The sequence below is a fragment of the Pan troglodytes genome, chromosome 4 (assembly GCF_028858775.2).
Source record: "Pan troglodytes isolate AG18354 chromosome 4, NHGRI_mPanTro3-v2.0_pri, whole genome shotgun sequence".
Classification (NCBI taxonomy): domain Eukaryota; kingdom Metazoa; phylum Chordata; class Mammalia; order Primates; family Hominidae; genus Pan; species Pan troglodytes.
This window is the reverse complement of record NC_072402.2, coordinates 66966469-67038557: the sequence shown is the minus strand read 5'-3', so window position 1 is coordinate 67038557 and position 72089 is coordinate 66966469.

The window sequence follows — 72089 nt, the reverse complement described above, 5'->3', positions numbered from 1 at the left end:
ACTCTTTATCCAATTTGCCAGTCTGTGTCTTTTTACTGGGGCATTTAGTCCATTTACATTTAAAGTTAATATTGTTATGTGTGAATTTGATCCTGTCATTATCATGTTAGCTGGTTATTTTGCTCGTTAGTTGATGCAGTTTCTTCCTAGTCTCAATGGTTTTTACATTTTGGCATGATTTTTCAGTGGCTGGTACTGGTTGTTCCTTTCCATGTTTAGTGCTTCCTTCAGGAGCTCTTTTAGGGCAGGCCTGGTGGTGACAAAATCTCTCAGCATTTGCTTGTCTGTAAAGTATTTTATTTCTCCTTCGTTTATGAAGCTTAGTTTGGCTGGCTATGAAATTCTGGGTTGAAAATTCTTTTCTTTAAGAATGTGGAATATTGGCCCCCCCTCTCTTCTGACTTGTAGAGTTTCTGCCAAGAGATCTGCTGTTAGTTTGATGGGCTTCCCTTTGTGGGTAACCCGACCTTTCTCTCTGGCTGCCCTGAACATTTTTTCCTTCATTTCAACTTTGGTGAATCTGACAATTATGTGTCTTGGTGTTGCTATTCTCGAGGAGTATCTTTGTGGTGTTCTCTGTATTTCCTGAATCAGAATGTTGGCCTGCCTTGCTAGATTAGCGAAGTTCTCCTGGATAATATCCTGCAGAGTGTTTTCCAACTTGGTTCCATTCTCCCCATCACTTTCAGGTACACCAATCAGATGTAGATTTTGTCTTTTCACATAGTCCCATATTTCTTGGAGGCTTTGTTCATTTGTTTTTATTGTTTTTTCTCTAAACTTCCCTTCTCGCTTCATTTCATTCATTTCATCTTCCATCACTGATACCCTTTCTTCCACTTTATTGCATCTGCTCCTGAGGCTTCTGCATTCTTCAAATAGTTCTCAAGCCTTGGCTTTGAGCTCTGTCAGCTCCTTTAAGCACTTCTCTGTATTGGTTATTCTAGTTATACATTTGTCTAAATTTTTTTCAAAGTTTTTAACTTCTTTGCCTTTGGTTTGAATTTCCTCCTGTAGCTCGGAGTAGTTTGATCATCTGAAGCCTTCTTCTCTCAACTCGTCAAAGTCATTCTCCGTCCAGCTTTGTCCCATTGCTGGTGAGGAACTGCATTCCTTTGCAGGAGGAGAGGTGCTCTGTTTTTAGAGTTTCCAGTTTTTCTACTCTGTTTTTTCCCCATCTTTGTGGTTTTATCTACTTTTGGTCTTTGATGATAGTGATGTACACATGGGATTTTGGTGTGGATGTCCTTTCTGTTTGTTAGTTTTCCTTCTAACAGACATGACCCTCAGCTGCAGGTCTGTTGGAGTTTGCTAGAGGTCCACTCCAGACCCTGTTTGCCTGGGAATCAGCAGCGGTGGCTGCAGAACAGAGGATTTTCATGAACCGCGAATGCTGCTGTCTGATTGTTCCTCTGGAAGTTTTGTCTCAGAGGAGTACCCGGCCGTGTGAGGTGTCAGTCTGCCCCTACTGGGGGGTGCCTGCCAGTTAGGCTGTTCGGGGGTCAGGGGTCAGGGACCCACTTGAGGAGGCAGTCTGCTCCTTCTCAGATCTCCAGCTGCATGCTGGGAGAACCACTGCTCTCTGCAAAGCAGTCAGACAGGGACATTTCAGTCTGCAGAGGTTACTGCTGTCTTTTTGTCTGTGCCCTGCCCCCAGAGGTGGAGCCTACAAAGGCAGGCAGGCCTCCTTTTGCTGTGGTGAGCTCCACCCAGTTCGAGCTTCCTGGCTGCTTTGTTGACCTGAGCAAGCCTGGGCAATGGTGGGTGCCCCTCCCCCAGCTTCGCTGCCACCTTGCAGTTTGATATGAGACTGCTGTGCTAGCAATCAGTGAGACTCCGTGGGTGTAGGACCCTCCAAGCCATGTGCAGGCTATAATCTCCTGGTGTGTCATTTTTTAAGCCCATTGGAAAAGTGCAGTATTAGGGTGGGAGTGACCGATTTTCCAGGTGCCATCTGTCACCCCTTTCTTTGACTAGGAAATGGAACTCCCTGACCCCTTGTGCTTCCCGAGTGAGGCAATGCCTCGTCCTGCTTTGGCTCGCGCATGGTGCACTGCACCCAGTGTCCTGCGCCCACTGTCTGGCACTCCCTAGTGAGATGAACCCCGTACCTCAGATGGAAATGCAGAAATCACTCATCTTCTGTGTCACTCAGGCTGGGAGCTGTAGACTGGAGCTGTTTGTATTCAGCCATCTTGGCTGCCCTCGTCTCTCCTTATGATAAATATTCTGTGCCGTACTTAAAGGTATGTACTGTGGCTTATTTATCTTTGTATTCCCAGAACCCAAGGATCCAAATTATTTCTTCAAATTTATGATCACTCTACACAGTTTTGGAATTTCTTTACAGGTGGTATACTGAGGGGAAAACATGCTTCATGGACACAAGATTTAGAAAATATTATACTTTTTTTAACCACATAATTTTCAGTACCATTTATAAGGCAATGTGCACAGAAAAGTTTCTAGATTCTAGATTGAGATGTAAACTCATTTTACAAGTTATAACTTTTTTTGTACCTATTTATGCACCCTGAAATAGTATTCTGTAAAATACATTTAGAAACAACTAATATACAGAATAATTCTAGCTTAAAGGGCATAAATTTTCATGGGTTATTTACTAATTTTCCAAAAAATGAAATTAGAAATTATTTTATTTATGATGATTTATATAATAGAAATTCTAGATTCTATTAGAAAGTCTTTCTTTTGAACTCAACTGACTGTTAGACCTTGTATTAGTCTGTTTAGACACTGCTATAAGGAATGATCTGAGACAGGATAATTTATAAAGAAAAGAGGTTTAATTGACTCACAGTTCCTCATGGTTGGTGAGGGCTCAGGAAACATGGTGGAAGGCAAAGAAGAAGCAAGGCACATCTTACATAGAGGCAGTAGAGAGAGAGAGAGAGGAGGCAGAAACTGTCAAACACTTTTAAATCATCAGATCTCATGAGAACTCACTTGCTATCATGAGAAGAGCATGAGGGAAACTGCCCCCATGATCCAATAACCTCTCACCATGTTCCTCCCTCAATATGTGGGGATTACAATTCAAGATGACATTTATTTGGGGACACAGAGCCAAACCATATCATTCTGCCCCTGACCCCTCCCAAATCTCATGTTCTTTTCTCATTTCAAAACCAATCATGTTTTCCCAACTGTCCCCCAAAGTCCTAATGCATTCCAACATTAACTCAAAAATCCAAGTTCAAAGTCATCTGAGACAACTCAAGTCCCTTCCACCTATGAGCCTGTAAAATAAAAAACAAGCATATTTGGCTAACATGGTGAAACCCCGTCTTTACTGAAAAAATACAAAAAAATTAGCTGGGCATGGTGGCAGGTGCCTGTAGTCCCAGCTACTCGGGAGACTGTGGCAGGAGAATGGCATGAACCTGGGAGGCTGAGCTTGCAGTGAGACGAGATCGCATCACTGCATTCCAGCCTGGGAGACAGAGCGAGACTCCGTCTCAAAAAAATAAATAAAATAAAATAAAAAAACAAGCCAGTTATTTCCAAGATACAATTGGGATACAGGCATTGGGTAAATGTTCTCATTCCAAATGGGAGAAATTGGCCAAAACAAAGAGGCCACAGGTCCCATGCAAGAACAAAACCCAGCTGGCAATCTTAAAGCTCCAAAATAATCTCCTTTGACTACATGTCTAATATCCAGGGCATGCTGATGCAAGAGGTGAGTTCTCAAGGCCTTGGGCAGCTCTGCCTGTGTGGCCCTGCAGGGTAGTCCCCGCGGCTGGTTTCACAGGCTGGTGTTGAGTGCCTGCAGCTTTTCCAGGTGCACAATGCAAGTTGTCAGTGGCTCTACCATTCTGGGGTCTGGAGAACAGTGGTCCTCTTCTCACAGCTCCACCAGGCACTGCCCCAATGGGACTCTGTGTGGGATCCCCAATCCCATAATTTTCTCTGCATTTCCCTAGTAGAGGTTCTCCATGACTCCATCACTGCAGCAGACTTCTGCCTGGGCTTTCAGGAGTTTCTATACATCCTCTGAGATCTAGGTGGAGGCTCCCAAACTGAACTCTTATCTTCTGTGCACCTGCAGACCCAACACCACATGGAAGCTGCCAAGGCTTGGGGCTTGCATCCTCAGAAGCAACAGGCTGAGGGGCCTATACGTTGGCCCCTTTTAGTCATGGCTGAAGCTGGAGTGGCAGGGATGCAGCATGCCATGTCCTGAGACTGCACAGAACAGCAGGGCTCTGGGCCTGGCCCACAAAACCATTTTTCCCTCCTAGGCCTCTGAGCCTGTGATGGGAGGGGTTGCTGTGAAGATCTCTGACATGCTCTGGAGACATTTTCTACATTGTCTTGGCTATTAATGTTCTGCTCCACATTACTTATGCAAATTTCTGCAGCCAGCTTGAATTTATCCCCAGAAAATGGGTTTTTATTTTCTACCACATGGTCAGTCTGCAAATTTTCCAAATTTTACACTGTGCTTCCCTTTTAAACATAAGTTCCAATTTAATACCATCTCTTCATGAACACATAGGACTGTATGCTTCCAGAAAAGGCCAGGTCACATCTCAAAGGCTTTGCTGTTTAGAAATTTCTTCTGCTAGATACCCTAAATATTCTCTCTGAATTTAAAAGTTTCCACAGATCTCTAGGGCAGGGGCAAAATGCCACCAGTCTCTTTGCTAAAGCATAGCAAGAGTGACCTTTACTCCAGTTCCCAATAAATTCCTCCTCTCCATCTGAGACCACCTCAGCCTGGACTTCATTGTCCATTATCACTATCAGCATTTTGGTCAAAACTATTCAAAAAGTCTCTAAGAAGTTCCAAACTTTCCCACATCTTCCTGTCTTCTTCTGAGCCCTCCAACCATTCCAACTTCTGCCTGTTAGCCAGTTCCAAAGTCACTTCCACATTTTTAGGTATCATTATAGCAGTGCCCCCAAACTCCCAGTACCAATTTTCTGTTTTCATACTGCTGTCTGTTTTCATACTGCTATAAAGAGTGACCTGAGACTGGGTAATTTATAAAAGAAAGAGGTTTAATTGACTCACATTTCTTCATGGTTAGGGATGCCTCAGGAAACATCATCATGGTGGAAGGTGAAGGAGAAGCAAGGCACATCTTACATGGCACCAGCAGAGAGAGAGAGGGTGAGGCAGAAACTGTCAAATACTTTTAAACCATCAGATCTCATGAGAACTCACTTGCTATCATGAGAACAGCATGAGAGAAACTGCCCGCATGATCCAATAACCTCCTACCGGATTCCTCCCTCAACATGTGGGGATTACAATTCAAGATGACATTTAGGTGGGGACATAGAGTCAAATCATATCAGACCTTCTTCCACTCTCTTCTATTCAGCTTGCCAAAATTTGCCACGCTATTCAATTCTAACAGGGTTTGTTTTGAAAAACTGATTAAACAATTAATTTAAATACTAATTATGAACACCCATTCTATAACTTCTGAGTATTAATATAACTAGAAAAAGATTGCTTTACATTCAAGGCATACTCAAGAATGTTAGGGGATTTATTTAGTACACTGATGATTTCTGATTTTCTCACATTCAGGAAATAACTTTAAAAGATACCTGAAGATTGATGAGAGAGAGGGATAGAGAGAGAAGGAGAAAGACAGTGAGAATGAGATATATATATCATAAATATATATTTCCTCTTCCTCTTCCTTCTTCTTCTTCTTTGTTGAGAATTGACTTCCTCGGGATATTTTTGTTTCCCAAAGGTGCTATTCACTTTCAAAGTCACACCTGACTGTAGTGACAGAATGTTTATGTGATTTAATTCACAGGGCACCAGAAAGAACTTGGAGATTAGCTGCCCCAGGATGCAGGTGCCTCTCTGGAGAAATGGAAATTCTCCTTGAGTTGATGTGTTCTTAGTCTCCTCTTGGTGTCTGAGCAGTGTGGATGGTGTGAAGCATCAAGGGAGCCATGGTTTACTGCCTTGCATGACACTTTCACAAATGGTGACTATTTTCACACCCCCTCTCACCCCCACACATGCAACAACAGGACCTCATAGGCCAGCACCTCTTCATCACCTGAAGCCAAATAAATTATTCAGCACAGTTTGTACAACATGAATATTCATTGCATTTTGCACAGTCTTGTGTGGAAAATAACATAAAAATCTGTAAACCAAATAGAGTTTGGATCATGGAGTCTCCTTGAAGTGCATATTAAATGAATCGAACATAAATGTTAAAAACCATTAATGCTACCCCCTATTCAGCCAGATCTTGAAGACGAAGAAAAAATATATCTTAAAGTGGAGCCACCATATTTAGCTAGGGAGTCAAAAGAATACAATGATTATTTTGATGTAAGAGATGTATTGCATGAGAAGACGGAAAGATGTATTTATTATAGAAACAAACTTTAGAGTGTAAAAAAAAAAGGCTTTTTTCCTTTTTTTTTCCTGAAACTCCATTAAAACACAACTATTTTCCCTGTATATTACTGTGGCTCATACTACTTAACTTGAGATTAATAAATAGCTCCTCTACATTGAGCACTTGCAAATTTGCCAGGTAATAAGTTCAGCACTTTATAAATGTCATATTTCAAATCCTGGAAGTAATTTTTACTTTGAGCAGTACAAATGTAGCCTAAGTATGACTCCTCCATGGGAAGCAGTCGCTATTAATATCACTTTTCCAATCTGGAAGCAGGATTTAGTTCTTCTCTCTGTTCCCCAAAGAAAACCCATTCTATTAGAATGTTTCATGTGAGCTTAAGACGAATGTGTATTCAGATGTTGTTATAAGAAACAGTCTGTAGAAATCAATTATATCCAGTTGATTGAATAGCGCTGCTGAATTCCACTATATTTTTACTGATTTTTGCCTGCTTGATGTGTCCATTTATCATAGAAGGGTATTGAAATCTCCAACTATAATAGTGTGAATTTGTCTTTTTCTCCTTGTAGTTCTATCAGTTTTGCCTCATCTATTTTGATACTCTGTTTTTAGGTGCATGCATGTTAATAATTGTTGTGTCTTCCTAGAGATTTGATCCCTTTATCATTATGTAGTGTCTTCTCTTTTTTTTTTTTTTTTTTTTTGAGACAGAGTCTTGCTCTGTCACCCAGGCTGGAGTGCAGTGGCGCGATCTTGGCTCACTGCAAGCTCCAGCTCCTGGGTTCACGCCGTTCTCCTGCCTCAGCCTCCTGAGTAGCTGGGACTCCAGTCGCCCGCCACCACACTCAGCTAATTTTTTTGTATTTTTAGTAGAGACGGGGTTTCACCATGTTAGCTAGAATGTTCTCGATCTCCTGACCTCAGGATCTGCCCACCTCAGCCTCCCAATGTAGTGCCTTCTCTTTATCTCAAGTAACTTCCTTTGCTCTGAAGTCTGATCTGTCTGAAATTAATACTGCTACTCCTGCTTTCTTTTGATTATTTTTAGCTGGTATATCTTTCTCCAGGAATTTACTTTCAGCCTATATCTATATCTCACTACCTATCAATCTATATCTGGGTATAGATTGATAGATCTTTATATTCAAAGTGGGTTTCTTATAAACAACACATAATTGAGTCTTATTTTTTGAACCACTCTGACAATGTCTGTTTTTCAACTGGTACATTTCAATTGGTACATTTAAACTAGGGGTGTCCAATGTTTTAGCTTCCCTGGGCCACACTGGAAAAAGAAGAATTATCTAGGGCCACACATAAAATATACTAACATTAATGATAGCTGATAAGCTAAAAGAAAAAAATTCGCAAAAAAATCTCATAATGTTTTAAGAAAGTTTACGAGTTTTGTGTTAGGCTGCATTCAAAGCCATCCTGGGCCTCATGCAGCCCATGGGCCATGGGTTGGACAAGCTTGATTTAAACCATTGATATTCAAATGTTGGTATCATTGGATTAAGAAATATCATATTTGTTACTGTTTTTTATTTGTTGCTCTTGTTCCTTGTTCTTATTTTTGTCTTCCACTCTTTGTATGCCTTACACGGTTTAACTTGAGCATTTTATGTTATTTCATTTTCATTCCTATTTTAGTATTTTAGTTATAATTCTTTTAAAAATGTTTTAGTTGTTGTCCTAGCATTTGCCACATACATTTACAATTAATGCAAGTCTACTTTCAAATAACACTATACCTCTTCACAGATAGTGCAAAATAATATCATAGCAAATATTATCATAGCAAAATAATACTAATTCCAATCTATCATCCCTTGTATCACTGTTGTCACTTATTTCGTTTGCGTATCACTCATTTTCCTTCTCTCTGAGGAACTTATTTTACAATATTGCAAGGGAGGTCTACTGGTAATAAATTACCTTAGTTTTTGATTGTCTTAAGGAAGTCTGTGTTTCTTCTTTATTTTTTAGGGATAATTTCATCAGGTACAGATTTCTACATTTTTTTTTCTATCAACACTTAAATAATTCATTCCACTTTCTTCTTGCTTCCATGGTTTCTGCGAAGTCAGATATAAATCTTATCTTTGCTCTTATGTAGGCAAAGTGGCATTTCCCTCTGGCTCTTTGCAAGATTTTTTCCTTATCTTGGATTTTCTGTAGTTAGAAAATATGTGTAGGTGTAGAGTTTTGGCATTTATATTGCTTGGTGTTCTTTGAGCTTCCTGGATCTGTGACTTGGTATCTAAAGTTAATTTGGGGAAATTTTCAGTCCTCACTGTTTCATTTATTTCTTTTGTTTCTTTTCCCCTTTCTTCTGCTATTTGCATTAGACATATGTTACACCTTTTGTAGCTGTCCCCAAGTTTTGAAATATTCTGTTTTGGATTTTTTTCAGTCTTTGTTCTATTTGCTTTTCAGCTTTATAGGTTTGTATTGACATCTTTCAAGCTACAGATTTTTTCCTCAGCCATAATTAGCTGATTAATAAGACCCTTAAAATTATTCTTTATTTCTGTTACAATGCTTTTGATATCTGGCATTACTTTTTAGTTCTTCCCTAATGTTTCCATCCCTCTGCTTACATGGCCCATCTGTTCTTGCATGTTGCCTACATTATTTTAGTGTCCTTACCATATTAATCACATATGTTTTTAAATTGCTGGTCTAATCATTCCAAAATCCTTGCCATGTTCTGATGTTTGTTCTGTCTTCAAATTCTGTTTATTGCCATTTTGTATTTGTTCTGTAACATTTTCTTGATAGCCAAAAATAACGTACTAGGTACAAGAAGCTGCTATAAATAGGTCTTTAGTAATGGGGTGATAAAGAGTAAAGAGAAAGGAACCATTCTATGGTCCTGTGTTTAAGTCTCAGTCTTTTAGTGAGCTTATACCTCTGGACTGTGAATTCATAGGTGCTTTTCAGTTTTTATTTTCTCTAATAGGTGGTACAGAAAGCCAAGAAGGTCCAGGATTTGGGTATTTTCCTGCCTCCAGGTTATTTAGGCTCTGTGAATAACCTAGCAGAATAGGCTCTGGTTAACTTGTTTCTCCTGAGGACAGATGCTTTTTTAAAATTTTATTATTATTGTTATTTTGAGATGGAGTTTTGTTCTTGTTGCCCAGGCTGGAGTGTAATGGCGTGGTCTCGGCTCACTGCAACCTCTGCCTCCTGGGTTCAAGTGATTCTCCTGCCTCAGCCTCCCAAGCAGCTGGGATTACAGGCACCCACCACCACACCCAGTATTTTTAGTAAAGTGGAGGTTTCACAATGTTGGCAAGGCTGGTCTCGAACTACTGACCTCAGGTGATCCGCCTGCCTCGGCCCCCCAAAGTGCTGGGATTACAGGCACGAGCCACCGTGCCTGGCTGGTCTGGCATATTTTTAAATGGTTTCTTTTCCTCTTCCCTTGCCATAGCACAAAGGGATTTTTCTTCAGCGTTTATCATGGTAACCTTTTTGAGTTCCTGGAGGTAAATCTCAAAGTATTGTGGGGTCCCTCCCCCATGACTGGGGCACGGAAATTTCAACCCTCAAAATTGCCCACACCAAGCCTCTATTCATCAATCACACTTCATATTTTCCTACTCTGCATTGGTTCTTGCACCAATTTCTTTGCTTGTTTTCTTTTCTTTCTTTGTTTCTTTCTTTCTCTTTTTTTTTTTTTTTTTTGAGACAAATTATCACCCTGTCACCCAGGCTGAAGTGCAGTGTTGTGATCATAGCTCACTGCAGCCTTGAACTCCTGAGCTCAAGTTGGCTTCCAAAGTCTAAACTTCTAAAGGAATTCTGAAGGAATTTAGAATTTTAGAGGTGAACCACTGGACCCAGCCTTCTGCTGCGATTCCTGATCATGATTCTCCCCTCCAGTAAGCTGTGACTCTCTGTATGCGGTTGCCTCTCTCTCCAGTCTTGGGGGAGGTGATGTGCCCTGCGCTCCCCGCTCCCTTACAGATTCAAGTAGAGTTGTTGATTTTCCAGTCTGTTCAGCATTCTATTTGTTAGGATGGAGTGAAGGGCTTCTAAGCTCTTTATATGCAGAATTGGAAACTGGAAGTTCCTCTGTGTATTTTTAAAAATTATATTTGATTCTGATGCCAGGCATACACAGCAGTTATTCAATACATGCGTTTCTGTATAAATGCTAATACAAAACTCCATTGCCATGTTCAGCTTTATACATGAAAAGGGGACAAGAACTTTGCTAGGCCTTAGCAGATGTCTCAAGACAAGGCTAATGTGCCAAGTCATTCCTGGAGCTGAGATGTTAGATTTTCTGTTGAGGCTGAAATGAAGAAGACGATGATAGTCCCAGGCAGTATGCAGAATCAAACTCTTCAACCATAGAATTTTAACTCCTCTGTGACAAGCTAGAGTGATTAAACATCTTTTAAAAAGTATCCTTAGGAAGACTTTTTCCAGTAGCATATTAATTATCAAAGTAGATGATATATCCTTTTGTTGACTCAGTTTATATTCAGTGTTAGAACTTGCAGTTCAGTCATTTGAACATAAAGAGTTAACTAACATAGCAATGTAAGACCACATGACCTAGAATTGCCATGATTTTAAAAAGAGCACTTTAGCATAAATTGTTGCTTGGGATACCATATGCTCTCAGCAGCCAGCATGCACACAAAGTAAAGAGAAAATTATGAATAATGTGACAGGTTGGAGGCAAAAGATAATGATCTTCTTCCCTTAAATTCATAGTTTCAAAGTATGGCAGCATCATTTCTTTATTTGTTCTTTCAAATTCTCAAAAAAGCAAAGTAACCCATGCACAAATGTATGATTAAAAAATATATCTATGCCCAATATGGGTTGTACTCTGATTATTTTGTTGTTGTTGTTCTGTCTCTTTTCTAGTGTGGGCAAATATAAAGAAAACTCAACCAGTATTCACTGGTTTTCCAGAAAGAAATGGATATAGATAGAATAATTTCAAAGAAACTAGGCAGAAATGAACAAAGTGCTGTTTCATTTCCACATTTAAGAAGGTATATACTGTTTGCAAAATCCTAAATTCAAAGAACAAAATTGAGTTGGTTGTTGTTTACCAAAGATAACAATCGTTAGCTGTGTAATCAGGTAAAATCCACTTTGCTTTGCTAGACTTGTATCAAGTAATGATTTTAACATTGACTTATTATTTGGTGGCCTTATTACACAGCCTTATTACATGGTGATCATTTCTCCATTAAAAGCTAATAATTCCATATATAGAAATAGTATTGGCTGGGTGCAGTGGATCACGCCTATAATCCCAACACTTTGTGGGGCTGAGTTGGGGGGATGGCTTGAGGCCTGGAGTTGGAGACCAATTTGGACAACATAGAGAGACCTCATTTCTACACACACACAAAATAAGAAAATTAGCTGGACATGTTGATGTAAACCTGTTGTCCCAGCTACTTGGATGGCTGAGATGGAACATAACTTGAGCCCAGGAGTTTGAAGTTACAGTGAGCTATGATTATGCTACCACACTCTGCACTCCAAACTGGGCTAAAGGGGATTGAGTTCTTGATTTGATTCTCAGCTTGGTCACTGTTGGTGTATAGCAGTGATACTAATTTGTGAATTTGTGTTCATTGATTTTGTATCCTGAGACTTTACTGAATTCATTTATCAGGTCTAGGAGATATTTTGGATTAGTCTTTAAGGCTTTCTAGGTTCACAATCACATCCTTGATGAACAGTGACAATTAGAGTTTCTCTTTTCCAATTTGGGTGACCTTTGTTTCTTTCTCATGTCTGATTGCTCTGGCTGGAACTTCTAATACTATGCTGAGTAGAAGTAGTGAAAATGGGCATCCTTGTCTTGTTCCAGTTCTCAGGGAGAATGTTTTCAACTTTTCCCCATTCAGTATGATGTTGGCTCTGGGTTTGTCATAGATGGCTTTTATTACTTTGAGGTAAGTTCCTTCTATGCCTGTTTTGTTGAAGGTTTTAATCATAAAGGAATGCTGGATTTCTTCAAGTGCTTTTTCTGCATCTACTGAGATAATCATACAGTTTTCTTTTTTAATTCTGTTTATGTCATGTATCACATTTTTTGATCTGGGTATGTTAAATCATCTCTGCATCCCTGGTATGAAACCCATTTGAACAAGATATATTATCTCTCTGATACGCTTTTGGATCCACTTAGCTAGTATTTTGTTGAGAATTTTTATGTCTATGTTCATCAGGGATATTGGTCTGTAGTGTTCTCTTTTTTTGTCCTTTCCTGGTTTTGATATTAGGGTAATACTGACTTCATAGAATGATTTAGTAAAGATTCCCTCTTTCTCTATCTTTTGGAATAGTTTCAGTAGAATTGGTACCAATTCTTTAAAGGCGTGGTAGAATTCATCTGTGAATCTGTCTAATCCTGAATTTTTCTGTTGGTGATTTTTTTTAAATTACCAATTCAATCTCATTGCTTGTTATTGATCTGTTCAGGGTTTCTATTTCTTCCTGATTTAATCTAGGAGGGTTGCATATTTCCTGGAATTTATCCATTTCCTATAGATTTTCTAGTTTGTGCATTAAAGGTGTTCTAGTAGCCTAAATTAGGTTTGTGTTTCTGTGGTATTGTTTGTCATATTTCCGGTTTCATTTCTAATTGAGTTTATTTGGGTCTTTTCCGTTCTTTTCTTGGCTAATCCCACTAATGATTATCAATTTTGTTTCTTTTCAGAAAAACAGCTTTTTAATGTTTATCTTTTCTACTTTTTGGTTGTTGTTTATTTGTTATTTATTTTATTCTCCTGGGTTTGGGTTTAGTTTTTTCTTGTTTCTCCAGTACCATGAGGTATGAAACTAGGTTGCCTAACTAGGTTGTCAAAAAGTCCTTCAGTCTTTTTTTTTTTTTTTTTTTTTTTGAGACAGAGTCTTGCTCTGTCACCCAGGCTGGAGTGCAGTGGCACAATCTCTTGCAACCTCCACCTCCTGGGTTCAAGCAATTTCCTCCCTCAGCCTTCTGAGTAGTTAGGATTACAGGTGCCCGCAACCATGCCTGGCTAATTTTTGTATTTTTAGTAGAGATGGGGTTTCACCATCTTGGCCAGGCTGGTCTTGAACTCCTGACCTCATGATCCACCTGCCTCAGCTTCCCAAAGTGCTCAGACTTTTTGATGTAGGCATTTAATGCTATGAACTTTCCTCTTATCACCACTTTTGCTGTATCCCAGAGGTTTTGATCAGTTGTGTCACTGTTATTCATTTCAAAGAATTTTTAATTTCCATTTTCATTTTGTTGTTAACCCCAAAATCACTCAAGAGTATATCATTTAATTTCCATGTATTTGTATACTTTTGAGAGTTTCTTTTGGAGTGGATTTCTAGTTTTATTCCACTGTGGTCTGAGAAGATATTTGGTATGATTCCAATTTTCTTAAATTTATCAAGACTTGTTTGGTGGCATATCATATGGAATCTTGGAGAATTTACCATGTGTTGAAGAGAAGAATATATATTCCATCATAATGAAGCAGAATTTTCTGTAAATATCTGTTAAGTCCATTTGTTCTAGGGTATAGGTTACGTCCATTATTTCTTTGTTGACTTTCTGTCTTGATGATCTGTCTATTGCTGTCAGTGGAGTATTGAGGTTCCCCACTACTATTGGGTTGCATCTATCTAATTTCTTAGGTCTAGTTGTAATTGTTTTATAAATCTGGAGCTCCAATGTTAGGTGCATATAAATTTAGCATTGTAATATCTTCCTATTGGACTAATCTTTTATCATTATATAATATCCTTTTTTGTCTTTCTTCTTTTACAGTTGTTGCTTTAAGGTCTGTTTTGTCTGGTATAAGAATAGGTACTCTGGTCTTGTTTAGTTTCCATTTGCGTGGAATATATTTTTTCCACTCCTTTACCTTAAGTTTATGTGAGTTATTATGTGCTAGGTGAGTCTCTTGAAGACACAGGAGATACTTGGTTGGTGGCTTTTAATCCATTCTGCCACTCTACATCATTTAAGTGGAAATTTAGGCCACTAACATGCAACATTTATATTGAGATGTGAGGTACTGTTCTATTCATCGTGGTAGTGTTACCTAGATACTTTTTTACATTGTGGTATTATTTTATAGGTCCTGTGAGATTTATGCTTTGAAGAGGTTCTATTTTGGTGCATATTAAGCTCTTGTTTCCAGATAGAACTCTTTTTGGCATTTCTTTTATTTATTTATTTATTTATTTATTTATTTATTTATTATACTTTAAGTTCTGGGATACATGTGCAGAACGTGCAGGCTTGTTACATAGGTATACACGTGCCATGGTGGTTTGCTGCACCCATCAACCCATCATCTACATTAGGTATTTCTCCTAATTCTATCCCTCCCCTAGCCCCTCACCCCCCAACAGGCCCCAGTGTGTGATGTTCCCCTCCCTGTGTCTATGTGTTCTCATTGTTCAACTCCCACTTATGAATGAGAACATGTGGTGTTCGGTTTTCTGTTCCTGTGTTAGTTTGCTGAGAATGATGTTTCTAGCTTCATCCATGTCCCTGCAAAGGACATGGACTCTTCCTTTTTATGGCTGCATAGTATTCCATGGTGTATAAATGCCACATTTTCTTTATCCAGTCTATCATTGATGGGCATTTGGGTTGGTTCCAAGTCTTTGCTATTGAGAATAGTGCTGCAATAAACATAAGTGTGCATGTGTTTTATAGTAGAATGATTTATAATCCTTTGGGTATATACTTAGTAATGGGATTGCTGGGTCAAATGGTATTTCTGGTTCTAGGTCCTTGAGCAATCGCCACACTGACTTCCACAATGGTTGAACTAATTTACACTTCCACCAACAGTGTAAAAGCATTCCTATTTCTCCATATCCTCTCCAGCATCTGTTGTTTCCTGACTTTTTAATGATTGCCATTCTAACTGGTGTGAGATGGTATCTAATTGTGGTTTTGATTAGCATTTCTCTAATGACTAGTGATGATGAGCTTTTTTTCATATGTTTGTTGGCTGCATAAATGTCTTCTTTTGAGACGTGTCTGTTGATATCCTTTGCCCACTGTTTGATGAAGTTTTTTGTTTTTTTTTTCTTGTAAATTTGTTTAAGTTCTTTGTAGATTCTGGATATCAGCCCTTTGTCAGATGGATAGATTACAAAAATTTTCTCCCAATTTGTAGGTTGCCTGTTCACTCTGATGATAGTTTCTTTTGCTGTGCAGGAGCTCTTTAGTTTAATTAGATTCTATTTGTCAATTTGGGCTTCTTTGCCATTGCTTTTGGTGTTTTAGCTTTTTAGTTATGACGTCGTTGCCCATGCCATTGTCCGAGTGGTATTGCCTAGGTTTTCTTCTAGGATTGTTATTGTTTTAGGTCTTACGTTTAAGTCTTTAACCCATCTTGAGTTAATTTTTATATAAGGTGTAAGGAAGGGGTCCAGTTTCAGTTTTCTGCATATGGCTAGCCAGTTTTCCCAGCACCATTTATTAAATGGGGAATCCTTTCCCCATTGCTTCTTTTTGTCAGGTTTGTCAAAGATCAGGTGGTTGTGGATGTGTGGCATTATTTCTGAGGCCTCTGTTTTGTTCCATTCTTCTATATATCTGTTTTGGTACCAGTACCATCCTCTTAGCTTTCTTGTAGTGCTGGTTTGGTAGTGGCAAAATCCCTCAGCATTTGTTTGTCTGAAAAAGACTTTATCTCTCTCTTATTTAGGAAGCTTAGTTTTGCTGGACTTTGGCTGACAATTATTTTGTTTAAGGAGGCTAAAGACAGGACCTCAATCCCTTCTGGCTTGTATGGTACCTGCTGAGAAATCTGCTGTTAGTCTAATAGGTGTCCCTTTATAGGTTAGCTGATGCTTTTGTCTCACAGCTCTGAAAATTCTTTCCTTTGTGTTGACTTTAGGTAGCATAATGACTGTTTGCCTTAGTGATTATCTTTTGCAATTAATTTCCTAGGAGTTCTTTGAGCTTCTTGTATTTGGATATGTAGATCTCTAGAAAGGCCAGGGAAGTTTTACTCAATTTTTCCCTCAAATAACTGTTTCAAACTTTTGGACTTCTCTTCTCCCTCAAACACTAATTATTTTTAGGTTTTACTGTTTTAAATAATATTATATTTCTTGGAAACTTCTGTTGTTATATTATGGTATGTTTTTGATAGTAAACATGATGTTAGTAAATATGATGTTCATTTTTTATTGTTCTTTCTTTGTCTTTGTCTGATTGGGTTAATTCAAAAGACTTGTCTTTAAGCTCTGAAATTCTTTCTCCTACTTGTTCTAGCCTATTGTTGAAACTTTTCAATGCAATTTGTATTTACCTAAGTGTGTTTTTCATTTCCAGAAGTTCTGATTGTTTTTTTCTTTTTTTTTTTTTTTTTTTTTTTTTTTTTTTTTTTTAATTTTTTTTATTATACTTTAAGTTTTAGGGTACATGTGCACATTGTGCAGGTTAGTTACATATGTATACATGTGCCATGCTGGTGCGCTGCACCCACTAACTCGTCATCTAGCATTAGGTATATCTCCCAATGCTATCCCTCCCCCTCCCCCCTCCCCACCACAGTCCCCAGAGTATGATATTCCCCTTCCTGTGTCCATGTGATCTCATTGTTCAATTCCCACCTATGAGTGAGAATATGCGGTGTTTGGTTTTTTGTTCTTGCGATAGTTTACTGAGAATGATGGTTTCCAATTTCATCCATGTCCCTACAAAGGATATGAACTCATCATTTTTTATGGCTGCATAGTATTCCATGGTGTATATGTGCCACATTTTCTTAATCCAGTCTATCATTGTTGGACATTTGGGTTGGTTCCAAGTCTTTGCTATTGTGAATAATGCCGCAATAAACATACGTGTGCATGTGTCTTTATAGCAGCATGATTTATAATCATTTGGGTATATACCCAGTAATGGGATGGCTGGGTCAAATGGTATTTCTAGTTCTAGATCCCTGAGGAATCGCCACACTGACTTCCACAATGGTTGAACTAGTTTACAGTCCCACCAACAGTGTAAAAGTGTTCCTATTTCTCCACATCCTCTCCAGCACCTGTTGTTTCCTGACTTTTTAATGATTGCCATTCTAACTGGGGTGAGATGATATCTCATAGTGGTTTTGATTTGCATTTCTCTGATGGCCAGTGATGATGAGCATTTTTTCATGTGTTTTTTGGCTGCATAAATGTCTTCTTTTGAGAAGTGCCTGTTCATGTCCTTCGCCCACTTTTTGATGGGGTTGTTTGTTTTTTTCTTGTAAATTTGTTTGAGTTCACTGTAGATTCTGGATATTAGCCCTTTGTCAGATGAGTAGGTTGCGAAAATTTTCTCCCATGTTGTAGGTTGCCTATTCACTCTGATGGTAGTTTCTTTTGCTGTGCAGAAGCTCTTTAGTTTAATTAGATCCCATTTGTCAATTTTGTCTTTTGTTGCCATTGCTTTTGGTGTTTTGGACATGAAGTCCTTGCCCACGCCTATGTCCTGAATGGTAATGCCTAGGTTTTCTTCTAGGGTTTTTATGGTTTTAGGTCTAACGTTTAAATCTTTAATCCATCTTGAATTGATTTTTGTATAAGGTGTAAGGAAGGGATCCTTTCTAAACAATTTTTGCACTCATATCCTGGATTTGTTTTTTTTTTCAGTTGTTTTTCACCTTTCTCTGGTATCTCCTTGAGTAGATTAATAATCAACCTTCTGAATTCTTTATCTTGCATTTCAAATATTTTATCTTGTTTTGGATTCATTGCTGGAGAGCTAGTGTGATCTTTTGTGGGGATATAGAACCCTGTTTTAGTGTTATAGAATTCTGTTGTGTCATATTACCAGAATTACTTTTCTGATTCCTTCTCATTGAGTAGACTATTTCTTCAAATTTTTCTTGAATTTATTTTTGATTGGACTGTATTTTTTTTATTTTTTCCCTCTTAAGGATCTAATTATTATAGTTTATTATAGCCTAATTTGATTCTTAATGCTTTTAGGTGTGAAGAATCTGTATGAGTTTCTCTGTGTGCTGGTATCCCAGATGCTGGTTGTAGTAGTTATGTATTTGGTGTGCGGGTGAGTTCACTGTCTCCTGTGGGGTTGGAATGGCAGGGATCTCTTGAAACTTATCTCATTGTGTACACTTTATTTATTTGTTCAAATTTTCCCCAGTATTTTATTTATTGAATTGATGATTCAGGCTTTAGGCCAATAAGGGAGGTATCCCTGGGTAGGCACTCATTGTAGCTAGAGCAGGTGGTTAGATGTAATACCTAATGGCGAGCAGAGGTCCCAGCCTTGAAGAAGGTGGCTAGGGTAGCTCTCAATTTGATGTGCTGAGGTTTTATCACGATGGAGGATGGGAGCTTCCTCAGCTCCCCTCCTAGGCCAGCAGGACATCTGTCCACCTCACAGCCTCACTTCTGTCCCAATGTTCTAGCTATTCGTATTAGACAGGTACCTCTTTTCATTTGCAGGAATGTTAGCGAGGATTTGTAACTGCCTCTCATACAGGCTGAATCTGAAGAGTGCTCCTCCTGTGAGGCTGCAATGTCACTGAATTGTTCCAGGAAGACTTTCTATAGGTGCATCCATTCTGTGTTCCCATGGGAGAAGCCCCAGCTGTGTTTGCAGTTGTGTATCAGAGGGAACAAAGACTCCTTCTCCAAGACTCTTCATGATCACAAGGCGCCTGCCTATTGGGGTGGAAGTGCAAACTTTCTCTACTGCACCCAGCACTGTAATTGTGTTTCTGCTGAAAGAAACTTCCCATCACTGGAAAAATCTGAGACTTATGATTTGCCATTCAGATTCTTTTGTCCCACAGGATGTCCCTTTGATATAGTGTCCTCCTCCTTCCCTTAGGAATAGAACTTCCTGAAAGCTAGACTGCAGTGATTGTTATGGCTCTTCTGGGTCTAGCCACCCAGTAGGACTACCAGACTCAGTTCTGGTTCTGAGGAATATCTGTAAGAGATCCATTGATGTGACCTGTCTTCATGTCTCCCAACAGTGGATCCTAGCACCTGCTCTTATGGAGGTGGCAGGAGAGGGACATAGACTGAGATTCCTTGGTTGTAGGTAGGCTTACTGTGCTGGCTTATTCTAGTATTGAATCTCTCCTGTGGATGGACTCAGGACCTCTGGTTAGCCATTGTGTCATGGGCAGTGGTGATAACCGATATCACACAGCCATTTTTCTCCTTCCAGGGTACAGTGTTATTCTACCTAGAGGTGCTGTAATGGCCTATGTTGGCTGGCCTCCAGCCAGGCAGTGGTGTTTGCAGAAGAGCACCAGCAGCAGTAGTAGTAGTGGGATTTGAGCTTGGCTTAAGTTTCCCAGGAGAAGTATTCTGGTTTTTCAGAGAATAGGCAGGGTCATAAAGCTCCCAAAAGTTTATGTCCTTTGTGTTAAGCTACCAGGGTGGTGGAGAAATATTACCAGGTGGGGGCAGGTTTAAGTGGGTCTAAGCTCAGACTATCCTTGGGCGGGGCAGGCCGCAGCCCCTGTGGTAGACAGGCTGGTTCTCAGGCTGCTGGGGTAATGTTCCAGAGAGGAGTATAACTGCCACTAATGCTTAGAAGAGTTTGCAAAGGGAGTGGGGAGTAGTGGGAAGCAGCAAGCCTCACTGAGCCCCCACACAGTCGGTGAGGCCAGTCTCACTCCCACAGTGCTCTGCTAAAAGCACTAGGTTTAGATCCAGGCAGCCTGAGCACAGAACTCAGATTGCCCTGGCCATAAGCTTCCCTGCAGAGAAAGCAAGCATGACTCTCAGGCCACGTCCCTCCTTGTCTGCTGCAAGGCTGGGTGCCCAGCTCCTATGCTCCTGTCTGCAACACACTTTCCACTCTTTCCCAGGTTCTGTTCAAGGGAGTTTGTCACCACTTGAGATTATATCACAAAATCCAGTTGGGGGCATCTTTCACCCGGGGACCTCTCCTGGAGCTCATTGGCTGACTTCCCTGAGGGCCCCTGTGAAATACAGTCAGAGATGGCTTCCCTTGGTCCACTCTGGAGACTGGGAATGCCTACGAGGCACTTCCTATTGCTGCTGCTGCTTTTATATTTCATGCCACTCCCTAAATCCATTGTAGCTTTTGGTAGAATTAAGGGTTTCTTAAACCATGGCCTGGATTTTCAGATTCCCTGGTAGGGATGTGTGCTTGGAGGTAGGGATGCTTGTGTGTTTGGGATGTGTTCTTGTGTGCTTGGGATGTGTGCTTCCCTCTCACACTCTGGATACTTACGGTTTTTCACCTGTCTCACAAAGCAGGCTGCAGTCTGCCACTTCTTTCAAAGAGTCTGTGGATTCTTCTGGTTTTCCTTTTAAGCTCCTGTGGTGGTTCTTAGGGGAAGAAAAATCTCTACCCACTATTCTGTTCTTCCAAGTGTGAGAGGCACACTAACACTGCCTTCTATCTGACATCTCGGAAAAGAAAAACAATCTTTATGCATTAAGCCAAGATTTTTCCTAAGCAACATCACAAAATGTTCTTCAGCTACAGTGGCCTGAAATAATACTGTATTATGGCATTAGTCACAATTTTAAATGGATTACATTGGATAACCAGGAATAGTGGCAACAAATGCAAAAGTTGTTCAAAAAGACAGTCAAGTCTGGAACTCTCTGGCCTGTAAAACACTCTTTTGTCTAAACTCCTTCTCTGTTCATGAGGATGGAATGGGTTACCTGGTTGTCTTTGTGTTCCCCCCTTGGATACAGAAACATTGGTTATAATATTTTGTAGGTATGTAGACAAAGAAGATGGTATTTACTTTCACCTTCACCTTTATTAGGTCCTCAAAAGAGATTAAAAGAATGACACCAGTTAGTACTAACATAAATTATTTGAAACTTTCCAGTGCTTTCCATCACTGACGAAGATCTGACTTTATGGAAGAGGCCAACTTAACCTTTAAAATTGGCATTCTGAATCCTTAATCATAACTAATTCACACCACTAACATCATGTTTACTATCAAGAACATGCCACAATGTAACAACAGAAGTAAGGACTATATTTTAAAAATTAAATAGTTTAGTTTTTTCTTTTATTGATTATCCTACTTTTGACTGTTAAAAATCAGAAATGCAAAAGCAGATATAAGTTTAACTGACATAATGGTAGGATCATATCTCATATGCAACTCAGTTTTCTAAGGTTTTACTTAAGATGTTTATAACTCAAACAGTTACCAGTAAACCTGTAGGACTATTTCACTAACTTGATAAACCTATGCATAGTATTTCAAAAAAGAGCTAGAGGTTTTCTTTGTGGTTTAGTCACTTCAGAAAGAGGGAGAAGTTTGGGTTTGGGATCAGAAAGCCACCTGGTGGCATTCCTTACAATCATTGGTTCCCAAACTAAAAGGATAATAATTTCAGAACATAATATAATAAAATGGACTTCCATATATCTGAAAATGGTTTTAGTGCAGTGGACATTTCTATTGTTTGAAAATATGACTGCATTAATTCTAATGATTTCTAAAATTACATTTTCTGGCAAATATAGCATTTGAATTGCCTGGATTCAAAGGGAGAAAAAGAGTTTTCAATTTGTTCATGGCAGAAAGGCTATCAAAATATTCATGGTATGCTTATGAATATTATGGCATCAAGCTCATCTATTTTGTTCAGTTCTTAAGCTGGAATCTCAGCTAAATGTGTGAAATTATTTGACTATATCTGAGTTTCATGCACTGATGCTTACGTTCTTTTATAGTGCAAAAAGGTTTTGAGGCATGGAAAGGATTAATAAAACCAGTTATGTTTAAATTAATTATGGTTTATAGCTTGGTAATGTGTATATATCCATGCTCTTTAGAAACAAAGAGGGAGCTCAAAAAGTGCATCTTGAATCAAACGAAACAATTTTACAGCTGAAATAGCAATTTCCTACCTCTAAATGTATATAGCTATTATATCCAAGATATTTTCTTTTTAGAGTTCCAAAGTAATATTTTGCACAATCCCTGGGAGTTTCAGTCAAAATAGCACAGTGGAGTTTCATCTGGCCAGCAAATGGTCAGAGCAGTTATAATCAGAGCTAACAGCCCTCTCGAATTTGAACTGTCCCCGATATGTTTCAGTTGTTGTCATTTAAAATGTGGTGTGAATCTTTACGTTGATACTTACATATATGAGCATATTTCTTATGAACCAGGGTTTTGGCAAGATGTGAGAAAAAAAGAGACGAGAAGGGACGTGAAAAATAACTAAGGAATAGACAAAAAATAAATATATAATATCTTTATCCTTTCAAAATGCGTGAGCATACACAAATTCATGCAAATACACCTATGCACACACTCATATATACACATATATACATTGATTTTTTTGATACTTCTCTAAAGAAAAGTTTGGGGGGAAAAACAAAAACTAAAATGCATGATTTACAGCAAATACTCCTGTTTTCTCCCTGAAATTCAACTTCTTACTCGTTTGTGCTTCCTTAACCCACTCATGTTTTCCCCTCCACCATGTAAACTTCTCAATTCACTTCTCAATACAACCCTAAATTTGTTGAACATTCTCTTTATACACTAACAGTTTTGTTCCCATAATAGAAACCTGTTAAAGCATGACAGGAAAGCTCATCATATCATGCATTTGATAGTCAGCCAGATATTTAAATTGGAAGAGAAAATATGAGTTATTTCACATTATCCAAACCTACCCTTGCCAAGTGATAAGACATTATAGTACAAAATAATACCACTTTTAATAGCATCAATTTTTTGAGGATGACCTGTGTCAGGCATTACATTATTACTCACCACTACGTTATTAGAAATGTATTATTATTGACATTTTGCAGACAAGAAAACCAACACTTAGGAGGTTAATTACATGATTCTGACCCTGATCCAAACTCTAACCCTGATGCCAGGATAAAGAAGTCCATCATGGAATTGAGATTTGAATTTTATTGTATTTTACTCCAAATCCCTAACTTTCCCCACTACTGCCTGTCCTACATTTTCATGCATCAGCTACTATTTTAATTACATGGCAGGTATGCATTTATGAAGAGAAGAGCAGCAGTACATTTATGAGAGAATAACAACATTTAGGAAATAAGACACAGAAATCCAATTACAGAACATTTTACTGCGTGGAAAATATAAACAGCACATGCGTATCTAAATTTTCTGGGCTCACTGAGATGAATTCTAACAGTAACTCAAATATTTACACCAGAGGCATTTCACACTTTTTCTATCTCCCAGTTACCAGGTCATTTACACTTTCTCACAAACAAGGAATAAGAATGTTGTTAATTGGCCAGGCACTGGTGACTGATGCTAAATGCTATGAAATCTACTTTATGCCTGATCTCAATAATGTGTCAAGATACAGAAAAGCTGAAGGTTCTTTTGTGTGTGTGTGTGTGTGTGTGTGTGCGTGTGTGTGTATGTGTATGTATAGGTCCAAATTTATTAAGTTACTTTAAGTGTATACAGTTTATCGCATGTCAATTATACCCCAATAAAGCAGTTTTTTAAAAGTTTAGAAGCATAAAAGGTGTGCTTCATGGAGAAAAGAAGCAACTAAAATATTGGCAAAAACAAAATTATCCATTATACAACCAAAATGACAAAAGTAACAGGCCAACTTACTTGAGGGAGTTGAAAAAAGCAGGAATCTGGGTCCTGTGGAGAACACTGAACAGATAGACCAACTCTGGACCTATTAACTCCAGACATCTTCTAGTGGAGGAAAATACATGACTAACAACTAATTAGTTAAGAAATTTTATATTGGGTTCTCTGTTATACACAGCTGCTTGCAATACAGACTGATAAAAATGTTAAGTTATTATGGATAGAACTCAGCTGAGAAATGTCAAGACAGAATCAATTTGCTTCAGAAATATGGGCTGATAAAAACAAATTGGAAGAATTAACATAGCATAGCAGTACAAGGGAAAGACAAATGATACCAGGAACCAAGAATGATTAATAGTTATTTTAAGATAGTTGGGTCCCCTAAAAATCCTAGATATTTGGGTTCAATGGGTGATGGATGGATAGCATGGAGCTAAAACCAGAAAAGTTACAACCAGGAAGGATACAGAAGAGAAGGAGATGTCCATAAGCATGAATAATGGCACTCATGTGTTACCCATAGGTGATCTGATGATCGTGGCAAAATGCAAGGCACTTTGGTCACCAAAGCAAATATAGGAACCCAAATCTAGTCATCAAGACAAAGTTCTGCATAAGAGCTTACCTTAAAAGAATCACCAATTCTTAGCAAAGCTGGTTAAACAATATTAAGGAAATGAACAGAGTGCAAGAACTGGAAAAGGCCTAGTAAGAAACAAATACCAGAATACCAGTCCAGGTAAATGTTAGGAATTCAAAGTGACAAGACCAGAGCTAACAGTATCAAGGGAAACAACATAAGAGCTGGGCCAAGAAAGCATCATTTTCATAGCGGAATGCAGCCAAAATATTTATTAATTTTGATTAAAAGCTGAGAAAGATGATATATGCAGAAACGAAGGCAAACAAATTGCTTAACACAAAATTCTGATAATGATAATTCTGATATGATAAAAGGAAATAATTAGCTATGTAATTGTTTCAGTTGCTTTTTTATAGGAATAGTAACTTAAAACAATGCAGATATATAAAGAGCATTTTTCAAAAGTTGCTAATACCCTCATCTTTACAGCAGGATTTAATTAATTAATAATATGTATTATTATTTGTATAATATTATTATACAAATTATTATTAGCAGTATAATAGTATGAATGTATTATTTATTCCAATTTATCTGTGAAAATTTGGCAAAAATAATTTGAGACTTTTGTTTCACCCATTTTAAAAAATATGGTATAACTGAATCCATGAGAAATTACTTTATATTAAAGACCAAGTAACCTAACACAAGTATCCAAGTTACAACCATAACTTTAATTATCTGGACACACAGAATAAGCTATCCTATTCAGTGGGATCAAAATTAATATGCTGGCTATTTAAAAAAATAGTTCATGGGAGATTTCATAAAATAAAGTTTGCAATATTGTCAGGTTATTCTCAGTCAATAAATGACTTACATGCTTAATGTAAAATTTTGAATTTTAAGTTAATAAATAGACATCATTCCTCTAAGGCTCAGTTTTATGACTTTTTTCTCACAAGTTTCAAACCAACTAAGAAATGCTTTACTAATAATCTTTTGACATAGGGCCAATGTCTCTTCTTTGAACATGTGTGGGCTGACTGAAGTAACCTGTTACCTTTCCTTAATTAGCCACGCCCATGATAAGCTATCTCCAATTGATTTCAAATTTTGCTTTCTTTAAAGTGGAATAAAGACCTAACCTAAAAACCACTTGAGAAGCAATCTAACTGCAAAGTCTTTTTTTAGTTTAATGATTTTTCCATCCACACTTAATAGAATTTTAAAAAGCAACTCACCCTCATCAAGTTATTCCAAAGTATTCAGCAAAGTTTTAAGAGAAACAATTTTCTTTTTATTTATTTTGTATAGGTTTATATAAAATGTGTTTAAATTATGTAATTGCAAAACGTGTGCAACTGACCTAAATGGCTTTGGGAAAAAAACACAATTAACCCTAAGTCTAGTGTACAGAGAGTATGTCTTTGGGGCAATGCAGCAATATTCAACAATCTTCCTGGGTTTGAGGAATTTCCAACATTATGAGTTTAGTCTTCCCTGAAGTAGCAGCTAGAAATTTTCTTGGTCAACCTGCCTTGCTTATAAGATGTGGGCACATTAGGAAGGAGATAAATGACCTAGATTTGCTTTCTGTTCAGAAGTGGTAGCTACAGGAATTGATTTTTTAGTGGGAGTGGTGGTGAAGCTTTCCAGCATTTAAGCAGCAGAGACAGTGGTTCTGAAATTAGGTTGTCAGTTACTAACCTTGACTTTCAATAGCTCGAAGATGCCTGAGTGCATAAACTCGAAGCAACTGTTGAACTGTTTATGCCATATCCTTTCCCATGAAACAAGGATCCCTAGGACAAAAGGGAAGTGCCAACCTGAAGCATGTGCTTCTAAAACGTATGTGGCAACTCAAAACCCCAACATTTCTTGGCTAATGGACTTTTTTGTTGGGCCTCTTTAAGTTTCTTGTTGGGTCAGTCCTCCCAAAGGCAGACTGCACCACAGATATGTGTATCTCTAAGTCACAGAGATATAGGTGTAGATAATGTTTATGAGGCCCTACTTAGGTAAAATGGAGTCAAATGTAGGAAGAGAGTGAAGGTCATGTTCAGAATTGTGCATTTTGCTCCAGCCCCCAACAAATGTTAGGGCAATACTGCCTGAAAGCCGGCTATTCTAGCCTTCCAAGACGTGCTGTGAGCTATCTGGTATTTTGGATAAATAATTTTTCTGCTTAAACTGAGGCAGATAAGTAGTCAAGGAAGTGATCATGTCCTCAGGACGCAGCAACCATGGTGAGCATACAATCGACACAATAAGCCTTAGCATTCACATAGTTGGGCCCATTCAAGCAAAGCTATCTTCAGTAGGGAATTTCCCCTGTAGACAGCATGTGCACTTTGATTTTACCTGTCCTTAAAGTAACCTCCTAAAAAACACACCCTTAGGTGGAGATTTAAGATGCTAATGAGACCTGCGATGTATGAACAAGCATGTACAGCTACTGTGCAAGTGCACCCAAAGGAACACGCAGAACATGCTTACTAGCAACACCTCTTTTCACCTCCTTAAGAATAATCATGTAAGACTCCTAAAAAGGGAGTCTCCCTAGTGCCAGTCTTTGCTGTCTCATCCTTATGAGCAGCCGCCCTGAATTCTCTCTCAGGGCATGCTGTCTATTCTGCACTTAACTTTCAAAACATTCTTTTCTTTTTGCAATAGATTATTCTGTGTTACATCTCCTTTGCTCTCGTTTAAATTCTTTTAAACTAAGAAGACAAGAATTGAGGTCTCACATCAGCAACCAACAAAACTAGCTGCTTCAGTATAGGGAACTAACAACCCTGACTGACTGTTGTAAGCCTGTAAGCAACAAATAAGGGTGAAGCCTGCAGGTTTACTAGTGGGATAATTCTTTGTTGTGAATATTCAGTTTCTGAAACATGGTCCATTTGCTTTCAAGGTCAAAAGAGAGACAAAACAAACCAGTGGGTAAATTATGTGATGGTTGGTCAAGAGAGCTTCTACTCTATTTCTTATGACCAAATATTTGGACTTTAGTTGTAATTTATGTCCAAGGGTGACCCAGAGAGATAGATGGAGATGCTACAGTACTTTTGTAGGCAGATTTGTAGAATGAGAAGAGAAATTGTTGGACTAAAATATTAAATGATAATATTCTCTGTCATTCTGTCTAGTAGGCTCCAAAATAACTTCAAATCACGTAACAAAAACTAGCGTCCTGGAGTTTTATTCTAAAAGATTGGTTCATTATAAAAGCCAAAAAATTTACATAATTGGACAATAACAAGTGCAAGATAAATAGTAACAATACCAACATAGTAGCTATTGCATTTACTATTGTCAACATATAATAAATAAATATTATTCTAGATTTTCTAAAAGTCCAAGTCAATAGCAAGAAAAAAGAGCTTTACCATGTCATTTTAAAGCACACTAAAATTTCTTAATTAGGGCTAGTGTAAGACATTTCTTCCTTTTGCTAATCAAGCAAACACATGAATTTTTTTCTTATTTCTTTTTTTTTCTTTTTTTCTGGATATAGTATAAGAATTCTCAATAATTAAATTAATGGGAATGTATTTTTATTATAACTTTATTTCAGTTAAAGATTGCATGTGAAAAATAATGAATCACTTGTATTTAGTAAATTAAGTTTGTAATTTTTCTGTTGAAATTTATGAATTATGATTTTATAAAAAATTATCTATCATACACACTATTACTGAATTATGTCTAGGTATTGAAAAATAAGTGAATTAAAACTCTACATTAGTCAAATTTACTCTCAATCCTTTGAGCCCAAAAGTTTTTTGACATACTTAAAATTGATAACAATTAAAAATATTGGACATTTTTAAAGGCATTAGTGTCTACAGAAAAAAATGAGTTGAGGTTAATTTCCACATTAATAAAGCTGGAAATAGCATGTTATGAGCAGGAAATTTACTTACTGTGCTGCATCTTCAATAGACCTGTACTATCTAAATTTCCAGTAATGTACTTTAGTAACAATAACAATTTAATGGATATTAAATGAAAATCTATGCAGAATAGAGATCTGTTTTAACTGAGATAGGCATGCAAGCCTGTAAATGAGTTTCCTATATTGGATGCTATTTTCTAACTCAGGCATGTAAGAATAATTATTTTTATTTCTAAACAATTTTCAAATTGAACATAGGTAAGCCTAAGATTTTCTGTACTTAGTTTTTTGGAAAGTTGTAAAGATGGCAAAAGATTCAGGTATTTAACATTATATTTATTTTCTTCAGTGGAAAACAATGACCTCCAAACAAGGCATGGCTATTTACTTTCTAATATTGTTTAGCTAGCTTTTTCTGTTCACCAGTCTTACTAAAGTCATTAATTATCTATGTTAACACAGATTTAATGCAAATAATAAAAATACTATCGTTAACTTTAGGTAACATCAACTCATAGTTTATAACTTTACATTGAAAATAATGAAAACAGCATACATGTGCTACCTCCCAGTGGTTATTGATAGGAACTGCTCTATTAATTGCAAAATAGAGATTGAAGCTGGTCATTTTTATTTTGTATTCTTGAAAATAGTTATTCAAAAGTAAATGTTTAAAAAAGTCCTAAGGTGGATTGTAGTTGATATAATAAACTTTTCTGGGCAGGGGAATCGAGATAATGGGACCAGAAATAATTTTTGAAGTAAACTGATATTTATAGTCCAGATAATAATGTACTTCTCTAAATGTATTATAATGAATGTTTTATCTTTCTTTATTATAGCATTGAGGTTTTGTTAATAAATCTTTGCAATAAATCTTTGTTTCCAGTACACAAATACTTATAAAATTTTTATAGCATCCAATATTATTAAGTAGATCATGCTAGGAAAGAGAAAATGGAAAAAAAAAAAAAGACAAAAGGAAAGACTTGAAACATTTACAAGAAATAGAAGAAATAGGCCAGGTTCAGTGGCTCACGCCTGTAATCCCAGCACCTTGGGAGGCCGAGGTGGATGAATCACCTGAGGTCTGGAGTTCAAGACCAGCCTGACCAATATGGTGAAACCCCATCTCTACTAAAAATACAAAAAATTAGCCGGCTGTGGTGGCGGGCACCTGTAATCCCAGCTACTCGGGAGGCTGAGGCAGGAGAATCACTTGAACCCAGGAGGCAGAGGTTGCAGAGAGCCGAGATTGTGCCATTGCACACCAACCTGGGTGACAAGGGCAAAACTCAGTCTCAAAAAAAAGACAAAAAAAACTTCCCTGATGTTTTATTGAAAAAAAAACACAAACAATCTCTCCCTTTTTTAAGCCCTTCCTTTATCTATTTTAAAGATTATGCAATAAATTTTTGGAAAGTTGCTTTGTTTCTTATTATTATGAAAATATCAATGGCTATGAATAAACATTAAGACATAACATTGTGTTAGTAAAGACTTGAAACTCTGACAAGATCCTTATCTGTAGACAAGGAAGATGGCTAGAAATATGCATACACATATACATGTACTCACAGAGACACACAAACTCACAAATACATATGGGCAACATCACAAAACAATGAGAGTCCTTTATCAAACTGAGTTCCAACTTGAAAATATGACCAAGGTTATTGAAATAAGCCTGCATCCTAAATTCACCTATAGCTTCCAGAAAGCTATTCTACCTCTGCCCCCAATCCTCTCCATTACATTGAGCTGGATCTCTTCATGCCACCCTAATTCTATCTGACTTTGAATTTACTCTTCTGATTTGAGCTATATATGAGTCATCTGTTCTGATTCATAGGATAGTAATTTCTCAATCCCTCCTAAGAGTTTAGCTTAAATTCTTTCAGGTCTTCCCTTCACTAACACTTAAACCAGTTTCTTGCTGTAACTCATTTTTATCACATTTTGATCCTGTCTAAATTGTGTTTCTCAAATTTTTTTACGCAAAAGAATCACCTGAGCTACTTATTTTATAATGTAATTTCCTGGTTGCTACCTCTTCCCCTCCACCCTCTGGAGATTCCCAGAGGAATTAGGTCTGAGGAGGGGCCCAAAATTCTGGATTTTAATAAAACTACAACATGGCTCTTGCAAGTTTGATAAATATTTGCCTATCAATGACATATCTAGAGCCAACTATATTCTAGCACCCTGTGATTCAGTTACAGTTTCTATAGTATTTTTATCTTTCCCCACACACAAATAAAGCTACCAAAAACTGAGACTGATCTATAGAGGTAGAAAATTGGATTGAACTCATAAAATAAGAGTGTCTTTGCCCACTAGGGGTTATTTTATACATGTGTCTTTATGCTTCTGAGATCTACCATGCAACATATCAATCTGCAGATTTGGAACCTCCAATCTTTTTGTTTAGTTAAGTCCCCAGGCAAGAGAATATCTTAAGAACATTCTTATTCAAACAGCTTGTAGCTCTGTAAGAAATTCTATTTACTTATTCAAAGTAATTACCTTATGAATTCCTATTGTCTATTTTAGCCTGGGTTCATGGCTCTTTGTTCTCTTAGCCTTTATCTTGATCATCTTTTTCCTTCTTCTCAACACCCAAAATTTGATCAATTGCCTGCCAAGACTTATACTATCTCATTGTTCTCTGTCTTAATTGATCCCACTGGAGTGGTGCACTTATTCTACAATAATTGCTATTTCTCTACTGTATAGATGAATTCCAAGTCCTGGTCTACGTCAGTTATCCCAGTTCAGTGGTTGCCAAAGTTTTAGTTTGTCATCAAACATTTCTATCATAAATAATCATGACCTTTGCCTTCTAGTCCCTTCTGCTCCTCCCCCCATATAGGGAAATAGTTCTAGAAATTCAAAAAAGAGGCTCTGATTGCCTCCTGTATCCTTTAACCCCAATCATTACTCTCTTAAATGATATGCCACCAATTATTTGATAAGCCTCTTTCATGGAATCTTATGTGATTCTACTTAATCCCACACAGGGAATCAGACTATTAGAACCCCTGAATCAATATTTTCCCAACCTGAAGGGTGGAAAACAACATTTTGAACTTTCTGTAATTCAAACTAAAATATCAGGGTCTTCAACAGTATTTCTTAAATAACTCAAGGAGTACTGTTTTAGTTAATGTTGCCATAAAAAAAAACCCTGAAACTGGATAATTTATAAAGAACAAACATTTATATCTCACAGTTCTAGAGGATGGGAAGTCCAAGATCAAGGCAAAAGGCAAAGGCATTGTGAGAGGGCATTCTTGCTGTGCCCTTACATGGCAAAGGCAGAAAGGGGCAAACCCACTCCTGAAAGTGCTTTTTACAGCAGCATTAATCCATTTATGAAGGCAAAGCTCTCATTAGCTAAACACCACCCATTAGGCCCCAACTCACAACACCGTTGCATTGGGGATTAAGTCTCCAGCACATTAATCGGGTTGGGAGGATGCACATTGAGACCATAGCAAATACCAAAATCTTTGTTTATGAGTCAAGCGTCAGCCAATGCCAACATGAAAGTAGAATTCAATGGGAGTGAACTGTAGGCCAAGAAAAAATTTCCCTAAAATCAACAAAGTAAAAAAACCTCTACACTAGTGTTAAAGTCCTTATTGACTGACTATATCAAAATAGTGGCTATGATGAAATTTTAGATCACTAAAAAAAAATACTATCTGTGATAATAAGAATCGGAAGCTATACACTGAAAAATTAACACTGTCCAGATCATGAAGTAACTCACATGCCAGATATAAAACTTCAGTTTTATACAGGGAATCTGTAAAAGGTTTTCAGGCAATTGAAGATGTGATGAAAATTGTGTTTCGTACAGATTGCTTTGTGAAAATTGGTCAAAATGGATGATAGTGATAAATAGAGTCATAAAGACCAGTTTGGGGGCTGCTTTATTAGTCCCAACTAAATATTATCTGAGCTTGAATTTGGGAAGTGACAGTACATTTGAAGAGGGTATATTGAGGAAATATTTAGAAAATGAAATCAATAGTGTTTGACTAAACAATTCCAATTCTAGGTGTACATTTTTTTGTGTTTACATACAATCTTCAAAAGTCATGTATAAAATGAATATGGTAACATTATCAAAAAACTAAAAAACTGGAAACAATCCATGCCAATAAAGCAGATAAATTATAGTACTTTTATATAACGGATTACTATGTAGGGATTAAAATTTAGAAAACATTGCTAAAATGCAACAATGTGAGCAAATCTCAAAAACACAATATTCAACAAAAGAAGCTGAATATAAATTGTACATTCTGTATGATTTCATTTATGTCAGGTTTACCAACAAGCAATGTAATCTATGCCATTAGAAGTCAGGTTAATGGTTACCTTTGATGAGAAATAGAATGGGAAGGGGCCATGAGGCTGCTTCTGGGCTGCTGGTCATGTGCTGTTTCTAGATATATCAATATGTTCACTATGAAAATTCATCTAAATGCATATTTATGTTTAGCATACTTTTCCCTACCTAGTTTTACTTCATTAAGTATTACATTTAAAAATCAAAATGGCTGAATGATCAATCGGATATGAGGAGAAAATGAGTCATAGAAATTGGAGTTAATCTTGTAACCATGTTTCACTTATTAAGTGTTTTGAACATCTATTATGTACAGTATGCATCACAGACATGTACATAAATGCTATGGAAGTGTTCAGATTTAGAATATTAGAAATTGCCACAATGGAGGAGATAGTATTTGAATTAAAGATTAGAGGATGGAGTAAGAATGTATCAGGTAGAGATTGCAACATTCCAAGCAAAAGGAAGATTATAGCATAACAGTGAACATTCAGGACAAGTTTGAATCATAAAGGGGCTTGAATAAAAGGTTTGAACTTCACTTCATAGAAATTAGAGGGATTTAAAATGTTTTTGAATGGACCAGTGTCATGAAGCAAGGAGGTATATCATACATGAAATGTTTTAGGAGGGAAATCATTCGTTAAATGTTTTGAAAGGATGAGACTAGAGTCAAGAGGATTGGGGATGCTGGTACAATGGTCAAGGTGAAGAACTTTGAATGTGCATGCTGTCTTTATACCAGCAGAAATCAAAAAAGCATTGGGAATGAACATCATTGAAAAGTCAGTGTCCATAGAACTTGACGGGTGATTGGATGTGGAGGTCAAAGGAGATGTGACGCAAAAGCCCATGTTAATGCTAGTAATCTTGTTAAGTGAATGTGCTGAGATATAGATCCTAAAGTGTTATCAAACAACTATTGACATGAATGTCAGCCATGTGCCTGCTTAAAAATAACTGTCAGATCCTACCTCAGAAATCAGGCTCTCTGAGGGTAAGGTTCAAATATCATACTTATTTAAGTCTTTCCTGTGATTTTTATGAAAATTTAACTTAAAGATTCGTGCTCTTATAAGATATACTAAAAGGGAGAGAGTTGGTAAACCTGTTGTGGAAGTTACTAACCTACAAATGAAGTTTAAAATAACAAATTCCCACACTAGTTTTTAGTATAGCACAGGAAGTTCTGAAAATGTGTACAATGGAATTAGAATGACTGAATGCTTTGAATGAGAATATAATAGGACTTCAGTAAGTGCATTTCCACTAGCAAAGAACTCTGAGAGTAAAAATCTCTTCTTTCTTCAGAGCAGGCAACTGACTTTAATTTCAGCTGCAAATATGCTGTGAGTCCTTTTACATCCTGTGCCAACATGAATTATTTGCCAACTGTGAACCCTTATGAAGAGTCTCATTTTATGCAAGAAAAAGAAATATGGGCAGTTCACTGGACTTGTATCCCTACTACATCTGAGAGAAAAGTTCAGCTTCCCTAGTGAGAAAGTGAACAAACTGTATCCAGGCATGGGGCCAAACTTTGCAATTACAATCATGAAAGAAAAATATCAGCACAACTGCTGGTAAAAGTCTGAAGAATTATCAGAAACTGCCTTAGCTCCTGATTATTGATGGCTTTTAATTTTACGGTGTCCAAGCTAACCTGAAACATTTATTTAAAGCAATTACCTAAATCTCCCAATTAGCCCACTAAACTCTATCAGATATTAGTAGTTTGCCATGTCTGAAGTAAATATTACAGGATATTTACTTCAGACAATATCTCTTGAGTGAAGGCAATAACTCTTGAGTGAAGGAAGTTTGCATAGGTTGTTCTAAAATCTTTAAAAGGAACATGTAAACATTGAAAGTCACCATCCCTGGCAACATAGTGAGACCCTGACTCTATCAAAAAAACCTGTCTACAGTCATAGCGACTCAAGAGGCTAAAGTGGAAGGAGAGCTTGAGCCCAGGAATTCAAGGTTACAGTGAACTATGATCAGGCCACTGCACTCCAGCCTGGATGACAAAGCGAGATTCTGTCTCAAATAAATAAATAAATAAATAAATAAATAAATAAACAAACAAACTGGAACTTACCTCAGAAATTATCCATAGTAGACTTTGTTGTAGTTTTAAAGTAATTCAGATTCTAGAAGTCTCAGATATGGTCTATTATTTAAAAAAAAATCCAGGACTTGATCCCAGGCATCCTTGTTTCTGGAAATATGTGCTTTTCTCTATAGCAAATTGACTATCTAATGGCAGGAAACTACTTATCTCCTTTCATGCCAAGCATTGAAGTTTCTAATAAGTATGTCAAGTCATACAAAGACAAAAACATTTAACTGAACTTTAAGCTAACATTTTTTATAAAGGGATAATCAAAATGCAGTAAAATTTACCTTTCTAAAGTATAAATTCACCTTTCTAAAGTATAAAATTCAATGAGTTTGACAAATACATGTGGTTGTATGATCACCATCACAGTCATGTTATATGACATTTCATCACCCAAAAATGTTCCTTGGTACCCCTTTGCAGTCATTTCTCATACACCACCCCTCAATCCCTTGCCACTACTGAGATATTTTTGTCTCTGATGTTTTGCCTTTCCCAGAATGAAATATAAATGGAATTATCTATGATGTGTGTAGACTTTGTATATGGCTTCTTTAACTTAGCATAATGCTTTTGAGATTCATCATGTTGAAGTGTCATTAGTGGGTTCCTTTTCATTGCTGAATAGTATTCTTTGGATGCACCACAGTATTTGCATTCATTCAAAGCTAATGGGCATTTAGATTGTTTTCGGTTTGGAGTGCTTTTGAATGAACCTGCTACAAAGGTTTCTGTAAGGTCTTGTCTGGACCTTAGTTTTCAGTTCCCTTCAATAAATGTGTAAAAGTGGAATTGCTGTATAATAAAATAAGTGTATGCTTAATATTTTTTAAAAACTGCTATCAGATCTAAGAGTAATGTTACCCAACTTATAACATAATAAATCAGCACATTACTGTTTCATAGACGTTGATAGAGGACTGAGGTCTCTGGGTCAGACAAATAACTTTATTACACAGCAAGCAGCATGAGCGTCTGCATGTTCATACCACTTCTCCTTGCACCGTAGTAGAGTTATGAAGAACTTAGGAGGACTCCTACATAGGTGGTGGATTAAATTACAGGAGAAGAACATTGCAGTTGAGGAATCCACCTCCATTATAGCAAGCAATAAGTAGGTCTGTTCTTTATCCCAGAAAATATGTTACTTCATCTCTCAGGGTTGCTCACTGTACACACAAGACATGAACAGTGAACTATTAAAAAAATGTAAAGAGTGGTCAGGACTTTGCATTTTTGGCATACTCAGCAAGAACGTGCAAAGAGCCTATGGTTGATTTCGTCATCCAACAATGGCCAAACTAGTCTCAAAAATTACTTTAATTTCTTACATCCTACCATTGGTATATGAGGCTCCAATTGCTCCGTATCCATTTTGAGACTTATTTTTATTGTACTTTTCCATTTTACCAATCTAGTGGGATTCTAGTGGTATCTCATTGTGGTTTTACTTAATGACCAAAGATGGTGAGCTTGTTATCATGTGCTTATTTGACATCCATATGTCTTATTTGCTGAAGTGTCTGCTTATTTACTTGGCACATTTTTATTGGGTTGTTTTCTTTATATTTAATTGTAAAAGTTCTTCAGGTAATCTGGATACAAGTCCTTTGTAACATATGTGTTTTAAAATATTTTATCCCTATTTGTGACTTACTTCTTTTCTTAATCCATTTGAAAGAACTTAAGATTTTAATTTGAGGAAATTCAATTCATCAATTTTCTTTTATTGTTCGGGGTTTTTCTGCCTTATGAAAAAAAGCTTTGTCTTACCCAATACAACACAGACTTATCCATTGCTTCTGTATGGCTTTACAATTTTAGCTTTTATACATATGACCTTTTTTGAGTTAATTTTACATACTCTTATAAAGTAAGGGTTAATATTAACTTTTGTATATATGAATATATAATGGTTCCACTGCAATTTGTGAGAAAGACTATCCTTTTCACCACAGTAAGGAAAAATACAAGTGGGTCTCAAGATGGGTAGGAATGGAGAATTTGTGTAAAAGTTGTGGGGGGAAAACTGTACTATTTCATCTCACCTCTCTTTCTCAGACGAGATTCATGATTTCCAATTAAATTATCTTGGCAGCTTTGTTTTCCATGCATGCGTAGTTCTATTTCTATGTCTTGTTAGGCCAATAATACATAGTCTTGACTACAGGTAGACTAAGTCCTTCACATTTATTTCTCTCTTTTTACTTACATTTAATTTTATAATAAGTTTGTCAATTTCTGACACACAAAAAAAGAAAGAAACACATAGGATTTGATTGGGTTTGCACTAAATCTGTAGGTAAGTTTGGAGAAATTGACATCTTAATAATATTGATCTCATCATGATCTCCCTATTTACTTAGGATTCTGTTAATTTTCTCAGAGAACTTTTTGTTTATTAAAGTTCAAATTTTATATATCTCTTATTAGATTTATTCCTAAGTATTTTGTATATATTAATTATATTTTAAATGGTATGGATTTAATTCAATTTCCAATTGATTGCTGGTTGTATGTATATGTATATAATATAATATATTTAATATATTATATTTACTTATAAACAGCATATTTCATAATATATTATATATAATATATACTATAGTACTAATATAGTATATTACTAATATACTTTATTAGTACTATAGTATATATTATATATAATAAAATTATATATAGTATATATAATTATATATAGTATATTATCTATAATATACTATGTATAATATACTATATTATATATACACACATACACACAAATGAATTTTGTATATTAATGTTGTAGTCTATGACCTTGAAGTGAACTCTTTTGTAGACTATGAGATACTTAATGGAACTAGTGTCTTTCTTAGTAGATGCTTCTGAATTTTTCTATGTAGATGGTTATGTATGTAATCTGTGAATAAAGATATTTTTATTTCTTCTTTTCTAATTTTTTGACTTTTCTTGTCACCCTTGATTTGTTCAAAGTTGTAAGCAGAAATCACTCTGTATTTGATCATTAGACATAATAGCTTTTTGTTTTACAGTGTACTTTGTCAGTTTGAAGAAATTTTCTTGTATTCTTAGATTTCTGTGGGTATTTGCATAAATGGATGTTAAATTTTGTCAAATGCTTTTTTCTGTATTTATTTAGATTTTTTTTTCAATTTTGGTCTGTTTATATGGTGAATTAAAATTGACATGTGTTTGAATGATTCTCCAATCTTGCATAGCTAGCTTTAACTCCATTTGACCACAATATAAAGATTAACCTCTTTATATATTGTTGAATTTAATTTGCTAATATTTTCCTGAGGATTTTTCCCTCTATGTACAGGAGGAATATTGATCTATAATTTTCTTTTCTTGTTATGACCTTGCCTGGTTGTGGTATCAGGGTAGTGCTGGTTTTCTAAAATAAGTTTAGAAATGATTGCTTCTCTCTCATTTTTTTGAAAATGTATGGAATTGATATTATATTTTCCTTTATTACCTAGTACAAATTATCCATGAAGCCATCTAGATACGTCACTTTCTCGGGGAAAGTTTTTAACTAAAATTTCAATTTATTTAATACTGTTTTAAAATTTTATTTGGGAGGACATTAGGCCTACAGCACTTTGGATTCCTACATGAGCAAACAAATCAAATCCCACTGTAAACAGTAAAACAAAACTTAAGCTTCACCATCAGAAACCACCAACTAACATATAACTGTTACCAGTGGCAAATATTGGAGTCTCACTGCACCAAATATATTACCAGCAGAAGGCATGCGAGTTATCAGCAGCAAATCCATGTGGGTCTGCAGCAACTTCAATTCTTACCTCCTCGGGAAAAAAAAAATTGCCCCCTCAGAAAAAAAGAATTTTTCTTCCAGAAGAACATAAGGCAGAAAAAGAGTCTGAAGCAAGTTTCAGAGAAGTAGAAGTTTATTTAAAAAGAATGGAGAGTACACTTGGAAGAGATCCAAGCAGGCAAGTGAAAGTCAAGTGCAGTGTTTAATTGTGAATCTAGGAATTTATAGGACCGGCCCCCTTCCGGAGTCTTGCAACCCTTTCCCATGATTCTTCCCTTAGGGTGAGCTGCTCACATGTGCAGTTCCCTCCTTACCCTTAGGAGATGAGCAGGCACAGTGTGTTTAGGAAGTTGTAGGCACGCCCATCTGAGGCTTTTCCTCCCTTTCCTGGTGAAGTACCCCTGGAAGGTCATATTCCACCATTTTGTCTCTTAATGCACATAACCAGGAAGTTGCTTCTCCCTGGCATCTGCATTCAATTAACACTTTAGTGCAACAGGTGTGGACCATCAAGAAATAGCCTCTCCCTGGTGCTGGCTGCCAACTTATCACGTTTAGAGAGGCAATGTGGTAATTGCCAAGCCATCACCCAACATTCCTAGTAGGTGGGGGAGAGTCTTCTTCTGTCCTGCTCATACATGTCTAACTACCTGTAACATATCTAGGGGTATTTCACTTTAAGCAAGCAAATATATTTTCTTTTTCTTGCTTCTGTGAACATGTTATAAAAGTTTCCCCTCATACCCCCTCAGTGGAGTGCTAAGCTGCTTGAGGTCTAGTGCTGCCTGATTCATGACTCTCTGCCTGCTCCAATAAACTCCTTAAAATTTTAATGTGTCTAAGTTTCTTTTAACAATACATATAGGGATATTCAAGAAATTCATTTCTTTTTAAGTGAACTGTTTCAGCTTGTGTATTTTGAGGAGTTTGTACATTTTATCTAATTGATTGAATGTATTGTCACAAGGTTTTTTGTAATATTCTTTTTTAAAATTTATTTCTGATATTGATAAATTGTTTCTTAATCAGCATTGGTAGAGTTTTGTCAAACAGCACTTATATTATTTGAGGTCTTTGACAATAGAAAATTGCCTGTGCCTCTTCTAGTGATAGCAGATCTCTGCTTTTTGTCTGTGCAAGATCCTGGACACATTTCTCATTTTCCTTATCTCTCTCAAGTGCAGGTGGCTTTGCTTCTGTTCCTCCTTCAATGGTAGTGTACTTCTACTTGGATGTTTGGGCAGGAGGATTTCTTGCCCCTTAACCAGCATTAAAATTCTGTTACATAGTACAAGGTTCGTGGTGTGTCCCAGGGTTTTCCTCCCCCTCCCTCAGAGGCATACAACATTTGTTTTATCCTCCATCAAGATGTTTGCAGTTGCTTAAACCTGGCTGCTGGAGGGTTCTTCCCCTCTCCTAAAAGGTAAATGACTTGCTGATTCTATTCTACCCCAGAGGGAAGATTGGGTTTTTGAAGAGCTGTTAAGTATGGGAGAGTTTTCTGCCCCTCGTCCAGTTTCTTAATGTTTTTGGTTTGTAAGAGACAAGAGCCCAAAAAGTGGAAGGAGATTTTTATCTGTGTGCCACTGGCTGTGAGGACTGGGGACAAGGGTGGGTTCTTTCAGGCGACTTGATCTGCCCCCCTGTTTCTCGTAAGTACACATACTAGAAGCCTGTGAAAAAAATGTTTGTTCATATGCCCAAGATTCTAAGCTGATCACTACAAACTGGTGTTTTAAGAAAATGTTGAGGACGTGGAGCCAAGATGGCCAAATAGGAACAGCTCCACTCTACAGCTCCCAGCGTGAGTGATGCAGAAGATGGTGTTTTCTACATTTCCAACTGAGGTACCAGGTTCATCTCACTGGGGAGTGCTGGACAGTGGGTGCAGGACAGTGGGTGCAGCACATCATGCATGAGCCGAAGCAGGGCAAGGCATCGCCTCCCCCAGGAAGTGCAAGGGGTCAGGGAATTCCCTTTCCTAGTCAAAGAAAGGGGTGACAGACGGAACCTGGAAAATTGGGTCACTCCTACCCTAATACTGAGCTTTTCCAATGGGCTTAAAAAATGGCATACCAGGAGATTATAGCCCGCACCTGGCTCAGAGGGTCCTATGCCCTTGGAGCCTCGTTCATTGCTAGCACAGCAGTCTGAGATCAAACTGCAAGGTGGCAGTGAGGCTGGGGGAGGGGTGCCAGCCATTGCCAAGGCTTGAGTAGGTAAACAAAGGGGCCAGGAAGCTCAAACAAGGTGGAGCCCACCGCAGCTCAAGGAGGCCTTCCTGCCTCTGTAGGCTCCATCACTGGGGGCAGGGCAAAGACAAAAAAAAGACAGCAATAACCTCTGCAGACTTAAATGTCCCTGTCTGACAGCTTTGAAGAGAGTAGTGGTTCTCCCAGCACACAGCTTGAGATCTGAGAACAGGCAGACGGCCTCCTCAATTGGGTCCCTAACCCCAAGTAGCCTAACTGGGAGGCACCCCCCAGTAGGGGCAGACTGACACCTCACACGGCCAGGTACTCCTCTGAGACAAAACTTCCAGAGGAATGATCAGGCAGCAGCATTTGCTGTTGACCAATATCTGCTGCTCTGCAGCCACCACTGCTGGTACCCAGGCAAACAGGGTCTGGAGTGGACCTCCAGCAAACTCCAACACACCTGCAGCTGAGGGTCCTGACTGTTAGAAGGAAAATTAACAAAGAGAAAGGACATCCACACCAAAAACCCATCTGTACATCACTATCATCAAAGACCAAAGGTAGATAAAACCACAAAGATGGGGAAAAAACAGAGAAGAAAAACCAGAAACTCAAAAAATCCGAGTGCCTTTCCTCTGCCAAAGGAATGCAGCTCCTCACCAGCAATGGAACAAAGCTGGAAGGAGAAAGATTTTGATGAGTTGAGAGAGGAAGTCTTCAGAAGATCAAACTTCTCCGAGCTAAAGGAGGAAGTTCAAACAAATGGCAGAGAAGTTAAAAACTTTGAAAAAAATTAGATGAATGGATAACTAGAATAATCAATGCAGAGAAGTCCTTAAAGGACCTGAAGGAGCTGAAAACCATGGCACAAGAACTACGTGATGAATGCACAAGCCTCAGTAGCTGATGCAATCAACTGGAAGAAAGGGTATCAGTGATGGAAGATGAAGTGAATGAAATGAAGCATGAAGAGAAGTTTAGAGAAAAAAGAATAAAAAGAAATGAACAAAGTCTCCAAGAAATATGGGAATATGTGAAAAGACTAAATCTATGTCTGATTGGTGTACCCAAAAGTGACGGGGCGAATGGAACCAAGTAGGAAAATGCTCTGCAGGATATTATCCAGGAGAACTTCCCCAATCTAGCAAGGCAGTCGAACATTCAGAATCAGGAAATACAGAGAATGCCACAAAGATACTCCTTGAGAAGAGCAACTCCAAGACACATAATTGTCAGATTCACCAAAGTTGAAATGAAGGAAAAAATGTTAAGGGCAGCCAGAGAGAAATGTCGGGTTACCCACAAAGGGAAGCCCATCAGACTAACAGCTGATCTCTCAGCAGAAACTCCACAAGCCAGAAGAGAGTGGGGGCCAATATTCCACATTCTTAAAGAAAAGAATTTTCAACCCAGAATTTCATATCCAGCCAAACTAAGCTTCATAAGTGAAGGAGAAAGGAAATACTTTACAGACAAGCAAATGCTGAGAGATTTTGTCACCACCAGGCCTGCCCTAAAAGAGCTCCTGAAGGAAGCAATAAACATGGAAAGGAAGAGTCAGTACAAGCCACTGCAAAAACATGCCAAATTGTAAAGACCTTCAAGGCTAGGAAGAAACTGCATCAACTAACGAGCAAAATAACCAGCTAACATCATAATGACAGGATCAAATTCATACATAAAAATGCTAACCTTAAATGGAAATGGGCTAAATGCTCCAATTAAAAGGCACAGACTGGCAAATTGGATAAAGAGTTAAGACCCATCAGTGTGCTGTATTCAGGAAACCCATCTCATGTGCAGAGACACACATAGGCTCAAAATAAAGGGATGGAGGAAGATCTACCAAGCAAATGGAACATGAAAAAAGGCAGGGGTTGCAATCCTAGGCTCTGATAAAACAGACTTTAAACCAACAAAGATCAAAAGAGACAAAGAAGGCCATTACATAATGGTAAAGGGATCAATTCAACAAGAAGAACTAACTATCCTAAATATATATGCACTCAATACAGGAGCACCCAGATTCATAAAGCAAGTCCTTAGTGACCTAAAAAGAGACTTAGACTCCCACACAATAATAATGGGAGACTTTAACAGCCCACTGTCAACATTAGGCAGATCAAGAGACAGAAAGTTAACAAGGATACCCAGGAATTGAACTCAGCTCTGCACCAAGTGGACCTAATAGACATGTAGAGAACTCTCCACCCCAAATCAAGAGAATATACATTTTTTTCAGCATCACACCACACCTATTCCAAAATTGACCACATAGTTGGAAGTAAAGCTCTCCTCAGCAAATGTAAAAGAACAGAAATAATAACAAACTGTCTCTCAGACCACAGTGCAATCAAACTAGAACTCAGGATTAAGAAACTCACTCAAAACTGCTCAACTACATGAAAACTGAACGACCTGCTCCTGAATGACTACTGGGTACATAAGAAAATGAAGGCAGAAATAAAGATCTTCTTTGAAACCAACGAGAACAAAGACACAACGTAACCAGAATCTCTGGGACACATTCAGAGCAGTGTGTAGAGGGAAATTTATAGCACTAAATGCCCACAAGAGAAAGCAGGAAAGATCTAAAATTGACACCCAAACATCACAATTAAAATAACTAGAAAAGCAAGAGCAAACACATTCAAAAGCTAGCAGAAGGCAAGAAATAACTAACATCAGAGCAGAACTGAAGGAAATAGAGACACAAAAGACCCTTCAAAAATCAATGAATCCAGGAGCTGGTTTTTGAAAAGATCAACAAAATTGATGGACCGCTAGCAAGACTAATAAAGAAGAAAAGAGAGGAGAATCAAATAGACACAATGAAAAATGACAAAGGGGATATCACCACCAATCCTACAGAAATACAAACTACCATCAGAGAATACTATAAACACATATACGCAAATAAACTAGAAAACCTACAAGAAAAGGATAAATTCCTCTACACATACACCCTCCCAAGACTAAATCAGGAAGAAGTTGAATCTCTGAATAGACCAATAATAAGCTCTGAAACTGAGGCAATAATTAATAGCTTACCAACCAAAAAAAGTCCAGGACCAGATGGATTCACAGCCGAATTCTACCAGAGGTACAAGGAAGAGCTGGTACCATTCCTTCTGAAACTATTCCAATCAATAGAAAAAGATGGAATCCTCCCTAACTCATTTTATGAGGCCAGCATCATCCTGATACCAAAGCCTAGCTGAGACACAACAAAAAAGGAGAATTTTAGACCAATATCCTTGATGAACATTGATGCAAAAATCCTCAATCAAATACTGGCAAACCGAATCCAGCAACACATCAAAAAGCTTATCCACCATGATCAAGTGGGCTTCATCCCTGGGATGCAACGTTGGTTCAACATACAAAAATCAATATACATAATCCAGCATATAAGCAGAACCAAAGACAAAAGCCACATGATTATCTCAATAGATGCAGAACATGCCTTTGACAAAATTCAACAACCTTTCATGCTAAAAACTCTCAATAAATTAGGTATTGTTGGGACTTATCTCAAAATAATAAGAGCTATCTATGACAAACCCACAGCCAATATCATACTGAATGGACAAAAGCTGGAAGCATTCCCTTTGAAAAGTGGCATAAGACAGGGATGCCCTCTCTCACCACTCCTATTCAACATAGTGTGGAAGTTCTGGCCAGGGCATTCAGGCAGGAGAAGGAAATAAAGGGCATTCAATTAGGAAAAGAGGAAGTCAAATTGTCCCTGTTTGCAGATGACATAATTGTATATCTAGAAAACCCCATCGTCTCAGCCCAAAATCTCCTTAAGCTATAAGCAACTTCAGTAAAGTCTCAGGATACAAAATCAATGTGCAAAAATCACAAGCATTCTTATACACCAATAACAGACAAACAAAGAGTGAAATCATGACTGAACTCCCATTCACAATTGCTTCACAGAGAATAAAATACCTAGGAATCCAACTTACAAGGGATGTGAAGGACCTCTTCAAGGAGAACTACAAACCACTGCTCAAGGAAATAAAAGAGGATACAAACAAATGGAAGAACATTCCATGCTCATGGGTAGGAAGAATAATATCATGAAAATGGCCATACTGCACAAGGGAATTTACAGATTCAATGCCATCCTCATCAAGCTATCAATGACTTTCTTCACAGAATTGGAAAAAAACTACTTTAAAATTCATATGGAACCAAAAAAGAGCCCACATTGCCAAGTCAATCCTATGCCAAAAGAACAAAGCTGGAGGCATCACGCTGCCTTCAAACTATACTACAAGGCTACAGTTACCAAAACAGCATGGTACTAATACCAAAACAGAGATATAGACCAATGGAACAGAATGGAGCCCTCAGAAATAATGCCACATATCTACAACTATCTCATCTTTGACAAACCTGACAAAAACAAGCAATGGGGAAAGGATTCCTTATTTAATAAACAGTGCTGGGAAAACTGGCTAGCCATAAGCAGAAAGCTGAAACTGGATCCCTTCCTTACACATTTTAGAAAAATTAATTCAAGATGGATTAAAGACTTACATGTTAGACCTAAAGCCATAAAATCCCTAGAAGAAAACCTAGGCAATACCATTCAGGACATAGGCATGGGCAAGGATTTCATATCTAAAACACCAAAAGCAATGGCAGCAAAAGCCAAAATTGACAAATGGGATCTAATTAAACTAAAGAGCTTCTGCACAGCAAAAGAAACTACCATCAGAGTGAACAGGCAACCTACAGAATGGGAGAAAATTTTTGCAATCTACTCATCTGACAAAGGGCTAATATCCAGAATCTATAATGAACTCAAACAAATTTACAAGAAAAAAAAAACAACCCCATCAAAAAGTGGGTAAAGGATATGAACAGACACTTCTCAAAAGAAGACATTTATGCAGCCAAAAAACACATGAAAAAATGCTCAACATCACTGGCCATCAGAGAAACGCAAATCAAAACCACAATAAGATACCATCTCAAACCAGTTAGAATGGCAATCATTAAAAAGTCAGGAAACAACAGGTGCTGGAGAGGATGTGGAGAAATAGGAACACTTTTACACTGTTGGTGGGACTGTAAACTAGTTCAACCATTGTGGAAGTCAGTGTGGTGATTCCTCAGGGATCTAGAACTAGAAATACCATTTGACCCAGCCATCCCATTACTGGGTATATACCCAAAGGATTATAAATCATGCTACTATAAAGACACATGCACTGCACATGTATGTTTATTGCGGCACTATTCACAATAGCAAAGACTTGGAACCGACCCAAATGTCCAACAATAATAGAGTGGATTAAGAAAATGTTGCACATATACACCATGGAATACTATGCAGCCATACAAAATGATGAGTTCATGTCCTTTGTAGGGACATGGATGAAGCTGGAAACCATCATTCTCAGTAAACTATCACAAGGACAAAAAACCAAACACTGCATGTTCTCACTTATAGGTGGGAACTGAACAACGAGAACACATGGACACAGGAAGGGGAACATCATACTCTGGGGACTGTTGTGGAGTGGGTCGAGGGGGGAGGGATAGTGTTAGGAGATATACCTAATGCTAAATGACGAGTTAATGGGTGCAGCACACCAAAATGGCACATGTATAAATATGTAACAAACCTGCACGTTGTTCACATGTACCCTAAAACCTAAAGTATAATAATAATAAAATAGTAAAAGAAAAGAAAATGTTGAAATTTCAGTTGTTTTGTCTTACCAACTAGTAGGGCAGCTTCTTTATTTCTCTTGTGTTCTGCTCAAGATGAAATGGTTCATAGGCCCTTTTAAGGGATGTGTCTCCCTTTGGCCTTTAGTTCAACACATCGGCTTGAATACCCAGGTCTCTGATGAGTTTCAGAAAAGTTAGGGTTTTGTAGATATTTTTATATTTTTTCTTTGTTGTCAGGATAAGAACGATGTACCCCTGCAGCTTTCTGCAACCTAGAAAGCTCCAGCAACATTTTGTAAAGTATCCATTACTAAACTATGTTATATCATCACTGGAAGACTGGTCAACAATTTATCATATGACATTTAATTACATTTTTATACTATCAAATCAATCATTTAAAAGTAACTTGATCTATAATATTGATTTTATAAGAAGAATGACTTCTTACTTACTCAAAGAAGACAATAAGAATATATATATGTATGTGTGCGTATATATATATATATATATGTAAAGTTGTGAAATGTTTGTAATGAGACACTGCATTTTGGGGAGTGAGAATAAAATAGTAAATATCCACAAATTCTACAACATTGGAACTAGAAAAAACTATTAATGTTAATGAGCAGAAAGTCAGAGTTAAACAAGATAGTAAAGATTCAACCATTCACAAAAGAAAAGGTATCAAAAGCATGTGAAGCAATTCTAGTGGAAAGGGAGAATATGAGTGATTGGGCTATTTACATAATTATGTACCACTGTGCTCAGTATTGAATTTCAAATTTAAGTACATATTAGCAAAAATAGGCATGTGAAATAACTAAACAGTTTCAAATATCTCAAGCAAAATATATATGCTATCATATGCACACAAACAAACGTAAGTAAAATTAATTTTTTTGTTAATAAAATACTTATTGTATTAGGTTTCTTATCATTTTCAGTCTCTATTTCTGATATGTCCTATGCAGCAGAAATGGGGTTAGAGGTGGGGATTTATATCAAAAATCTTAAGAGGCTTACTTGATAAGCAGTAAAGCACATAGAAATTGCAAATAACTTTTAGATTTCTGGTTCAAGTGATTTGCCTAAAAACTGGTGTAACTCATAGATGGGAAATGTAGATTCAATGACACTTTCAAGGATTGTATTGGCATGATCATTTCCTGTAGTTGTTAGGGTCATGTCAAGTTTGAGTAATCTCCGTATGGTCATTCCATTAAAAAAAATCTATTGAATGTTAATGTTCTCTTGAATTTCTTGCATTGCGATTGACCAACAACTGCAAAATAAAATGAGGGAAGGGGATCCTGAAAACAACATGTGAAGAAAATGAAGTTCTATTAAGCTTTATACACTGTTTTTTTTTTAATTTATTGAGAGACTGTTGAGCTGAGATGACTTCAGCACCTAAGGTTCCTCCATAAACAGATCAAAATGCAACCCGAAAACAATAAAACGAAACTTAGGCTTAACCAATACAAAACTGCCAACTAACCTCTAACTAGGGACTTTCCACTTTAACCAACCAAGTATCATTTTTTGTCTTGTTTCCACAAACACCTTACAAAAGTTTTCCCCTTGAGACCTCTCAATGAAGGCCTGAACCCCTTGGGGTCTAGCACTGCTTGATTCATGAGTCACTGTCTGCTCTAACAAACTCTAACATTTTCATGTGCCCTAGGTTTTATTTTAAATACCTAGTACCTTAAATCAGCACAATGCAGTAGAACGCATTTATTAAACAGACTAATTGTTCTCTGGGGTTTTTCTGAGGCTCAGAAGAGGAAAGGAGGACAACCATTGCCATTGTTTCCTTCTTTTATGGACAAAGCACTTTTGCTGGCAGTGGAACATGTCTGAGTCACTCAAGCACCAAAGTATGTTATCAGCAGCGAATCTGTATGAGTCTGCAGCAACCTCAATTCTTGCCTCCTCAGAAGAAAAAATTCAACTGAAGGGCATAAGGCAGAAGGAGAGACCAAGGCAAGTTTTAGAGCGGGAGTGAATGTTAATTGAAAGCTTTAGAGCAAGAATGAAAAGGAGGAAAATACACTTGAAAGCAAGCTGAGTAGGCGACTTGAGAGATGAAGTGCAGGTCTGACCTTTTGACTTCGGGCTTTATATGTTGGCATGCTTCTGGGGTCTTGACTTCCTTCTTCCCTGATTGTTCTCTTGGAGTGGGGTGTCCATGTGCAGTGGCCTGCCAGCACTTTGAAGGGGCTGCATGTGCTGTGTATTTACTGGAGTTGTACGCAGGCTCACTTGAGGCTTTCTTCTCTTACCAGTGGAATGTCCCTAGAAGATCATATTCCAGTTAAACTCTGCCATTTCACCTCTTAATAAACATGCCTGAGCCCACTCACCCAGGTGCTGCAATCTTATTGGATTAATTCATATACTCCATTCTTCACTGCTGAAAAAAACCTGATCACCAGTTTTAGGTTTTTTTCTGTCTTTTGGGAGACAGCCTTTCCCTGGTGCCTGCTGTCATCAATTATTATTTTAGAAGAACAGTTTAATAACTGCCAATGCATCACTTGATGGTTGTCTGACATTCCTGGTGGTGGGTTGTGGGGAGAGCCCTCTCCTACACTGCCCATTTCTGACTAGCTATCTACTATAACACTTTAAGTGAAAAAAAATGCACAAATCTCTGTGGTTGGAATATTCTGTTATTTGAATTAAAAAAAAAACCAGAGATGTTTTCCAATATTCATGTGAGTCAAATATTTCACTGAGTGTGATGAAAACAGGCTTTATTTCCTCTCTAACTGGTAAAAATATTAAAACAAAATTTGATAGAATGAAATCTATAAACAAATTATAAAAACAAAATTTGGTAGAATAAAAGCTCTCTCTTTCTTTTGTATTAGATGAAGAAACCAAAAATATGTGCTTTAGCTGCCGATATATACCCTCTTTTCAGATGGGTAACCAATCTTCAGCCTGCACTCTTCTTGAGTGCATCCTGAATCACTGAGACCCCCTTGGTCCTCAGATTCTGGAGAGAGGAAAAAATGCCTTTTCCTCCTCTGTCCTCTCTTCCAGATGGTTAAGCAATCATCTTCAGCATACACTCCTCTAGAGTGTATCCTGAATAACTGGGACTCCTTTAACCATCAGACTCTTGAGAAAAAGTGCCTCATATTTCTTTGCACATAGCCATGGCCGAATTATGTTCTGCAGAAAGGAGAAGCATGGCCTCAAGAAGGAAGCATAAATTTCAATACCATCCTGAAGCTGGACCCTCTCTGTAAACATGAAGGCAAATGATCTGAGGTTCCATATGTGCAGGCTTTCATTGTCTTGCAGGGTAATCCAGACCTTTGCCAACACTGTAGGATTGATTCAGTCCTCCTAGTGGCCATCTCAGGAGAGGCTTCAGGGAACTAGGGAAGCAAACCCCAGAGGTACTTCCAGCAGGAGATTCAACTCCCTTCACTCCTCCCTACCCAGGTCCTCTCTCAAGCTTGCCCCAGCCTAGAAATCTTTGTTTTAGGCAGGTCCCAGTCTTACTCCTTCCCCCACAACATATGCCTAGTGAATGTGGCCCCATTAAGATCTAGGTCCCCTTTTCTCTACAGGATTTAAGGAAAATTAAGGGAGATCCTGGCAAATTTTTAGACCATTCTGACAGGTATATAGAGGCTTTCCAGAATTTAACCAAAGTATTTGAACTCTCTTGGAAGGATGTTATGTTACTTTTGAATCAGACCATGACTACCACGGAAAGGCAGGCTGCCCTGCAAGCAGCAGAGACTTTCAGGAATGAGCTTTGTACCTCATAAAGTGCCAGGGAAGGGGATGAGCCTCATCCAATTGGAAGACAAGAGGTATCATTGGAGGACCATAAATGGGACCCCAATGATGAAGTGAAAGAACAGAAGAGGCAACACTTTCAGGTGTGCATGCTGGAGGGCTAATTGAAGAACTAGAACTAAGTCTCTCAGTTACCCCAAACTATCCATGATACACCAGGGATTGGGTGAGAATCCCACTGCCCTCCTGGAAAGGCTAACAGGGGCCTTGGTAAAGCACACCGCTCTATCTCCTGATTCAGTCAAGGGACAACTGATCCAAAAGAATAAGTTTATAACTCAGGCAGACCCTGATTATCAGGAGGACACTTCCAAAACAGTCTACAGGACCAAACAGTACTTTAGAGAACCTCTTAAAAGTGGCCACCTCTGTTTTTACAATAGGGATTAGGAGGAAGTCCAGAAAAGAAAAGAAATACAAGAATAAGGCAGAGGCTCTAATAGCTGCCATGTAGGCTCACAAACCCCAGAGTCTCTGACATGTACCTATTATCGGCTACAAATGTGGCAAGTCAGGGTACTTTAGGAAGGACTATCCAGGCAACATGAGAAAGCCACCTTGACCCTGTCCAATTTGTAATGGGAACCACTGGAGGGTGGACTATCCCCAGAGACACAGGTCACTGGGTCCAGAGCCAGTCTCCCAAATGGTCCAGCAGGACTGACTGGTCTTGGAGCTTTTCTCCCTGGCTTTGGTCGTTCAGACCACCATTACCATCCAGATGTCCCAGTTAATTCTGGGAGTTGAAGCGAAGAAGATGGACCTCCTCCTGGACACCAGAGCGGGCCTTTCAGTTCTCCTCTCCAATCCAGGCTCCCCTTCCTCTCTTAGCATGACTGTGAGGGGTGTTTCAGGAAATCCTTTACCCTGATATTTTTCCCAACCCCTTAGTTGTAGTTGGGGAGACTACTTGTTTACTCATGTCTTTTAAATCATGCCTTAAAGGCCAGCTCTTTTGTTGGGCAGGGATATTTTGGCTTGTATGAGAACCACCATCCTTATGGCTCCAGGACAAACTCTGTCTGCCCCTAGTGGAGACCGATATTAGCCCAGAGGTCTGGGCAACTCAAGGGAAAATTGGCTTAGCCACAACTGCCACACTGGTCCAGATCCATCTTAAGGATTCTACCTCCTTCCCTAAGCAGAGACAATATCCCCTAAAACCAGAAGTTATAAAAGGACTAGAAGCCATCATTGATAACTTGAGAATGCAGCATCTTCTCAAACCCTCCAACAGCCCTTGTAATACCCTGATATTCAGGGCCCAAAAACCCAATGGGGAAGGGAGACTGATCCAGGACTTCTGCCTCTTTAATGAAGCTGTGGTTTCAATTCACCCAGTGGTTCTCAATGCCTATACCCTGCTAACTCAAGTACCTGAGGGAACTAAATGGTTCACAGTCCTGGACCTAAAGGATGCCTTTTTCTGCATTCTGCTACAACCCAACTCCCAGTATTTGTCTGCATTCAAGTATCTCTCCAACAAGGCCACCCAGCTAACCTAGACAGTGTTACCTCAGGGATTCCAAGGCAGCCCCCATCTGTTTGGGCAGGCATTGTCAATAGATCTGAGTTTCTTTATCCTCAGGTTAACATTTTACAATATGTAGATGACATTCTCCTTCATGCCCCCACTGAGGAATTATCTCGGGGGGACTATAAGCCTCTTCTTAATTTTCTGGCTAACAGAGGATATAAGTTCTCAAAAGTAAAGGCTAAGCTCTGTCAGACTTCAGTGAAGTACCCAGGTATAGTCTTGTCAGAGGGTACCAGGGCACTAGGTGAGGAAAGAATCAGGCCCATCTCCTCCTTTACCCTCCCCCAACCCTCAAGCATCTGAGGGGATTCTTGGACATTACAGGATTCTCCAGACTAAGAATACCTGGGTACAGTAAAATAGCTCATCCCTTATGTCACCTAATAAAGGAAACTCAGCCAGCTAAGACACATTCCCTAACTTGGGAACCAGAGGCTTAAACGACCTTTGACCAATTAAAACAAGTCTTGCTTGAAGCACCAGCCCTCAGTCTTCCCATTGGGTAGATGTTCAATCTTTATGTCTCAGAAGGGAAGGGAATGGCCCTGGGAGTTCTAAGCTAGGTCTGAGGTCCAGCCCAGCAGCCTGTAGGCTAAGTAAATAAGGAGCTTGATTTGGTAGCTAAAGGATGATCAGCCTGCCTCCAAGCAGTTGCAGTGGTACCAGAGGCTACTAAGTTAACCATGGGGAATAACTTAACAATTTATACCCCACATAATTTGGCAGGACTGCTGTCTTCTAAGGAGAGTCTCTGGCTAATGGACAACTGCCTCCACAAATATCAGAAGGATCTTCAATCCAGTTAAGAACTAATCCCTTTCTAAACCCAGCCATCTTCCTCCAAGACGAAGCTGGGGATCTTAAATGTGAGTATGAACAAATACTAGTACAAACCTATGCCATCATACAGGACCTAAAAAAAAAACCTTAGAGAACCCAGACTGGACTCTTTTTATGGACAGAAATTCCTTCGTAGAGCAAGGGATCCATAAAACAGTATGCAATAGTCACCCTGAATGATGCTATTGAGAGTGCGGCTCTCTCCTCGGCACAAATGTTCAACTAGCTGAGCTAATCGTCCTCATGAGAGTGCTTGAATTAAGCAAGGGGAAAGCAGTTAACATTTATCCTGATTCTTATTATGCTTTCCTAGTCCTCCATGCCCATGTCATTATCTGGAAAGAGAGGGACTTCCTCACAGCTAATGGGTCTCCCATTAAATACCATCAGAAAATTAACAGACTATTATTCTCAGTCTTCTTTCCACAGGAAGTGGCAGTAATACACTGTAAAGGCCACCAAAAAAGGATGGATGAAATAGCTGAGGGAAATATGTTGGCAGACAAAGCATATAAATCAGCAGTGAAAGGGCCCCAGATTTCTGATGCACTTGAGACCCCTCTGATCTGAGAGGGCTCCTTAAAAGAAATAAAATCTCAGCATTACCCTGTGGAGATAGAATGGGCTGCCTCTTGGGGATACACCCTTCAGTGTTCAGGATGGCTGTAATCAGAGGATTACAAGCTTCATCTACCAGCTTCCAGCCAATGGAAAGTTCTTAAAATCTTCCACCAAGCCTTCCATGTAGGAACAGAATGGGAGGGACCTTACACTGCACTTCTTTCTACTCCTATGGCAGTAAAGGTCACCGGAATAGGTTCTTGGATTCATTGTGCTTGAAAAAAAGGCATAGGAAACTGACAAAATTACCTCTGCTGATTCAGGAGTGCAGTAAATAAATCATGGACCTCAAACTGAACATTATAAAAGGTAAGTGCTAACAATTAACCCTCCATGGATATCCTATACTTACTGATTTCACTTTTGTTCTGTTCATCACCATAAGACATCTTTGTCAAGAACCCCTTAATCCTGAACTCCCTGGGGATTATCTACTCCCCTAAACAGTTATTTCTCTTTTAACGTTTAACTGCCCCCACACAAGATTGAGCTTCTTTCACCAGGGTGAAACAGCTCCAACCACAACATTGCTTTCAGAATGATTAGTTTATTTTAATTCTTATTTCTGTTATCTTTGGCACTAGATTTTTTTCCTTCACATACTTAACCTCCTGTAAATTGTGTTTATCTTCTTGCATAGAGGTCATTAAGCTCCAAGTGGTCATGAGACTAGAGCCTCAAACAATGGCTCCCTTCTTACCAGGGACTATTATATAGGCCTCTGAGAGATTATATAGCCCTCTGACTGCCCCCTTCCCCAAAACAATGTGCTCTGTCAGCAGGAAGCAGTTAAGAACAGTCTTCATTTCTATCTTAATGGCAGTTAGGTGTACATCTTCAGTGGGGGGTTTGATGGCAGTGGCTGGAGTGGCTGCTGTGAAGACACCAGTTGCAGAAGAGGACATGTGGCTGGCATTGCATGCTCTGCAGAGCCGGCAGGGGTCAAGAAAATGTGAAGCCCTGCCCCCTACTGACTAGGTGGGGCAGGAGCCCCATGCTCCTGGGCACAGCTGCAGCCACCCAGCACAACTCTGGACCTGGGCATCCCTGTTCTCTCAGGGACCCAGGAAGACCCTGCTACCCCCACAGGTTCTGAAGTACCTGTTCCCACTCCCTGGCCTCCCCCTGCTCCTGGTGTCTGCTCCAATCAGAGCAAAGTTGTAGCTGAGCCCAATCTGGGAAGGTGTGCACACACCCAGGGTGGTGCTGACATGCCAGACCCCTGCTGCCTCGGACTCCTCCAGACTTCAGGCACTGACAAGCATGGAAGGGAGACCAGGGGTGCTGAGGGCAGCTCGGTGTGGGCCTGAAAGCATCCCTTGGCCCAGACAGCCAGGGCACTGCAGACAACATGTTGATGATGACAGGAGGCAGTCACATTCCTGGATGGAAAGGGGCGGCTCCCCAGTGAAACCCCTCCTTCAAGCTAGGAACAGCCTGAAGCCTGGGGGCCAGGCTGCCACTTCCAGGTGGAGTCTGAGGCCCAGAGTGAGAACTTATGGTCCTTTTTCCAGGCCCACTCATGGCTGCCCATGGACCAGTCAGCATGCACTTTCTCTTTTCTGAGCCCATAAAAACCCCAGACTCAGCCAGATTCACACAGATGTCAGAAGTTCCAGCTGCAGAAAGGAGCTAGCCAATTTGGATCTCCTTGGCTCATTGGGACAACCTGCTTGGGGAAAGGAGCTACTCACAACAGGTCTCCTCTCTTCTGAGAGCTGGACACTTGTTGGGAGAACCTGCCTGCGAAAAGGAGCTACCCACTCCAGGCCTCCTCTCCGCTGAGGGCTGCACTCATCAGGACCACCTGTCTGCAGAAAGGAGCTACCCACTTTGGATCTCATGAGACCTGTTCTGTTGTTCAATAAAACTCCTCTCCACCTTGCTCACCCTCCAGTTGTGCACATACCTCATTCTTCCTGGACACAGAACAAGAACTCGGGACCTGCTGAATGGCGGGACTGATAAAGAGCTGTAACACAAACAGGGCTGAAACAGGCATGCTCACCTCTGCTCATCAAATTCTGGGTGACAAAAAGGAGAGAAGAGCTGTGGCCCTTCAGGAAGCCCAGACCTAGGGGCTCCCCGAGCCAGGGCTTTGACACCCTCTCTGGGGATCTGTGGTTTCTGGCATCTCCAGTCTTCTGGGTTCCATTGCATTCCCCTTTTCCACATGTGGGTGCCCACAGCAGAAGCTGCTTGTGGGTGCATCTGATCCAGCTTCAGGCTTGCACAGAGCTGGTGCCTCTGCCAGCATCTGGAGCTGCCTGCCCCATCACAGCAGCCAGCACGCCTGGCTCTGTGTAGTGGGTGGACTCTGCACTTGTTGCTCATGTTTCTTCACTGTTCCACACCTTGCTTGACCTTGGTGGGTGTGGAATCCAGGACAGTAGTGTGAGCCAAACACAGCCTGCCAGGTTGAGTGGGTGAAACATGCACAGTGGCCCCTAGCAAAACTTGGGCAAAGGTGTCACTGGCCACAGAGGTTTCCAGCTGGAAAATGACACCTGAAGGATCTGGTGATACTATCTCCTATCATTCCTAATGTATCTAGAATCTATTCTGTTTTTTCATTACAAATTTATGATTGATTTTAGTCCAAGTCTCATTATTTTTTGCTAGGACTATGACAACGGCTTTCTAAATAGTCTATCTCTGTTTTGTTTTTTCCAATTTTATGTACTCTAATCATGGTCTTCAGGTTTATCTCCCTTAATATGATAACATCACTTCTCTGCTAAGAACATCAATGGTTACACACTGCCTGAGTATACTATTTTAAGTTATTTAGACTGTCAAAATGCTCCACAATCTATTGTTAATCTACTTTTCTTAGCCATTACTTTTTTCCTTCAAATATCTTATTCCTTGTCCACCCTACAATATTTCCCATGTATACCTCACCTTGTTTTCTGTGTTTCTTTGCCCACTCACTTTCCTTTTCTGAGAAAGGAATTTGCCAAGTCACTCTATTAAAAAATTCCTCTATATTTTATGAGTAGCATAGGTACTCTGTTGATATGGTTTGGCTGTGCTCCCACCCAAATCTCATCTGGAATTCCCATGTGTTGTAAGAGAGACCCAGTGGGAGGTAATTGAATCATGGGGGCAGGTCTTTTCTGTGCTGTTCTCATGATAGTGAATAAGTCTTATGAGATCTGATGGTTTTACAAGGGAGAGTTTCCCTGCACAAGTTCTCTCTTCTCTTGTCTGCTACCATGTGAGACATGACTTTCACCTTCCACCATAATTGTGAGGCCTCCCTAGCCACATGGAACTCTAACTCCAATAAACCTTTTTCTTTTGTAAATTGCCCCATCTCAGGTATGTCTTAATCGGTAGCATGAAAACAGACTAATATATCTGTAATTTATATCATTCCCTGAGTATGCCAAATCATTTCATGATTCCATATATTGATAATGCTTATTATGATTGAATGTTCTTTCTACAATTTTCTAGCCCTGTGTATCCCCCTCATCTTATAAGGTCAACTGTTTCTTCTGCAAGGAATTGTGTTTTACCCAGGTGAAACTAGTGGCATTCTTTTCTGTATTCCTAATGAAAGATTGTTTTGTTTTTTGTTTTGTCTTTCTTTTTCCTGCTTATTAGTTTTATTTATTTTTCTTGGCCTCATGCATTGTCCCAGATCTCCATGACAATATTGACAGAAGTAAGAACAACAGAAAATTATGTCTCATTTACTACTGTCAGGAAAAATATTTCAATATTTTATCACTTGATATCATATTGGCTGTAGACTTTCTAAAGATATCCTTTTATCAGATTAAGCAGTTTTCCACTTATTTATAGATTGCTAAGTGTTTATTTAAAGTACATTAAAATTTATCAGATACTTTTTCCGTCTCTATTGAGGTGATTAATTAATATGATTTTCTCCTTTATTCTGTTCAGGTAGAGGATTATATTGATTTATTTTCACATGTTAAAACAATTAGATATTTCTAGAGTGAGACTTCACACTGGGTTCACTTAGATAATATTTTGGTAAGATTTTTGTATCTTTGTTTGTGAGAGAAACTAACATATAATTTTCATGTTTGTAATGTCCTGTTCAGATTTTAAATTTTAGGTTATACTGTTTATATAAAAAAATATGAAGTAGTCTTAATCTGTTATGCTCTGTAAGGGTTTATTAAAGTTGAATGTTTTCCTTCCTTGGAAGTTTGGAAGATTCAACAATGACACTCTCTGAGTTTAAACTTTTCTGGTAAATAAATGAATTTAGACATTTAGTTTGTCTTTGATGTAATACTATTTATATCTTTTATTTTGTTTTTGATAGTTTTGGTAAGATGCATTTTTCCAGGAATTCTCCATTTTATTTATATTTTTAACTTTAAGAGAATAAGTACATAATATATTTTAGAAGTTTTAAAAATGTCCATAAAATTTATAATGTCTACTTTTTCCATTCCCAATATTAGTTATTTATTTGCTTTTTATTGCTCTTTTCAGATAATTTTGTATTTTATTGATATTTCAATGAACAAAATTTTGGCTTTGTTGAAACACTGTATTTTAATTAGTTGTCTATAACTTTGATTATTTCTAATTTTTAATATTTCATGCTTCTGCATTCTTTGGGTTTGACTTTTTCTGTTTCTTAGCTTTGAAATGAATATTTAGATTATTGATTTTTCTCTACTAGTATTTTTTAATATAAGCATTTCAGAATGTATCTATCTGACTCACCATGGTTTTAACTACATCTCACATGGTTAAAATTGTTTTATACTCTTTTTTATATTTTGTTTTTAAATTACACATAATAATTGCACATATTTATGGGGTACAGTGTGATGTTTCAATACATGCATACATTGTGTAATCAAATTAGGTTATTGAAAATATACATTGCCTCATATTTATCATTTATTTATGTGGTACAGTGTGATGTTTCAATACATGCATACATTGTGTAATCAAATTAGGTTATTGAAAATATACATTGCCTCATATATTTATCATTTATTTATGGTAAGAACACTCAAAATCCTCCCTTCTAGTTATTTTGAAATATACAATACAATGTTGTTAACCATAGTGCACCCTACTGTGTAATAGAACACCAGAACTTACTCCTCCTGTCTAACTGTAACTATACCTGTTGACCAATCTTTCCCCATGTTGTCTCCTCCCTACCTTCTCCAGCCTCTGGTAACCTTATTCTAGTCTCTATTTTTATGAGATCAACCTTTTTAGATTTCATATATGAGTGATATGCTGTGATTTTTGCCTTTCTTTGTCTGGCTTATTACACTTAAAATAGTGTCTTCTAGGTTCATCCATGTGGCTGCAAATGACAGCATGCCATTCTTCTGTAGGACAGACAGCATTTTATTATTTATATAGACCATTTTTTCTTTATCCATTCATTTGGTGATGGACACTTAAGTTGATTCTATATCGTCACGGTGTGGATAGTGCTGCAAAAACATGGGAGTGCAGGTATCTTTTTAACATACTGATTTTATTTTCTGTGGATATATATGCCCAGTAGTGGGATTTCTGGATCACATGGTAGTCCTATTTTTAATTTTCTGAGGAACTTCTGTACTGTTTTTCACAATGGCTGTGCTAATATACAGTCCCACTAACAGTATATGAATTCCTCTCTTTACATTTACACACTAACATTTGTTATCTTTTGTCTTTATGATAATAGCCATTCTAATTGGGGTGAGGTGAAATTTCATTGTGGTTTTGTTTTTCATTTCCTTTATGATTAGTGATGTCGAGCTTTTTTTTATATGCATCGGCTATTTGTATGTCTTCTTTTGAGAAATGTCCATTCAGATCTTTTGCCTATTTTTTATTTTTTTTTAACTTTTAACTTTTATTTTAAGTTCAGAGGTACGTGTGCAGGTTTGTTAAATAGGTAAACTTGCGTCATGGGGGTTTGCTATACAGATTATTTCATCACCCAGGTATTAAGCCTAGTACCCGTTAGTTATTATTCCCGATCCTCTCCCTCCTCCCACCCCCCGACCCTCCAATAAGTCCTAGCGTGTGTTGTTCCCTTCTACTGTGTCCATGTGTTCTTATCATTTGCTTCCACTTGCAAGTGACAACATGTGATATTTGGTTTTCTTTTCCTGTGTTAATTTGCTACAGATAATGGCCTCCAGCTCCATTCATGTTCCTACGAAGGACATGATCTCATTCTTTTTTATTTGCCCATTTTTAATTAAATTATTTGCTTTTTAAAATTGAGTTATTTGAGCTTCTTATGTATTCTGTATGTTTGCAAATATTTTCTTCCATTATGCATAGTTTGCAAATATTTTCTTCCATTTTGCATGTTGTATGTTCACTCTGTTGACTGTTTCCTTTGCTGTGCAGAAGTTTTTTAGTGTGATGTAATTTTATTTGTCTATTTTTTCTTTCGTTGACTGTGAGTTTGAGATCTTATTCAAAAACTTCTTGCCCAGATCCTAATGTCATGAAGCGTTTTCTCTGTTTTTTTTTTTTTTTTGGTAGTTTTATTGCTTCAGATCTGACATTTAAGTCTTTAATCCATCTTGCTTGTGTTGATTTTTATATATGGTAAGAGATAGGGATGTAGTTTCATTCTTCCACATATATCCAGTTTTCCCAGCATCATTTACCGAAGCAACTCTCCTTTCTTCAATATGTGTTCTTGGTACCTTTATCAAAAATCTGTTGGCTGTAATGCATGGACTCATTTCTTTGTTTTCCATTGTGTTCTATTAATCAATGTGTCTATTTTTATGGTAGTACCGTTCTGTTTTGGTTACTATAGCTTTGTAGTAACATATTGTAAATCTCGGCTTTGTTCTACTTGCTCAAAATTGCTTTGGTTATTTGGGATCTTTTGTGATTCCATACAAATTTTAGGATTACTTTTTCCATTTACGAGAAGAATGTCATTAGTATTTTTACAAGCAATTCGTTGAATCTATAGATCATTTTGAATACTATGAGCATTTTAACAATGTTAATTCTTCAAATCCATAAACACAGGATATTTCTCCATTAATATGTGTCCTCTTCAATTTCCTTCATCAGTTTTATAGTTTTAATTGTAGAGCTCTTTCACCTCCTTGATTAAACTTATTCCTAGCATCTTAATTTTTATACCTATTGTAAATGAGATTTTTTTGATTGTTTACTACTGTATATAGAAATGCTATTAATTTTGCATGTTGACTTTGTATCCTGCAACTTCACTGAATTTGTTTGTTAATTCTAATCAGAGTCTCTAGGACTTTTAGGAGTCCTTTGAGTTTTTTATGTATAAGATCATGTGGTGGGCAAGCAGGAAAAATTTAACTTTATTCTTTTCAATTTACATGTCCTTTATCTCTTTCCTTTGTCTAATTTCTCTTGTCTCATTACTCTGGCAGGAATTCCAGTACATTTTGAATAAATAGTGACAGTGGACATCCTTTAAGTTTTGGTCTGATAATTCCAAGGCTTGTTCAATCTCTTCAAACTGTGTTTATTGCATTTCAGTATGCTTGGTAGTTTTTTGTTTTTGAAAGGCAGAAATAATATACTGTGTAAAACGAACTACAGTATATAGGTCTTTATTAATACAGAGTTAAGAAGTTGTGGGGAGAGATAAAACATTCTATCATCCTATATTAGGATTCAGGCTTTTGGTGAGCCTGTGCGCTTGGACTGTGAACTTAACAAGGGCTTGAATATTCTCCACCCCTAGGTGATGCAGCATGAGTGGAGGGAGTTGGAGGTGAGTACTTCCCAATTCCTGAGGAGATTAGGCTCTGATGTAGCCCCAGCAAGTTAAGCTCTAGCAAAATAGTGTCTCCTAAGAGCAGGCTTTTTAAAGAAGAGCACGATGTTGTGCTGTATTTCAAACCGCAGATTCAGGAAACAAAAGAACATGAAGCAGGATAAACGCAAAAAAAAGAAAAAAACATTAAAAAAAACTACACCTAGGCATAATATATTCAAATTTCAGAAAATCAAAGCTGAAGGAAAAATATTGAAAAGAGCCAGAGGGAAAAAAATGCCTTCCCTGTAATGGAGTAAGGATAATAATTAAATCTGACTTGTCAAAGCATACAATGAAGAGAAGAGTGGAGTGAAATATTTAAAATGTAGAGAGAGACCAAAACAACAACAAAAAAATCACACACACATACACATCAAAAAAAAACACTAACAGAATTTGTATCTTGAAAAATTATCCTTCAAAAGTGATGTGTGTGTGTGTGTGTGTATATTTGTGTGTGTGTGTGTGTGTGTGTGTGTGAGAGAGAGATTCTCGCTCTTTTGCCCAGGCTGGAATGCAGAGGCATGATTATACATCATCGTACTCTCAAATTCCTGGGCCCAAACGATCCTTCTGCCTCAGCTTCCTGAGTAGCTAGGACTACAGGCACATACCACCACACCCAGCTAATTTGTTTTTTGGTAGAGACAGGGTCTTGCTATGTTGCCCAGGCTGCTCTTGAACACCTGGCCTCAACCAATTCTCCTGCCTTGGCATCCCAAAGTGCTGGTATAACAGGCATAAGCTCACCATACCTGGCCTCAATAATGTGTATATACTTAATATATGTAAGTATAGTATATACGTATGTGTATGTGCACACTTAAATATAAGTGAAAAGAATAACAGAAATGATACAAGTGGCAGGAGGAAAGAACTAGGAATATCTTATTATTATAAGATACTTGCACTAGATGTTAAATGGTATAGTGTGATTTGAAAGTGGAAGTGAATTGGTTGAATATGTATATTGCAAATTCCAGAAATACCACTGAATAAAAGCAATTTAAAAAGAGTGTAGTTGATATATGATAGAATAGGAAATTGGAACATTAAAAATGCTCAATTAGGCTAGGTGTGGTGGCTCATGCCTGTAATGCCAGCACTTTGAGAGGCCAAGGCGGGTGGATCACTTGAGGTCAGGAGCTCGAGACCAACCTGGCCAACATGGCAAAACCCTGTCTCTGCTAAAAATACAAGAATTAGCCTGGCATGGTGGCATGCACCTGTGATCCCAGCTACTCCAGAGGGTGAGGCAGGAGACTCACTTGAACCCGGGAGTCAGAGGTTGCCGTGAGTGGAGATCTCGCCACTGCACTCCAGCCTGGGCAACAGAGCAAGACTCTATCAAAGAAAAAAAAAACTCAACTAAAACTAATAAGAAGTACAGAAAAAAACGTGAAAGAACAAAAAAGGCAACAAACAAAAAACAATAACAAATACAGTAGATATTATAATATTTATGCCACAACACCAATAATTACCTTAAGCATCAATTTTACTTTTTTTTTTTTTTTTTGAGATGGAGTCTTGCTCTGTCACCCAGGCTGGAGCACAATGGTGCAATCTTGGCCCACTGCAAGCTCCACCTCCCTGGTTCACACCATTCTCCTGCCTCAGCCTCCCGAGTAGCTGGGGCTACAGATGCCTGCCACCACACCTGGCTAATTTATTGTATTTTTAGTAGAGACAGGGTTTCACCGTATTAGCCAGGATGGTCTCTGATCTCCTGACCTCGTGATCCACCCACCTTGGCCTCGCAAAGTGCTGAGATTACAGGCTTGAGCCACCCCGCCCGGCCAACATCAATGTTTTAAATCCACCAATTAAAAGCTAGGGATTGTCAAAGTTCATCAAAAAACGATAACCAATTATGTGATATTTACGAGAAATCCACTTTAAATATAAATACATGTATAGTTTAAAAGTAAAGGAGTGGAAATGAATTAGGTTGGTGCAAATGTAATTGCGGTTTTTGCCATTAAAAATAATGCCATTACTTTTGCCATTGCCATTACTTTTTTAAAATGGCAAAAATCGCAATTACTTTTGCACCATCATAATATGTTAACATTAAACAAAACAGTAGAAGTGGCTATATTAATTTCAGACAGAACTGACTCAAGAGCAAGGGAAGCTATTAGGGCTAAAGAAGGGCATTACATAATAACAAAGGGGAAAATACTCCAAGAAGACATAACAATCCTTTATACGTATGTTCCCAGCAGAAGGGCATCATGATATGTAAAGCAAAAACTGATAGAACGACAGGTAGAAATAGATAAATTAACGATAGCACTTGGACACCTTAACACTCCTCTATGAGAAATAGATCCCACAGGCAGAAAATCAATTAGGACATAGGAGAACTCAATAGCACTATCAATAAACTGGCTATAATGGACATCTATAGACTATTTATACAAAAACAGTGGATTACACATTTTTCTTAAGCTTACATGAAACATTTACCAGGATAGACCTCATTTGGGGCCATGAAACACACCCTAACAAATTTAAAAGAATAAAAATCATACAATGTGTGCTCTCAGGCTACAATGGAATTAAACTAGAAATTAGTATCAAGAAGACAATTGTAACCCCTCAAATACTTACATATTAAAAAACACATGTCTAAAAACACATTGGTACATTTTAAGTGAAAACAGAAACTCAACATGTCAAAATTTGTGGGATGCAGGGAAAGCAGTGTTTAATGGGAAATTTATACTATTGAATGTATACATTAGTAAAGAAGATCTAAAATCAATAATCTAAGCTCTCACCTTAGAAAAACTAGAAAATTAAAGCAAATTAAATCCAAAGTAAGGAAAAGAATAGGTAATAATAAAAATTAGAGTCGAAATCAATAAAATAGAAACAGGAAATGACAGAAAATCAATAAAACCAAAAGCTGGTTCTTTGAAAAAATCAATAAAATTGAACAAAATCTAGCCAAGCTCATGAAGAATAAAAAGAGAAGACATAAATTACTAGTATCAGAAATAAAAGAGAGAGCATCACTACAGATCTTATGGACATTAACATGATAATAAATGAATATTATGAACAATTCTATGCCCACAAATTTGATAACCTAGACAAAATGGACAAATTCCTTGAAAGACACAATCTGCCAAAACCGATGCAAGAAATAGACAATCTGAATAGGCTTATACTTAAAAATTGAATCAACAATTGATTATCTTCCAAAGCAGGAAGTAGTAGGCCCAACTGGGTTGGCTGGTAAATTCTACCAAAAACATGTGAAGAAGAAATTATACAAATTCTCTACAATTATTTTGCAGAAGATAGAATCAGAGGGGCTACTTTCTCACTCATTCTATGAGGACAGCATTACCCTGACACCAAAATCAGACAGCCATTAGAAGAAAAGTATAATTCAATAACTCTCATGAACATTGATAGAAAAATCTTCAACAAAACATTAGCGAATATAATACAACAAAGTATTAAAATAATTATACCCCAACTGGGATGTATATCAGATATATAAAACTGATTGAATTTTTAAAAATCAATTAATTTAGTCATCACATTAGTGGGCTAAAAGAGAAAAATAAAACTCAACAATAAGAAATTTAACCACCTGATTGAAAAATGGGCAGAAGACCTGAATAGACACCTCACTAAAGATATGTAAATGGCAAATTATCATTAAGAAAAGACATTCAAAATTACATATCATTTGGAATTTCAAATTAAAACTATAATGAGATACTATTACATACCTATACAAATGACCAAAATCCAAAATACTCACAACACCAAATACCAGTGAGGATATGTAGCAGCAGGAGCTCTTGTTTATGGCTGGTGAGAATGTAAAATGGTACAGCCACTTTAGAAGATACATGGTAGTGTTTTACAAAACCATACTGTTACCATATAATCCAGCAATTGCACTTTTTCGTATTAAGTCAAATGAATTGAAAATTTGGTATTTTCCCAAATGAATCCAAATAAATTGAAAAATCTGTATTTAAAGTAGCTGTACACATAGTTGCCAAAGCTTGGAAGGAAACAAAATATCCTCCAGTGGCCAAGTAGATAAATTATGGTACGTCTAGACAATGGAATATTATTTAGTGCTGAAAAGATATGAGCTATCAAGCCATGTAAAGACATGGAGGGAACATGAAGGCATATTACTATGTGAAAGAAGTCAATCTGAAAAGGAAATATACAGTATGATTTCAACTATATGACATTCTAGAGAAGGTAAAACTATGAAGACCATAAAGAAATCAGTGGTTGCAGGGATTAGGGGGAAGAAGGAATGAATAGGTAGGCAGAGCATAGAGGATTTTTAGAGCAGTGAAGCTGTTCTGCACATACTGCAAAGATGGATACATGTAATTATACATATTTCAAATCCCATTAAATGTACAACACCAAGAATGAATCCTAACATAAACTATTGACTTTAGATGACAATAACTTCTCAATGTATATTCATCAATCATAAAAATGTACCCCTCTGATGTAGGATGTTGGTAATGGGAAAGGTCATGAATGTGTGGGTGCAGGATATATGAAAACACTGCACTTTTTGCTGAATTTTGCTGTAACCTAATATTACTCTAAAACATAAAGTTTATTAGTTAAAAAAAATTAACAGTCACTTCATTGCTTTGTTTTTACTATCTCAACCACATTGCTTTTAAATGGTTGAATTTAAAAATATTCAGTTGATTCAATTTACTCATTAATCAGATATTTTCCTCTCCACTTTCTTCCCTTTCTTTCATATGCATGATATTTTGTTTTATAGACTTACAAAAGGATACATATTCAACTATTTCTTGACATTTTCTCCTATTACTTCACCAAGATAAAGATATACTTGTTTATACTTCCTCATCTGGTCTTTTCAAATAATTTATTTTTATTGTCTGTACTGACAGATACCTTCAAGTTCGTTATAACATGGTAAGGAGGGGCCTTTTTAACCAAGTGAGGAATCTTAACCCTTACCTTTGTGCTTCCTACTAGAAACAGCCTAGAAGGTGCTGAAATGCAGACTCACAGCTATAAACTGGCAACCATATTTTATCACTGAAGTGACTAGATTTTGTCATTCTAAAGTTACTCACCAGTACCAGTAGAGATAAATTTGAAAGGTTATGTGTCCTACATGTAGGTTACATTAAAAAACAGATTTTGGAATCAAAAATAGACTTCAGAATCAAATTAAGTGTCTATCACACACTAAATGTGTGACATAAGCAAATTACTTAATATGTTTAACTTCCCCATTTGTGGATGAAAATAGCCCTAAAGAGTTCACTTATATTTGGTAAATAGACAGTGTATGTAAAACTCTTTCCATTAAAAAATAGCACCTTATAAGTACCTGAAAAATTGTAACCATATCTCTTTAGATAAAAGAAATAGACCCTTCAAACCTTTTTGTTAGAGGTAGGAATTGCACCAGAATTGGGGTGAATTTCTGTTGTGTTTATTAAAAGTAAATCCTGGTATAATTGCCGTATAAATGGTTTGAATTTAAAAATATTCAGTTGATTCAAATCCTTAAAAAGAAAAGAAGGTAAAGTCCATAAATAGGTTGAGAGGGTATGACTCTATGTTACACATAATAATCTCTTGAGTGAACTTCTGAGATAGCATAAGATAACAAACACTAAATGGAAGCATCCATTTCTACTCCAAGGTAATGTCTCATTTGACAGCAGTGCTAGAGATTGAGACTTTGGCAGAACAGCTGTGAATCTTGAGGTGAAATCCCAAGAGCCCTCTTTCTATACAGGATACTCAGGGTAACACATGTTCTACATGGATGAGATATTAGCATGCCATAAACCACCCCATGAAAAACAATACCAGCAGAGCACACAGTCGGTACTAAGCAGTTATCAATGTAACCACAACACGAAAGCAGACCTGGATAGCTCAACTGTTAGACAGCACCCACAAATTACTACAACAGATTTCAAGAAGAGGCTCCGAAAACTCAACTATAGAAACAATCATCAAAGGACTGGAAATTTTCCTTGCAGAGGGACACTGGGAGTCTGTGGCACATGTGGGGTTTCGATTCACTGTAATTTTCCTGTTCCAGGGAACAATTATATATTGAATATTTTTAATAATGTTGTGCTGTGTTATTGTGAATATATTTGTAAGCTGAGATTCAGGATGCTGCCATGCTATAAGGCTGTCAAGTGGTGAGACTAGACCAAGTTTCTGGGTAAGGAAGTAATCTGAGATAGTCACCTTTTAAAAATAATCTAGTTTTGTTTTTTTCTTTCTTGTTTGTTGTTTTTAGTTTTTGTAATATCATATTTCATAAAGAGGATTTGTAAGTATGACTGTAGTTCTCTCAAAATATGAATCCCTTTTAATAAATGATTTTAGCCACACTAGCAGACTAGTTACACTTTATATTATACTCTATATCCAAATTCATTTTGACAGTGCCCAACAAATTGCTCAATTATCTGACTTCCTACCCAAGGAAAACATATTAATCTAAAAAGTTGAAATCCATTTCCAAAATGGCTAAAATAATTTGGGAGTGGGCTGGCATTAGAATAATTTGTCTAAACAGATTTAATTTATGCTATATTTTTCATTGTCTGTTTATAAACCTGATTTATGAGAAACATCATCTAGAAAACACTATTAGCCTTCCCATTTTACAGATATAAAACTGGAATTGTGAGGAATAAGATGTTTTGTCATAATTCATCTTGCAAAATGATGACAAAATTGAATAGCAAATGTAGATGTCCAAATTCTATTTTAATTTTCATTGTGCCAGGCTCCCTTTTTGCTTGTATATTACAATAAATATCTCAGAACTGCTAGCTTAGGGAAGCTATTGCAGAAACTTAATATCCTCAAAGAAAATTAATATTGCTATCCTACTAAAAGGATTTGAAAGTGAAAAGACTTAGCAGACATGTATTGAGCTAAACACTTAAAGACTAAGTAAAAAATAATAGAAGTGATTATGTGGGACATATATTTATTCATTCAACATAATCAATTTAAATTTTTTATAAGAACTCAAACCCTCTTCACAGAAACTGACTTTATCATGAAACATTTGTTTCCTTTATAAATAAATCTTTATTTTATCAAAAGAACTGTCAATATAGTTTATGTAAATGGAATATTTATAAGAATGAATGTTGCATTTTCTAAACTGTGAACTAGGCAAAAGTGATCTTCTGGAGTGACCTTGTGTATCAGCTCCGATTCCCATCTTTCTTAAAGAGAGACTTTCGTGTGATTGGCTGTAGGTTTCTTGAGGGCTTATAGGCAGCTCTGTGATACAGAAGTAGAAAATAAATACTGTACTTGTCCACACAAAGTTGTTCAGCAATACCGGATTTAAAATAGATGAAATAAGGTTAAAAAGATGAGAGGACATACAATTGGATGATAAATACAACATGAAAAAAGAAGAAAAGAAAAAGCTTTTGCATTAGTTATCTTTCCTGATCCTCACCTAATGCAAAAGCTTTTTCTTTTCTTCTCTTTTCATTCATTTCTCCTCCAATCTTACCTCTGCTCATCCTTTTATCTTTATTTCATTTTAAATTCATTATTGCTAAACAGATTTGTGTGGACAAGTATGGCATTTATTTTCTACTTCTATGTCACAGAGCTACCCATAAAGTAGGCTTAATACCTGGGTGATGAAATAATCTGTACAACAAATCCCCATGGCACATGTTTACCTATGTAACAAACCTGCACATCCTGCACATGTACCCCTGAACTTAAAAGTTAAAAAAAAAAATAAAAAAGAAAAAGCCCTTGCCATATGTCTAATATAATATGAAGTGGCAAAAAAAAAGGCAAAATATATTAGTGGGACACTGAGTTAAATAGATTGGGGGAAAATATAGAACCTTTTCAATAAAATGCATTTTAATTTATGTAACTAATAAAAAAATGGAAGCCCCAGGAGAGTTTAATGCATTTTTCCCATAAAGAATTTCAACTTACAGCTACTGAGGGTCCAAGTTTCTGTTTAGAATTTTAATTATAAGTTTTTATACATGATATTTTCAAACATAACACACATTGTTAAATCTGATTATTAAAAAATATCAATGTATCTGAAATTCATAAAATATTAAACCTAAAAATATTATATTTTTAAAACATTTCACATCAAATTTAAAGTATTCACTGAGGACATTAGACTTTAAGGTAGTGTGCCCAGTGGCTAAAAAGAAAAAATATCTTTTTCCATTCTCAACACCGATTAAAAATTTCAGTTTATAAAAGGAGGTTGAGTGCAAAAGCAAAAACAAAAAACGATAAAACAGGAGAAGGAAAATTTTTTAAAAATCCAACAGCACAAGAAAGGTTCATAATTTGTAAGAGGAGTTTGACAAAAAGAGAACAGTAGGAAGACAGGAATAGAAGATGGAAAAAACAAGAACAAATGTGGAGAACCAAGGGATGCCAATATATAGATTGAGAAGCATTCTGAGTGTCCAGAAAAAAAATTGTTAAAAAATTATCTGCATTTATAAGATAAAAAGTTAATATAAAACATCAATGGCTTTTCTATATGTCATCAATGAACAATTAGAATTTGAAATAAAAATACTATTTACATTACCGCCAAAAATGCAATAGGTATAAATAATCTAGGAAAATGTATATACTATCTATATATAGAAAACTATAAGATTTTGGTAAAATACATAAAATAAAATGTAAATAAGTACACACATATTTGATGTTAAGATGTCAGTTGTGCCCAACTTGCTCTATAGTTTCCACACAACTCCAATAAAAATCCCTAACCCATATGTCTTAAATGCTTCAATAATTTATATGAGAAGGCAAAATAACTAGAACAATGAACAGAATACTAAAGAGGAAGAACAAAGTTGGTGAACTTGCATGACACAATTTTAAAACTTACTATAAAATTGTAATCAAGACAACAAGGTATTGGTGAAAGCATGGGCACATAGATTAACAGACCAGAATAGAGAGCCCAGAAATAGACCCACGTAAAGGGAGTCAATAGATCTTTGCCCAAGAAGCAAAGGCAATTCAGTAGAGTAAAGATAGTTTCTTCAACAAATAATGCAGAAGCAATTGGACATTCTATGCAAAAAATAAACATGTATCTTATACTTTTAACAAAAATAAAATGGATTATGGGCTTAAATGTTTGTAATCAAGACAACAAGGTATTGGTGAAAGCATGGGCACATAGATTAACAGACCAGAATAGAGAGCCCAGAAATAGACCCACGTAAGGGGAGTCAATAGATCTTTGCCCAAGAAGCAAAGGCAATTCAGTAGAGTAAAGATAGTTTCTTCAACAAATAATGCAGAAGCAATTGGACATTCTATGCAAAAAATAAACATGTATCTTATACTTTTAACAAAAATAAAATGGATTATGGGCTTAAATGTATAATAAAAAGCTTCTAGAACCTTGATTTGGAGATGAGTTCATAAATACATCAGAAGCATAATACCATAAAAAGATAAGTTGGACTTCATTAAAATTAAAAATTTCTGTTCTGCCAAAGACACTGTAATAAAATGAAAAGACGAGCCACAGACTTGGAAAAAATTTGCAAAATACATATCTAATATACTGGATTGTATCCAAAATATACAAAGAACTTTCAAAACTCAATAGTAAGGAAACCAGTCAATTAAAAAGTGTAAAAAGACCTGAACGTATACCTTACAAAAGAAGATATACAGATGGCAAGTAATTGTACAAAAATATATCCCACATCATCTGTCACTAGTGAATTGCAAAGTAAAACAATGAGATACCATTTGATATGGTTTGGCTGCATCCCCACCAAAAATCTCATTTTGAAATGTAATCCCCATAATCCCCACGTGTCAAGGGCAGGACCAGGTGGAAGTAATTGGGTCATGGAGGTGGCTTCCCTCATGCTGTTCTCGTGATAGTGAGTGAGTTCTCATGAGAGCTGATGGTTTTATAAATGTCTGGCATTTCCCCTCCTGGCACTCACTCTCTGCTGCCACCTGTGAAGAGGTGACTTATATAAAGATTGTAAGTTTCCTGAGGCTGCCCCAGCCATGCAAAACTGTGAGTCAATTAAACCTCTTTTCTTTATAAATTACCAAGTCTCAGATATTTCCTTATAGCAATGTGAGAATGGACGAATACACCATTACATACATGCTAGAATGGCTAAAACCGAAAAATCTGGCCGGGCGCAGTGGCTCACGCCTGTAATCCCAGCACTTTGGGAGGCCGAGGCAGGCGGATCATGAGGTCAGGAGATCAAGACCATCCTGGCTAACACGGTGAAACCCCGTCTCTACTAAAAATACAAAAAATTAGCCGGGCGTGGTGGTGGGCGCCTGTAGTCCCAGCTACTCAGGAGGCTGAGGCGGGAGAATGGTGTGAACTCGGGAGGCGGAGCTTGCAGTGCTCTGAGATAGCACCACTGCACTCCAGCCTGGGTGACAGAGCGAGACTCCGTCTCAAAAAACAAACAAACAAACAAACAAAAAAAAAAAACCCCAAAATCTGACAATGCTAGATGCTGGCAAGGCTATAGAGCAACAGGATCTCTCGTTCATTGCCAGTGGAAAGTCAAAATAGTATAGTTACTTTGGAAGACTGTTTTCAGATTCTTACAATGCTGAACAGAGTCTTATGGTTTGCTAATAGGTTTTATCCAACTGATTTAAACAGTTATCTTCACACAAACACTTGCATACAGATGTTTATAGGAGCTTTATTCATAATCACCAAAAACTTAGAGCAACCAAGATGTCCTTTAATAGGTGACTGAATAAGCAAAACGTACATCCACATAATTAAATATTACTAAGCAATAAAATATATGAGTTATCAAGCTAC